This window comes from Ictalurus punctatus, unplaced genomic scaffold (assembly GCF_001660625.3).
Source record: "Ictalurus punctatus breed USDA103 unplaced genomic scaffold, Coco_2.0 tig00163699, whole genome shotgun sequence".
In the NCBI taxonomy this organism is placed as follows: domain Eukaryota; kingdom Metazoa; phylum Chordata; class Actinopteri; order Siluriformes; family Ictaluridae; genus Ictalurus; species Ictalurus punctatus.
In genome coordinates this window covers 21,198-82,790 of record NW_026521173.1, presented here as the reverse complement: position 1 = coordinate 82,790, position 61,593 = coordinate 21,198, and the positions used below count along the sequence as shown (strand labels likewise).

Below are 61,593 nucleotides of genomic sequence, written 5' to 3'. Positions count from 1 at the left end.
TTTGCTTTGCGTTTTCCCGCTTGGGATGGTGGGGAATTACATGTCGCAACCTCGAGTCAAAGCGCATCATTACTCTTGTCTTCTTGATGAAGGAAAGAGCCAGGCTTCCACATTCAGTGGAAAAGCAGAGACTGCCCGTGATTTTGCAAGCACTGTTATCTGCCTTGCTACAAAAGCTCACCAATGGAAGGAAAAACCGCTTCCCAGCCTTTTTCGGGCGCTAGACCTCTTGCTGATAAGGTGAACTCGGCGACACAGTACTTTACGGAAAATTTTCCAGTCACGCACAGAGTTCTTATTGAGCAACGAAAGAGCCAGGCTTCCACTTTCTGTGGAAAACCAGAGACTCCCTTTCATTTTGTAAGCAAATGTTAACTGCTTTGCTACAAAAGCACAAAAGAAGGAAATCTGCTCTGTCCAAGGGTCGCTTATCCGCTGTTCCTGGAGGACCTGATCTTACAGTGATGAGTGTTAGGCAAGACGTTGATAACCACCCACTACAGAAAAACCATGACAGAGATGCGCTTCGGCTCTTGCCTTGGTCTGCTGATGAGAAGAGCACATACTTAAACTTTTGTTCAGCAGAGTTGAATTGCCTAGCTGGCATTGGTGGTATAGAGGTGAGCATAGCTGCCTTCCAAGCAGTTGACCTGGCTTTGATTCCTGGCCAATGCACGGATTGTAACTCGGAGCTTCTGGAGCTACTTTATGGTAGTTGGCACAAAAGGAAGGAAACACCTACCTGAAAGAAATGGGTCAACAGAATGTGCATAGGCTTCTCTGCAGGCCTCCCACAACTCTTTCTGCTTCCCACTTGAATTCTTAGTGCTTCTTTGCTGTTTGTAAACACAGCATTATCCAACAGGGCACGTTTGACCCCGTGAACAGGGGGCGAAAATGTTAGAAAATGCCGTCTCTCCGTGTCTGTCTTTGTTAGCGACAAGCTAGCATGCAAACTGTGATGAGAGGGTGTACATTTTCCGCAATCAGCCATCTATATAGTCAATGTTTTATATTTAATAAGCAAAATGTCTATATGCTGATTGGTCTTAAGCAGCGTTGTCCAATCTTCAGCTTTTCGTTTCCAATCTAGCAGGAGCCACACCTGATTCCAATTGTTGGATCCGATTGATCTTGGCTTTCAATAGACTAAAGTGTGGCTTCATTACTTCTGCTTGTTGTTAGAATGACAACCTGCAACCACACTGGCCCATTCTGGAGAAGACTGGACAACCCTGATCTAATGCAAATAAACCACCGAGGTAAGTGCCACTTTGTGAGTTCTGAATCCGTCATGCCGACTCGACGTCACTCGATGAACAGGAAGGAACTGGTAGATGGAGAAGACTTCCCACTGTTGACGGAATGGCGATTTCAAGTTGAGGGGTGCGTTTGCTTTGCGTTTTCCCGCTTGGAGGTGGGGAATTACAAGTCGCAACCTCGTGTCAAGCGCATCATTACTCTTGTCTTCTTGATGAAGGAAAGAGCCAGGCTTCCACATTCAGTGGAAAAAGCAGAGACTGCCCGTGATTTTGCAAGCAGCTGTTATCTGCCTTGCTACAAAAGCTCAATGGAAGGGATAACCGCTCCCAGCCTTTTTCGGGCGTAGACCTCTTGCTGATAGGTGAACTTGGCGACCAGTACTTTAGGGAAAATTTTCCAGTCACGCACAGAGTCTTATTGAGCAACGAAAGAGCCAGGCTTCCACTTTCTGTTGAAAACCAGAGACTCCCTTTCATTTTGTAAGCAAATGTTAACTGCTTTGCTAAAAAGCACAAAAGATGGAAATCTGCTCTGTCCAAGGTGTAGCTTTCCAGCTTTTCCTGGAGGACCTGATCTTACGGTGATGAGTGTCAGGCAAACGTGATAACCACCACACTACAGAAACCATGACAGAGTTGCGCTTTGGCTCTTGTCTATGGGCTGCTGATGAGAAGAGCACATACTTAAACTTTTGTTCAGCAGAGTTGAATTGCCTAGCGTGGCATTGGTGGTTTAGAGGTGAGCATAGCTGCCTTCCAAGTAGTTGACCTGCGTTTGATTCCTGGCCAATGCACGGATTGTAACTATCAGCTTCTGGAGCTACTTTATGGTAGTTGGCACAAAAGGAAGGAAACACCTACCTGAAAGTAAATGGGTCAACAGAATGTGCCATAGGCTTCTCTGCAGGCCTCCCACAACTCTTTCTGCTTCCCACTTGAATTTCTTAGTGCTTCTTTGCTGTTTGTAAACACAGCATTATCCAACAGGGCACGTTTGACCCGTGAACAGGGGCGAAAATGTTAGAAAATGCCGTCTCTCCGTGTCTGTCTTTTGTTAGCGACAAGCTAGCATGCAAACTGTGATGAGAGGTGTACATTTTCCGCAATCAGCCATCTATATAGTCAATGTTTATATTTAATAAGCAAATATGTCTATATGCTGATTGGTCTCAAGCAGCGTTGTCCAATCTTCAGCTTTTCGTTCCAATCTAGCAGGAGCCACACCTGATTCCAATTGTTGGATCCGCTGATCTGGCTTTCAATAGACTAAAGTGTGGCTTCTGCTTGGTTAGAATGACAACCTGCAACCACACTGGCCCATTCTGGAGAAGACTGGGACAACCCTGATCGAAAGCAAATAACCACCGAGGTAAGTGCCACTTTGTGAGTTCTGAATCCGTCATGCCGACTCGACGTCACTCGATGAACAGGGAAGGAACTGGTAGATGAGAAGACTTCCCACTGTTGACGAATGGCGATTTCAAGTTGAGGGTGCGTTTGCTTTGCGTTTTCCCGCTTGGAGGTGGGGAATTACATGTCCGCAACCTCGTGTCAAGCGCATCAGTACTCTTGTATTCTTGATGAAGGAAAGAGCCAGGCTTTCCACATTCAGTGGAAAAGCAGAGACTGCCCGTGATTTTGCAAGCAGCTGTTATCTGCCTTGCTACAAAAGCTCAATGGAAGGGAAACCGCTCCCAGCCTTTTTCGGGCGTAGACCTCTTGCTGATAGGTGAACTTGGCGACCAGTACTTTAGGGAAAATTTTCCAGTCACGCACAGAGTCTTATTGAGCAACGAAAGAGCCAGGCTTCCACTTTCTGTGGAAAACCAGAGACTCCCTTTCTTTTTGTAAGCAAATGTTAACTGCTTTGCTACAAAAGCGCAAAAGAAGGAAATCTGCTCTGTCCAAGGTGTCGCTTTCCGGCTGTTCCTGGAGGACCCTGATCTTACGGTGATGAGTGTTAGGCAAACGTGATAACCACCACACTACAGAAACCATGACAGAGCTGCGCTTCGGCTCTTGCCTATGGTCTGCTGATGAGAAGAGCACATACTTAAACTTTTGTTCAGCAGAGTTGAATTGCCTAGCGTGGCATTGGTGGTATAGAGGTGAGCATAGCTGCCTTCCAAGCAGTTGACCTGCGTTTGATTCCTGGCCAATGCACGGATTGTAACTAGGAGCTTCTGGAGCTACTTTATGGTAGTTGGCACAAAAGGAAGGAAACACCTACCTGAAAGTAAATGGGTCAACAGAATGTGCCATAGGCTTCTCTGCAGGCCTCCCACAACTCTTTCTGCTTCCCACTTGAATTCTTAGTGCTTCTTTGCTGTTTGTAAACACAGCATTATCCAACAGGGCACGTTTGACCCGTGAACAGGGGCGAAAATGTTAGAAAATGCCGTCTCTCCGTGACTGTCTTTTGTTAGCGACAAGCTAGCATGCAAACTGTGATGAGAGGTGTACATTTTCCGCAGTCAGCCATCTATATAGTCAATGTTTTATATTTAATAAGCAAATATGTCTATATGCTGATTGGTCTCAAGCAGCGTTGTCCAATCTTCAGCTTTTCGTTCCAATCTAGCAGGAGCCACACCTGATTCCAATTGTTGGATCCGCTGATCTTGGCTTTCAATAGACTAAAGTGTGGCTTCTGCTTGGTTAGAATGACAACCTGCAACCACACTGGCCCATTCTGGAGAAGACTGGACAACCCTGATCGAAAGCAAATAACCACCGAGGTAAGTGCCACTTTGTGAGTTCTGAATCCGTCATGCCGACTCGACGTCACTCGATGAACAGGGAAGGAACTGGTAGATGAGAAGACTTCCCACTGTTGACGAATGGCGATTTCAAGTTGAGGGTGCGTTTGCTTTGCGTTTTCCCGCTTGGAGGTGGGGAATTACAAGTCGCAACCTCGTGTCAAGCGCATCAGTACTCTTGTCTTCTTGATGAAGGAAAGAGCCAGGCTTCCACATTCAGTGGAAAAGCAGAGACTGCCCGTGATTTTGCAAGCAGCTGTTATCTGCCTTGCTACAAAAGCTCAATGGAAGGGAAACCGCTCCCAGCCTTTTTCGGGCGTAGACCTCTTGCTGATAGGTGAACTTGGCGACCAGTACTTTAGGGAAAATTTTCCAGTCACGCACAGAGTCTTATTGAGCAACGAAGAGCCAGGCTTCCACTTTCTGTTGAAAACCAGAGACTCCCTTTCATTTTGTAAGCAAATGTTAACTGCTTTGCTAAAAAAGCACAAAAGATGGAAATCTGCTCTGTCCAAGGTGTAGCTTTCCAGCTTTTCCTGGAGGACCTGATCTTACGGTGATGAGTGTCAGGCAAACGTGATAACCACCACACTACAGAAACCATGACAGAGTTGCGCTTTGGCTCTTGTCTATGGGCTGCTGATGAGAAGAGCACATACTTAAACTTTTGTTCAGCAGAGTTGAACTGCCTAGGGTGGCATTGGTGGTATAGAGGTGAGCATAGCTGCCTTCCAAGCAGTTGACCTGCGTTTGATTCCTGGCCAATGCACGGATTGTAACTAGGAGCTTCTGGAGCTACTTTATGGTAGTTGGCACAAAAGGAAGGAAACACCTACCTGAAAGTAAATGGGTCAACAGAATGTGCCATAGGCTTCTCTGCAGGCCTCCCACAACTCTTTCTGCTTCCCACTTGAATTCTTAGTGCTTCTTTGCTGTTTGTAAACACAGCATTATCCAACAGGGCACGTTTGACCCGTGAACAGGGGCGAAAATGTTAGAAAATGCCGTCTCTCCGTGACTGTCTTTTGTTAGCGACAAGCTAGCATGCAAACTGTGATGAGAGGTGTACATTTTCCGCAGTCAGCCATCTATATAGTCAATGTTTTATATTTAATAAGCAAATATGTCTATATGCTGATTGGTCTCAAGCAGCGTTGTCCAATCTTCAGCTTTTCGTTCCAATCTAGCAGGAGCCACACCTGATTCCAATTGTTGGATCCGCTGATCTTGGCTTTCAATAGACTAAAGTGTGGCTTCTGCTTGGTTAGAATGACAACCTGCAACCACACTGGCCCATTCTGGAGAAGACTGGACAACCCTGATCGAAAGCAAATAACCACCGAGGTAAGTGCCACTTTGTGAGTTCTGAATCCGTCATGCCGACTCGACGTCACTCGATGAACAGGGAAGGAACTGGTAGATGAGAAGACTTCCCACTGTTGACGAATGGCGATTTCAAGTTGAGGGTGCGTTTGCTTTGCGTTTTCCCGCTTGGAGGTGGGGAATTACAAGTCGCAACCTCGTGTCAAGCGCATCAGTACTCTTGTCTTCTTGATGAAGGAAAGAGCCAGGCTTCCACATTCAGTGGAAAAGCAGAGACTGCCCGTGATTTTGCAAGCAGCTGTTATCTGCCTTGCTACAAAAGCTCAATGGAAGGGAAACCGCTCCCAGCCTTTTTCGGGCGTAGACCTCTTGCTGATAGGTGAACTTGGCGACCAGTACTTTAGGGAAAATTTTCCAGTCACGCACAGAGTCTTATTGAGCAACGAAAGAGCCAGGCTTCCACTTTCTGTGGAAAACCAGAGACTCCCTTTCATTTTGTAAGCAAATGTTAACTGCTTTGCTACAAAAGCACAAAAGAAGGAAATCTGCTCTGTCCAAGGTGTCGCTTTCCGGCTGTTCCTGGAGGACCTGTTCTTACGGTGATGAGTGTTAGGCAAACGTGATAACCACCACACTACAGAAACCATGACAGAGCTGCGCTTCGGCTCTTGTGGCTCCTATGGTCTGCTGATGAGAAGAGCACATACTTAAACTTTTGTTCAGCAGAGTTGAATTGCCTAGCGTGGCATTGGTGGTTTAGAGGTGAGCATAGCTGCCTTCCAAGTAGTTGACCTGCGTTTGATTCCTGGCCAATGCACGGATTGTAACTATCAGCTTCTGGAGCTACTTTATGGTAGTTGGCACAAAAGGAAGGAAACACCTACCTGAAAGTAAATGGGTCAACAGAATGTGCCATAGGCTTCTCTGCAGGCCTCCCACAACTCTTTCTGCTTCCCACTTGAATTCTTAGTGCTTCTTTGCTGTTTGTAAACAGCATTATCCAACAGGGCACGTTTGACCCGTGAACAGGGGCGAAAATGTTAGAAAATGCCGTCTCTCCGTGTCTGTCTTTTGTTAGCGACAAGCTAGCATGCAAACTGTGATGAGAGGTGTACATTTTCCGCAATCAGCCATCTATATAGTCAATGTTTTATATTTAATAAGCAAATATGTCTATATGCTGATTGGTCTCAAGCAGCGTTGTCCAATCTTCAGCTTTTCGTTCCAATCTAGCAGGAGCCACACCTGATTCCAATTGTTGGATCCGCTGATCTTGGCTTTCAATAGACTAAAGTGTGGCTTCTGCTTGGTTAGAATGACAACCTGCAACCACACTGGCCCATTCTGGAGAAGACTGGACAACCCTGATCGAAAGCAAATAACCACCGAGGTAAGTGCCACTTTGTGAGTTCTGAATCCGTCATGCCGACTCGACGTCACTCGATGAACAGGGAAGGAACTGGTAGATGAGAAGACTTCCCACTGTTGACGAATGGCGATTTCAAGTTGAGGGTGCGTTTGCTTTGCGTTTTCCCGCTTGGAGGTGGGGAATTACAAGTCGCAACCTCGTGTCAAGCGCATCAGTACTCTTGTCTTCTTGATGAAGGAAAGAGCCAGGCTTCCACATTCAGTGGAAAAGCAGAGACTGCCCGTGATTTTGCAAGCAGCTGTTATCTGCCTTGCTACAAAAGCTCAATGGAAGGGAAACCGCTCCCAGCCTTTTTCGGGCGTAGACCTCTTGCTGATAGGTGAACTTGGCGACCAGTACTTTAGGGAAAATTTTCCAGTCACGCACAGAGTCTTATTGAGCAACGAAAGAGCCAGGCTTCCACTTTCTGTGGAAAACCAGAGACTCCCTTTCATTTTGTAAGCAAATGTTAACTGCTTTGCTAAAAAAGCACAAAAGATGGAAATCTGCTCTGTCCAAGGTGTAGCTTTCCAGCTTTTCCTGGAGGACCTGATCTTACGGTGATGAGTGTTAGGCAAACGTGATAACCACCACACTACAGAAACCATGACAGAGTTGCGCTTTGGCTCTTGTCTATGGGCTGCTGATGAGAAGAGCACATACTTAAACTTTTGTTCAGCAGAGTTGAATTGCCTAGCATGGCATTGGTGGTATAGAGGTGAGCATAGCTGCCTTCCAAGTAGTTGACCCGGGTTCGATTCCCGGCCAATGCACGGATTCTAACTCGGAGCCTCTGGAGCTGCTTTATGGTAGTTGGCACAAAAGGAAGGAATCACCTACCTGAAAGTAAATGGGTCAACAGAATGTGCCATAGGCTTCTCTGCAGGCCTCCCACAACTCTTTCTGCTTCCCACTTGAATTCTTAGTGCTTCTTTGCTGTTTGTAAACAGCATTATCCAACAGGGCACGTTTGACCCGTGAACAGGGGCGAAAATGTTAGAAAATGCCGTCTCTCCGTGTCTGTCTTTTGTTAGCGACAAGCTAGCATGCAAACTGTGATGAGAGGTGTACATTTTCCGCAATCAGCCATCTATATAGTCAATGTTTTATATTTAATAAGCAAATATGTCTATATGCTGATTGGTCTCAAGCAGCGTTGTCCAATCTTCAGCTTTTCGTTCCAATCTAGCAGGAGCCACACCTGATTCCAATTGTTGGATCCGCTGATCTTGGCTTTCAATAGACTAAAGTGTGGCTTCTGCTTGGTTAGAATGACAACCTGCAACCACACTGGCCCATTCTGGAGAAGACTGGACAACCCTGATCGAAAGCAAATAACCACCGAGGTAAGTGCCACTTTGTGAGTTCTGAATCCGTCATGCCGACTCGACGTCACTCGATGAACAGGGAAGGAACTGGTAGATGAGAAGACTTCCCACTGTTGACGAATGGCGATTTCAAGTTGAGGGTGCGTTTGCTTTGCGTTTTCCCGCTTGGAGGTGGGGAATTACATGTCGCAACCTCGTGTCAAGCGCATCAGTACTCTTGTCTTCTTGATGAAGGAAAGAGCCAGGCTTCCACATTCAGTGGAAAAGCAGAGACTGCCCGTGATTTTGCAAGCAGCTGTTATCTGCCTTGCTACAAAAGCGCAATGGAAGGGAAACCGCTCCCAGCCTTTTTCGGGCGTAGACCTCTTGCTGATAGGTGAACTTGGCGACCAGTACTTTAGGGAAAATTTTCCAGTCACGCACAGAGTCTTATTGAGCAACGAAAGAGCCAGGCTTCCACTTTCTGTGGAAAACCAGAGACTCCCTTTCATTTTGTAAGCAAATGTTAACTGCTTTGCTACAAAAGCACAAAAGAAGGAAATCTGCTCTGTCCAAGGTGTCGCTTTCCGGCTGTTCCTGGAGGACCTGTTCTTACGGTGATGAGTGTTAGGCAAACGTGATAACCACCACACTACAGAAACCATGACAGAGCTGCGCTTCGGCTCTTGCCTATGGTCTGCTGATGAGAAGAGCACATACTTAAACTTTTGTTCAGCAGAGTTGAATTGCCTAGCGTGGCATTGGTGGTTTAGAGGTGAGCATAGCTGCCTTCCAAGTAGTTGACCTGCGTTTGATTCCTGGCCAATGCACGGATTGTAACTATCAGCTTCTGGAGCTACTTTATGGTAGTTGGCACAAAAGGAAGGAAACACCTACCTGAAAGTAAATGGGTCAACAGAATGTGCCATAGGCTTCTCTGCAGGCCTCCCACAACTCTTTCTGCTTCCCACTTGAATTCTTAGTGCTTCTTTGCTGTTTGTAAACACAGCATTATCCAACAGGGCACGTTTGACCCGTGAACAGGGGCGAAAATGTTAGAAAATGCCGTCTCTCCGTGTCTGTCTTTTGTTAGCGACAAGCTAGCATGCAAACTGTGATGAGAGGTGTACATTTTCCGCAGTCAGCCATCTATATAGTCAATGTTTTATATTTAATAAGCAAATATGTCTATATGCTGATTGGTCTCAAGCAGCGTTGTCCAATCTTCAGCTTTTCGTTCCAATCTAGCAGGAGCCACACCTGATTCCAATTGTTGGATCCGCTGATCTTGGCTTTCAATAGACTAAAGTGTGGCTTCTGCTTGGTTAGAATGACAACCTGCAACCACACTGGCCCATTCTGGAGAAGACTGGACAACCCTGATCGAAAGCAAATAACCACCGAGGTAAGTGCCACTTTGTGAGTTCTGAATCCGTCATGCCGACTCGACGTCACTCGATGAACAGGGAAGGAACTGGTAGATGAGAAGACTTCCCACTGTTGACGAATGGCGATTTCAAGTTGAGGGTGCGTTTGCTTTGCGTTTTCCCGCTTGGAGGTGGGGAATTACAAGTCGCAACCTCGTGTCAAGCGCATCAGTACTCTTGTCTTCTTGATGAAGGAAAGAGCCAGGCTTCCACATTCAGTGGAAAAGCAGAGACTGCCCGTGATTTTGCAAGCAGCTGTTATCTGCCTTGCTACAAAAGCTCAATGGAAGGGAAACCGCTCCCAGCCTTTTTCGGGCGTAGACCTCTTGCTGATAGGTGAACTTGGCGACCAGTACTTTAGGGAAAATTTTCCAGTCACGCACAGAGTCTTATTGAGCAACGAAAGAGCCAGGCTTCCACTTTCTGTGGAAAACCAGAGACTCCCTTTCATTTTGTAAGCAAATGTTAACTGCTTTGCTAAAAAAGCACAAAAGATGGAAATCTGCTCTGTCCAAGGTGTAGCTTTCCATCTTTTCCTGGAGGACCTGATCTTACGGTGATGAGTGTTAGGCAAACGTGATAACCACCACACTACAGAAACCATGACAGAGTTGCGCTTTGGCTCTTGTCTATGGGCTGCTGATGAGAAGAGCACATACTTAAACTTTTGTTCAGCAGAGTTGAATTGCCTAGCATGGCATTGGTGGTATAGAGGTGAGCATAGCTGCCTTCCAAGCAGTTGACCCGGGTTCGATTCCCGGCCAATGCACGGATTCTAACTCGGAGCCTCTGGAGCTGCTTTATGGTAGTTGGCACAAAAGGAAGGAATCACCTACCTGAAAGTAAATGGGTCAACAGAATGTGCCATAGGCTTCTCTGCAGGCCTCCCACAACTCTTTCTGCTTCCCACTTGAATTCTTAGTGCTTCTTTGCTGTTTGTAAACAGCATTATCCAACAGGGCACGTTTGACCCGTGAACAGGGGCGAAAATGTTAGAAAATGCCGTCTCTCCGTGTCTGTCTTTTGTTAGCGACAAGCTAGCATGCAAACTGTGATGAGAGGTGTACATTTTCCGCAATCAGCCATCTATATAGTCAATGTTTTATATTTAATAAGCAAATATGTCTATATGCTGATTGGTCTCAAGCAGCGTTGTCCAATCTTCAGCTTTTCGTTCCAATCTAGCAGGAGCCACACCTGATTCCAATTGTTGGATCCGCTGATCTTGGCTTTCAATAGACTAAAGTGTGGCTTCTGCTTGGTTAGAATGACAACCTGCAACCACACTGGCCCATTCTGGAGAAGACTGGACAACCCTGATCGAAAGCAAATAACCACCGAGGTAAGTGCCACTTTGTGAGTTCTGAATCCGTCATGCCGACTCGACGTCACTCGATGAACAGGGAAGGAACTGGTAGATGAGAAGACTTCCCACTGTTGACGAATGGCGATTTCAAGTTGAGGGTGCGTTTGCTTTGCGTTTTCCCGCTTGGAGGTGGGGAATTACATGTCGCAACCTCGTGTCAAGCGCATCAGTACTCTTGTCTTCTTGATGAAGGAAAGAGCCAGGCTTCCACATTCAGTGGAAAAGCAGAGACTGCCCGTGATTTTGCAAGCAGCTGTTATCTGCCTTGCTACAAAAGCTCAATGGAAGGGAAACCGCTCCCAGCCTTTTTCGGGCGTAGACCTCTTGCTGATAGGTGAACTTGGCGACCAGTACTTTAGGGAAAATTTTCCAGTCACGCACAGAGTCTTATTGAGCAACGAAAGAGCCAGGCTTCCACTTTCTGTGGAAAACCAGAGACTCCCTTTCATTTTGTAAGCAAATGTTAACTGCTTTGCTACAAAAGCACAAAAGAAGGAAATCTGCTCTGTCCAAGGTGTCGCTTTCCGGCTGTTCCTGGAGGACCTGTTCTTACGGTGATGAGTGTTAGGCAAACGTGATAACCACCACACTACAGAAACCATGACAGAGCTGCGCTTCGGCTCTTGCCTATGGTCTGCTGATGAGAAGAGCACATACTTAAACTTTTGTTCAGCAGAGTTGAATTGCCTAGCGTGGCATTGGTGGTTTAGAGGTGAGCATAGCTGCCTTCCAAGTAGTTGACCTGCGTTTGATTCCTGGCCAATGCACGGATTGTAACTATCAGCTTCTGGAGCTACTTTATGGTAGTTGGCACAAAAGGAAGGAAACACCTACCTGAAAGTAAATGGGTCAACAGAATGTGCCATAGGCTTCTCTGCAGGCCTCCCACAACTCTTTCTGCTTCCCACTTGAATTCTTAGTGCTTCTTTGCTGTTTGTAAACACAGCATTATCCAACAGGGCACGTTTGACCCGTGAACAGGGGCGAAAATGTTAGAAAATGCCGTCTCTCCGTGTCTGTCTTTTGTTAGCGACAAGCTAGCATGCAAACTGTGATGAGAGGTGTACATTTTCCGCAGTCAGCCATCTATATAGTCAATGTTTTATATTTAATAAGCAAATATGTCTATATGCTGATTGGTCTCAAGCAGCGTTGTCCAATCTTCAGCTTTTCGTTCCAATCTAGCAGGAGCCACACCTGATTCCAATTGTTGGATCCGCTGATCTTGGCTTTCAATAGACTAAAGTGTGGCTTCTGCTTGGTTAGAATGACAACCTGCAACCACACTGGCCCATTCTGGAGAAGACTGGACAACCCTGATCGAAAGCAAATAACCACCGAGGTAAGTGCCACTTTGTGAGTTCTGAATCCGTCATGCCGACTCGACGTCACTCGATGAACAGGGAAGGAACTGGTAGATGAGAAGACTTCCCACTGTTGACGAATGGCGATTTCAAGTTGAGGGTGCGTTTGCTTTGCGTTTTCCCGCTTGGAGGTGGGGAATTACAAGTCGCAACCTCGTGTCAAGCGCATCAGTACTCTTGTCTTCTTGATGAAGGAAAGAGCCAGGCTTCCACATTCAGTGGAAAAGCAGAGACTGCCCGTGATTTTGCAAGCAGCTGTTATCTGCCTTGCTACAAAAGCTCAATGGAAGGGAAACCGCTCCCAGCCTTTTTCGGGCGTAGACCTCTTGCTGATAGGTGAACTTGGCGACCAGTACTTTAGGGAAAATTTTCCAGTCACGCACAGAGTCTTATTGAGCAACGAAAGAGCCAGGCTTCCACTTTCTGTGGAAAACCAGAGACTCCCTTTCATTTTGTAAGCAAATGTTAACTGCTTTGCTAAAAAAGCACAAAAGATGGAAATCTGCTCTGTCCAAGGTGTAGCTTTCCATCTTTTCCTGGAGGACCTGATCTTACGGTGATGAGTGTTAGGCAAACGTGATAACCACCACACTACAGAAACCATGACAGAGTTGCGCTTTGGCTCTTGTCTATGGGCTGCTGATGAGAAGAGCACATACTTAAACTTTTGTTCAGCAGAGTTGAATTGCCTAGCATGGCATTGGTGGTATAGAGGTGAGCATAGCTGCCTTCCAAGCAGTTGACCCGGGTTCGATTCCCGGCCAATGCACGGATTCTAACTCGGAGCCTCTGGAGCTGCTTTATGGTAGTTGGCACAAAAGGAAGGAATCACCTACCTGAAAGTAAATGGGTCAACAGAATGTGCCATAGGCTTCTCTGCAGGCCTCCCACAACTCTTTCTGCTTCCCACTTGAATTCTTAGTGCTTCTTTGCTGTTTGTAAACAGCATTATCCAACAGGGCACGTTTGACCCGTGAACAGGGGCGAAAATGTTAGAAAATGCCGTCTCTCCGTGTCTGTCTTTTGTTAGCGACAAGCTAGCATGCAAACTGTGATGAGAGGTGTACATTTTCCGCAATCAGCCATCTATATAGTCAATGTTTTATATTTAATAAGCAAATATGTCTATATGCTGATTGGTCTCAAGCAGCGTTGTCCAATCTTCAGCTTTTCGTTCCAATCTAGCAGGAGCCACACCTGATTCCAATTGTTGGATCCGCTGATCTTGGCTTTCAATAGACTAAAGTGTGGCTTCTGCTTGGTTAGAATGACAACCTGCAACCACACTGGCCCATTCTGGAGAAGACTGGACAACCCTGATCGAAAGCAAATAACCACCGAGGTAAGTGCCACTTTGTGAGTTCTGAATCCGTCATGCCGACTCGACGTCACTCGATGAACAGGGAAGGAACTGGTAGATGAGAAGACTTCCCACTGTTGACGAATGGCGATTTCAAGTTGAGGGTGCGTTTGCTTTGCGTTTTCCCGCTTGGAGGTGGGGAATTACATGTCGCAACCTCGTGTCAAGCGCATCAGTACTCTTGTCTTCTTGATGAAGGAAAGAGCCAGGCTTCCACATTCAGTGGAAAAGCAGAGACTGCCCGTGATTTTGCAAGCAGCTGTTATCTGCCTTGCTACAAAAGCTCAATGGAAGGGAAACCGCTCCCAGCCTTTTTCGGGCGTAGACCTCTTGCTGATAGGTGAACTTGGCGACCAGTACTTTAGGGAAAATTTTCCAGTCACGCACAGAGTCTTATTGAGCAACGAAAGAGCCAGGCTTCCACTTTCTGTGGAAAACCAGAGACTCCCTTTCATTTTGTAAGCAAATGTTAACTGCTTTGCTACAAAAGCACAAAAGAAGGAAATCTGCTCTGTCCAAGGTGTCGCTTTCCGGCTGTTCCTGGAGGACCTGTTCTTACGGTGATGAGTGTTAGGCAAACGTGATAACCACCACACTACAGAAACCATGACAGAGCTGCGCTTCGGCTCTTGCCTATGGTCTGCTGATGAGAAGAGCACATACTTAAACTTTTGTTCAGCAGAGTTGAATTGCCTAGCGTGGCATTGGTGGTTTAGAGGTGAGCATAGCTGCCTTCCAAGTAGTTGACCTGCGTTTGATTCCTGGCCAATGCACGGATTGTAACTATCAGCTTCTGGAGCTACTTTATGGTAGTTGGCACAAAAGGAAGGAAACACCTACCTGAAAGTAAATGGGTCAACAGAATGTGCCATAGGCTTCTCTGCAGGCCTCCCACAACTCTTTCTGCTTCCCACTTGAATTCTTAGTGCTTCTTTGCTGTTTGTAAACACAGCATTATCCAACAGGGCACGTTTGACCCGTGAACAGGGGCGAAAATGTTAGAAAATGCCGTCTCTCCGTGTCTGTCTTTTGTTAGCGACAAGCTAGCATGCAAACTGTGATGAGAGGTGTACATTTTCCGCAATCAGCCATCTATATAGTCAATGTTTTATATTTAATAAGCAAATATGTCTATATGCTGATTGGTCTCAAGCAGCGTTGTCCAATCTTCAGCTTTTCGTTCCAATCTAGCAGGAGCCACACCTGATTCCAATTGTTGGATCCGCTGATCTTGGCTTTCAATAGACTAAAGTGTGGCTTCTGCTTGGTTAGAATGACAACCTGCAACCACACTGGCCCATTCTGGAGAAGACTGGACAACCCTGATCGAAAGCAAATAACCACCGAGGTAAGTGCCACTTTGTGAGTTCTGAATCCGTCATGCCGACTCGACGTCACTCGATGAACAGGGAAGGAACTGGTAGATGAGAAGACTTCCCACTGTTGACGAATGGCGATTTCAAGTTGAGGGTGCGTTTGCTTTGCGTTTTCCCGCTTGGAGGTGGGGAATTACATGTCGCAACCTCGTGTCAAGCGCATCAGTACTCTTGTCTTCTTGATGAAGGAAAGAGCCAGGCTTCCACATTCAGTGGAAAAGCAGAGACTGCCCGTGATTTTGCAAGCAGCTGTTATCTGCCTTGCTACAAAAGCTCAATGGAAGGGAAACCGCTCCCAGCCTTTTTCGGGCGTAGACCTCTTGCTGATAGGTGAACTTGGCGACCAGTACTTTAGGGAAAATTTTCCAGTCACGCACAGAGTCTTATTGAGCAACGAAAGAGCCAGGCTTCCACTTTCTGTGGAAAACCAGAGACTCCCTTTCATTTTGTAAGCAAATGTTAACTGCTTTGCTAAAAAAGCACAAAAGATGGAAATCTGCTCTGTCCAAGGTGTAGCTTTCCAGCTTTTCCTGGAGGACCTGATCTTACGGTGATGAGTGTTAGGCAAACGTGATAACCACCACACTACAGAAACCATGACAGAGTTGCGCTTTGGCTCTTGTCTATGGGCTGCTGATGAGAAGAGCACATACTTAAACTTTTGTTCAGCAGAGTTGAATTGCCTAGCATGGCATTGGTGGTATAGAGGTGAGCATAGCTGCCTTCCAAGCAGTTGACCCGGGTTCGATTCCCGGCCAATGCACGGATTCTAACTCGGAGCCTCTGGAGCTGCTTTATGGTAGTTGGCACAAAAGGAAGGAATCACCTACCTGAAAGTAAATGGGTCAACAGAATGTGCCATAGGCTTCTCTGCAGGCCTCCCACAACTCTTTCTGCTTCCCACTTGAATTCTTAGTGCTTCTTTGCTGTTTGTAAACAGCATTATCCAACAGGGCACGTTTGACCCGTGAACAGGGGCGAAAATGTTAGAAAATGCCGTCTCTCCGTGTCTGTCTTTTGTTAGCGACAAGCTAGCATGCAAACTGTGATGAGAGGTGTACATTTTCCGCAATCAGCCATCTATATAGTCAATGTTTTATATTTAATAAGCAAATATGTCTATATGCTGATTGGTCTCAAGCAGCGTTGTCCAATCTTCAGCTTTTCGTTCCAATCTAGCAGGAGCCACACCTGATTCCAATTGTTGGATCCGCTGATCTTGGCTTTCAATAGACTAAAGTGTGGCTTCTGCTTGGTTAGAATGACAACCTGCAACCACACTGGCCCATTCTGGAGAAGACTGGACAACCCTGATCGAAAGCAAATAACCACCGAGGTAAGTGCCACTTTGTGAGTTCTGAATCCGTCATGCCGACTCGACGTCACTCGATGAACAGGGAAGGAACTGGTAGATGAGAAGACTTCCCACTGTTGACGAATGGCGATTTCAAGTTGAGGGTGCGTTTGCTTTGCGTTTTCCCGCTTGGAGGTGGGGAATTACAAGTCGCAACCTCGTGTCAAGCGCATCAGTACTCTTGTCTTCTTGATGAAGGAAAGAGCCAGGCTTCCACATTCAGTGGAAAAGCAGAGACTGCCCGTGATTTTGCAAGCAGCTGTTATCTGCCTTGCTACAAAAGCTCAATGGAAGGGAAACCGCTCCCAGCCTTTTTCGGGCGTAGACCTCTTGCTGATAGGTGAACTTGGCGACCAGTACTTTAGGGAAAATTTTCCAGTCACGCACAGAGTCTTATTGAGCAACGAAAGAGCCAGGCTTCCACTTTCTGTTGAAAACCAGAGACTCCCTTTCATTTTGTAAGCAAATGTTAACTGCTTTGCTAAAAAAGCACAAAAGATGGAAATCTGCTCTGTCCAAGGTGTAGCTTTCCAGCTTTTCCTGGAGGACCTGAACTTACGGTGATGAGTGTCAGGCAAACGTGATAACCACCACACTACAGAAACCATGACAGAGTTGCGCTTTGGCTCTTGTCTATGGGCTGCTGATGAGAAGAGCACATACTTAAACTTTTGTTCAGCAGAGTTGAACTGCCTAGGGTGGCATTGGTGGTATAGAGGTGAGCATAGCTGCCTTCCAAGCAGTTGACCTGCGTTTGATTCCTGGCCAATGCACGGATTGTAACTAGGAGCTTCTGGAGCTACTTTATGGTAGTTGGCACAAAAGGAAGGAAACACCTACCTGAAAGTAAATGGGTCAACAGAATGTGCCATAGGCTTCTCTGCAGGCCTCCCACAACTCTTTCTGCTTCCCACTTGAATTCTTAGTGCTTCTTTGCTGTTTGTAAACACAGCATTATCCAACAGGGCACGTTTGACCCGTGAACAGGGGCGAAAATGTTAGAAAATGCCGTCTCTCCGTGACTGTCTTTTGTTAGCGACAAGCTAGCATGCAAACTGTGATGAGAGGTGTACATTTTCTGCAGTCAGCCATCTATATAGTCAATGTTTTATATTTAATAAGCAAATATGTCTATATGCTGATTGGTCTCAAGCAGCGTTGTCCAATCTTCAGCTTTTCGTTCCAATCTAGCAGGAGCCACACCTGATTCCAATTGTTGGATCCGCTGATCTTGGCTTTCAATAGACTAAAGTGTGGCTTCTGCTTGGTTAGAATGACAACCTGCAACCACACTGGCCCATTCTGGAGAAGACTGGACAACCCTGATCGAAAGCAAATAACCACCGAGGTAAGTGCCACTTTGTGAGTTCTGAATCCGTCATGCCGACTCGACGTCACTCGATGAACAGGGAAGGAACTGGTAGATGAGAAGACTTCCCACTGTTGACGAATGGCGATTTCAAGTTGAGGGTGCGTTTGCTTTGCGTTTTCCCGCTTGGAGGTGGGGAATTACAAGTCGCAACCTCGTGTCAAGCGCATCAGTACTCTTGTCTTCTTGATGAAGGAAAGAGCCAGGCTTCCACATTCAGTGGAAAAGCAGAGACTGCCCGTGATTTTGCAAGCAGCTGTTATCTGCCTTGCTACAAAAGCTCAATGGAAGGGAAACCGCTCCCAGCCTTTTTCGGGCGTAGACCTCTTGCTGATAGGTGAACTTGGCGACCAGTACTTTAGGGAAAATTTTCCAGTCACGCACAGAGTCTTATTGAGCAACGAAAGAGCCAGGCTTCCACTTTCTGTTGAAAACCAGAGACTCCCTTTCATTTTGTAAGCAAATGTTAACTGCTTTGCTAAAAAAGCACAAAAGATGGAAATCTGCTCTGTCCAAGGTGTAGCTTTCCAGCTTTTCCTGGAGGACCTGAACTTACGGTGATGAGTGTCAGGCAAACGTGATAACCACCACACTACAGAAACCATGACAGAGTTGCGCTTTGGCTCTTGTCTATGGGCTGCTGATGAGAAGAGCACATACTTAAACTTTTGTTCAGCAGAGTTGAACTGCCTAGGGTGGCATTGGTGGTATAGAGGTGAGCATAGCTGCCTTCCAAGCAGTTGACCTGCGTTTGATTCCTGGCCAATGCACGGATTGTAACTAGGAGCTTCTGGAGCTACTTTATGGTAGTTGGCACAAAAGGAAGGAAACACCTACCTGAAAGTAAATGGGTCAACAGAATGTGCCATAGGCTTCTCTGCAGGCCTCCCACAACTCTTTCTGCTTCCCACTTGAATTCTTAGTGCTTCTTTGCTGTTTGTAAACACAACATTATCCAACAGGGCACGTTTGACCCGTGAACAGGGGCGAAAATATTAGAAAATGCCGTCTCTCCGTGTCTGTCTTTTGTTAGCGACAAGCTAGCATGCAAACTGTGATGAGAGGTGTACATTTTCCGCAGTCAGCCATCTATATAGTCAATGTTTTATATTTAATAAGCAAATATGTCTATATGCTGATTGGTCTCAAGCAGCGTTGTCCAATCTTCAGCTTTTCGTTCCAATCTAGCAGGAGCCACACCTGATTCCAATTGTTGGATCCGCTGATCTTGGCTTTCAATAGACTAAAGTGTGGCTTCTGCTTGGTTAGAATGACAACCTGCAACCACACTGGCCCATTCTGGAGAAGACTGGACAACCCTGATCGAAAGCAAATAACCACCGAGGTAAGTGCCACTTTGTGAGTTCTGAATCCGTCATGCCGACTCGACGTCACTCGATGAACAGGGAAGGAACTGGTAGATGAGAAGACTTCCCACTGTTGACGAATGGCGATTTCAAGTTGAGGGTGCGTTTGCTTTGCGTTTTCCCGCTTGGAGGTGGGGAATTACATGTCGCAACCTCGTGTCAAGCGCATCAGTACTCTTGTCTTCTTGATGAAGGAAAGAGCCAGGCTTCCACATTCAGTGGAAAAGCAGAGACTGCCCGTGATTTTGCAAGCAGCTGTTATCTGCCTTGCTACAAAAGCTCAATGGAAGGGAAACCGCTCCCAGCCTTTTTCGGGCGTAGACCTCTTGCTGATAGGTGAACTTGGCGACCAGTACTTTAGGGAAAATTTTCCAGTCACGCACAGAGTCTTATTGAGCAACGAAAGAGCCAGGCTTCCACTTTCTGTGGAAAACCAGAGACTCCCTTTCATTTTGTAAGCAAATGTTAACTGCTTTGCTACAAAAGCACAAAAGAAGGAAATCTGCTCTGTCCAAGGTGTCGCTTTCCGGCTGTTCCTGGAGGACCTGTTCTTACGGTGATGAGTGTTAGGCAAACGTGATAACCACCACACTACAGAAACCATGACAGAGCTGCGCTTCGGCTCTTGCCTATGGTCTGCTGATGAGAAGAGCACATACTTAAACTTTTGTTCAGCAGAGTTGAATTGCCTAGCGTGGCATTGGTGGTTTAGAGGTGAGCATAGCTGCCTTCCAAGTAGTTGACCTGCGTTTGATTCCTGGCCAATGCACGGATTGTAACTATCAGCTTCTGGAGCTACTTTATGGTAGTTGGCACAAAAGGAAGGAAACACCTACCTGAAAGTAAATGGGTCAACAGAATGTGCCATAGGCTTCTCTGCAGGCCTCCCACAACTCTTTCTGCTTCCCACTTGAATTCTTAGTGCTTCTTTGCTGTTTGTAAACACAGCATTATCCAACAGGGCACGTTTGACCCGTGAACAGGGGCGAAAATGTTAGAAAATGCCGTCTCTCCGTGTCTGTCTTTTGTTAGCGACAAGCTAGCATGCAAACTGTGATGAGAGGTGTACATTTTCCGCAGTCAGCCATCTATATAGTCAATGTTTTATATTTAATAAGCAAATATGTCTATATGCTGATTGGTCTCAAGCAGCGTTGTCCAATCTTCAGCTTTTCGTTCCAATCTAGCAGGAGCCACACCTGATTCCAATTGTTGGATCCGCTGATCTTGGCTTTCAATAGACTAAAGTGTGGCTTCTGCTTGGTTAGAATGACAACCTGCAACCACACTGGCCCATTCTGGAGAAGACTGGACAACCCTGATCGAAAGCAAATAACCACCGAGGTAAGTGCCACTTTGTGAGTTCTGAATCCGTCATGCCGACTCGACGTCACTCGATGAACAGGGAAGGAACTGGTAGATGAGAAGACTTCCCACTGTTGACGAATGGCGATTTCAAGTTGAGGGTGCGTTTGCTTTGCGTTTTCCCGCTTGGAGGTGGGGAATTACAAGTCGCAACCTCGTGTCAAGCGCATCAGTACTCTTGTCTTCTTGATGAAGGAAAGAGCCAGGCTTCCACATTCAGTGGAAAAGCAGAGACTGCCCGTGATTTTGCAAGCAGCTGTTATCTGCCTTGCTACAAAAGCTCAATGGAAGGGAAACCGCTCCCAGCCTTTTTCGGGCGTAGACCTCTTGCTGATAGGTGAACTTGGCGACCAGTACTTTAGGGAAAATTTTCCAGTCACGCACAGAGTCTTATTGAGCAACGAAAGAGCCAGGCTTCCACTTTCTGTGGAAAACCAGAGACTCCCTTTCATTTTGTAAGCAAATGTTAACTGCTTTGCTAAAAAAGCACAAAAGATGGAAATCTGCTCTGTCCAAGGTGTAGCTTTCCAGCTTTTCCTGGAGGACCTGATCTTACGGTGATGAGTGTTAGGCAAACGTGATAACCACCACACTACAGAAACCATGACAGAGTTGCGCTTTGGCTCTTGTCTATGGGCTGCTGATGAGAAGAGCACATACTTAAACTTTTGTTCAGCAGAGTTGAATTGCCTAGCATGGCATTGGTGGTATAGAGGTGAGCATAGCTGCCTTCCAAGCAGTTGACCCGGGTTCGATTCCCGGCCAATGCACGGATTCTAACTCGGAGCCTCTGGAGCTGCTTTATGGTAGTTGGCACAAAAGGAAGGAATCACCTACCTGAAAGTAAATGGGTCAACAGAATGTGCCATAGGCTTCTCTGCAGGCCTCCCACAACTCTTTCTGCTTCCCACTTGAATTCTTAGTGCTTCTTTGCTGTTTGTAAACAGCATTATCCAACAGGGCACGTTTGACCCGTGAACAGGGGCGAAAATGTTAGAAAATGCCGTCTCTCCGTGTCTGTCTTTTGTTAGCGACAAGCTAGCATGCAAACTGTGATGAGAGGTGTACATTTTCCGCAATCAGCCATCTATATAGTCAATGTTTTATATTTAATAAGCAAATATGTCTATATGCTGATTGGTCTCAAGCAGCGTTGTCCAATCTTCAGCTTTTCGTTCCAATCTAGCAGGAGCCACACCTGATTCCAATTGTTGGATCCGCTGATCTTGGCTTTCAATAGACTAAAGTGTGGCTTCTGCTTGGTTAGAATGACAACCTGCAACCACACTGGCCCATTCTGGAGAAGACTGGACAACCCTGATCGAAAGCAAATAACCACCGAGGTAAGTGCCACTTTGTGAGTTCTGAATCCGTCATGCCGACTCGACGTCACTCGATGAACAGGGAAGGAACTGGTAGATGAGAAGACTTCCCACTGTTGACGAATGGCGATTTCAAGTTGAGGGTGCGTTTGCTTTGCGTTTTCCCGCTTGGAGGTGGGGAATTACAAGTCGCAACCTCGTGTCAAGCGCATCAGTACTCTTGTCTTCTTGATGAAGGAAAGAGCCAGGCTTCCACATTCAGTGGAAAAGCAGAGACTGCCCGTGATTTTGCAAGCAGCTGTTATCTGCCTTGCTACAAAAGCTCAATGGAAGGGAAACCGCTCCCAGCCTTTTTCGGGCGTAGACCTCTTGCTGATAGGTGAACTTGGCGACCAGTACTTTAGGGAAAATTTTCCAGTCACGCACAGAGTCTTATTGAGCAACGAAAGAGCCAGGCTTCCACTTTCTGTGGAAAACCAGAGACTCCCTTTCTTTTTGTAAGCAAATGTTAACTGCTTTGCTACAAAAGCACAAAAGAAGGAAATCTGCTCTGTCCAAGGTGTCGCTTTCCGGCTGTTCCTGGAGGACCTGATCTTACGGTGATGAGTGTTAGGCAAACGTGATAACCACCACACTACAGAAACCATGACAGAGCTACGCTTCGGCTCTTGCCTATGGTCTGCTGATGAGAAGAGCACATACTTAAACTTTTGTTCAGCAGAGTTGAATTGCCTAGCGTGGCATTGGTGGTTTAGAGGTGAGCATAGCTGCCTTCCAAGTAGTTGACCTGCGTTTGATTCCTGGCCAATGCACGGATTGTAACTATCAGCTTCTGGAGCTACTTTATGGTAGTTGGCACAAAAGGAAGGAAACACCTACCTGAAAGTAAATGGGTCAACAGAATGTGCCATAGGCTTCTCTGCAGGCCTCCCACAACTCTTTCTGCTTCCCACTTGAATTCTTAGTGCTTCTTTGCTGTTTGTAAACACAGCATTATCCAACAGGGCACGTTTGACCCGTGAACAGGGGCGAAAATGTTAGAAAATGCCGTCTCTCCGTGACTGTCTTTTGTTAGCGACAAGCTAGCATGCAAACTGTGATGAGAGGTGTACATTTTCCGCAATCAGCCATCTATATAGTCAATGTTTTATATTTAATAAGCAAATATGTCTATATGCTGATTGGTCTCAAGCAGCGTTGTCCAATCTTCAGCTTTTTGTTCCAATCTAGCAGGAGCCACACCTGATTCCAATTGTTGGATCCGCTGATCTTGGCTTTCAATAGACTAAAGTGTGGCTTCTGCTTGGTTAGAATGACAACCTGCAACCACACTGGCCCATTCTGGAGAAGACTGGACAACCCTGATCGAAAGCAAATAACCACCGAGGTAAGTGCCACTTTGTGAGTTCTGAATCCGTCATGCCGACTCGACGTCACTCGATGAACAGGGAAGGAACTGGTAGATGAGAAGACTTCCCACTGTTGACGAATGGCGATTTCAAGTTGAGGGTGCGTTTGCTTTGCGTTTTCCCGCTTGGAGGTGGGGAATTACAAGTCGCAACCTCGTGTCAAGCGCATCAGTACTCTTGTCTTCTTGATGAAGGAAAGAGCCAGGCTTCCCCATTCAGTGGAAAAGCAGAGACTGCCCGTGATTTTGCAAGCAGCTGTTATCTGCCTTGCTACAAAAGCTCAATGGAAGGGAAACCGCTCCCAGCCTTTTTCGGGCGTAGACCTCTTGCTGATAGGTGAACTTGGCGACCAGTACTTTAGGGAAAATTTTCCAGTCACGCACAGAGTCTTATTGAGCAACGAAAGAGCCAGGCTTCCACTTTCTGTGGAAAACCAGAGACTCCCTTTCATTTTGTAAGCAAATGTTAACTGCTTGCTACAAAAGCACAAAAGAAGGAAATCTGCTCTGTCCAAGGTGTCACTTTCCGGCTGTTCCTGGAGGACCTGATCTTACGGTGATGAGTGTTAGGCAAACGTGATAACCACCACACTACAGAAACCATGACAGAGCTACGCTTCGGCTCTTGCCTATGGTCTGCTGATGAGAAGAGCACATACTTAAACTTTTGTTCAGCAGAGTTGAATTGCCTAGCGTGGCATTGGTGGTATAGAGGTGAGCATAGCTGCCTTCCAAGCAGTTGACCTGCGTTTGATTCCTGGCCAATGCACGGATTGTAACTATCAGCTTCTGGAGCTACTTTATGGTAGTTGGCACAAAAGGAAGGAAACACCTACCTGAAAGTAAATGGGTCAACAGAATGTGCCGTAGGCTTCTCTGCAGGCCTCCCACAACTCTTTCTGCTTCCCACTTGAATTCTTAGTGCTTCTTTGCTGTTTGTAAACACAGCATTATCCAACAGGGCACGTTTGACCCGTGAACAGGGGCGAAAATGTTAGAAAATGCCGTCTCTCCGTGTCTGTCTTTTGTTAGCGACAAGCTAGCATGCAAACTGTGATGAGAGGTGTACATTTTCCGCAGTCAGCCATCTATATAGTCAATGTTTTATATTTAATAAGCAAATATGTCTATATGCTGATTGGTCTCAAGCAGCGTTGTCCAATCTTCAGCTTTTCGTTCCAATCTAGCAGGAGCCACACCTGATTCCAATTGTTGGATCCGCTGATCTTGGCTTTCAATAGACTAAAGTGTGGCTTCTGCTTGGTTAGAATGACAACCTGCAACCACACTGGCCCATTCTGGAGAAGACTGGACAACCCTGATCGAAAGCAAATAACCACCGAGGTAAGTGCCACTTTGTGAGTTCTGAATCCGTCATGCCGACTCGACGTCACTCGATGAACAGGGAAGGAACTGGTAGATGAGAAGACTTCCCACTGTTGACGAATGGCGATTTCAAGTTGAGGGTGCGTTTGCTTTGCGTTTTCCCGCTTGGAGGTGGGGAATTACAAGTCGCAACCTCGTGTCAAGCGCATCAGTACTCTTGTCTTCTTGATGAAGGAAAGAGCCAGGCTTCCACATTCAGTGGAAAAGCAGAGACTGCCCGTGATTTTGCAAGCAGCTGTTATCTGCCTTGCTACAAAAGCTCAATGGAAGGGAAACCGCTCCCAGCCTTTTTCGGGCGTAGACCTCTTGCTGATAGGTGAACTTGGCGACCAGTACTTTAGGGAAAATTTTCCAGTCACGCACAGAGTCTTATTGAGCAACGAAAGAGCCAGGCTTCCACTTTCTGTGGAAAACCAGAGACTCCCTTTCATTTTGTAAGCAAATGTTAACTGCTTTGCTAAAAAAGCACAAAAGATGGAAATCTGCTCTGTCCAAGGTGTAGCTTTCCAGCTTTTCCTGGAGGACCTGATCTTACGGTGATGAGTGTTAGGCAAACGTGATAACCACCACACTACAGAAACCATGACAGAGTTGCGCTTTGGCTCTTGTCTATGGGCTGCTGATGAGAAGAGCACATACTTAAACTTTTGTTCAGCAGAGTTGAATTGCCTAGCATGGCATTGGTGGTATAGAGGTGAGCATAGCTGCCTTCCAAGCAGTTGACCCGGGTTCGATTCCCGGCCAATGCACGGAGTGTAACTCGGAGCCTCTGGAGCTGCTTTATGGTAGTTGGCACAAAAGGAAGGAATCACCTACCTGAAAGTAAATGGGTCAACAGAATGTGCCATAGGCTTCTCTGCAGGCCTCCCACAACTCTTTCTGCTTCCCACTTGAATTCTTAGTGCTTCTTTGCTGTTTGTAAACAGCATTATCCAACAGGGCACGTTTGACCCGTGAACAGGGGCGAAAATGTTAGAAAATGCCGTCTCTCCGTGTCTGTCTTTTGTTAGCGACAAGCTAGCATGCAAACTGTGATGAGAGGTGTACATTTTCCGCAATCAGCCATCTATATAGTCAATGTTTTATATTTAATAAGCAAATATGTCTATATGCTGATTGGTCTCAAGCAGCGTTGTCCAATCTTCAGCTTTTCGTTCCAATCTAGCAGGAGCCACACCTGATTCCAATTGTTGGATCCGCTGATCTTGGCTTTCAATAGACTAAAGTGTGGCTTCTGCTTGGTTAGAATGACAACCTGCAACCACACTGGCCCATTCTGGAGAAGACAGGACAACCCTGATCGAAAGCAAATAACCACCGAGGTAAGTGCCACTTTGTGAGTTCTGAATCCGTCATGCCGACTCGACGTCACTCGATGAACAGGGAAGGAACTGGTAGATGAGAAGACTTCCCACTGTTGACGAATGGCGATTTCAAGTTGAGGGTGCGTTTGCTTTGCGTTTTCCCGCTTGGAGGTGGGGAATTACAAGTCGCAACCTCGTGTCAAGCGCATCAGTACTCTTGTCTTCTTGATGAAGGAAAGAGCCAGGCTTCCACATTCAGTGGAAAAGCAGAGACTGCCCGTGATTTTGCAAGCAGCTGTTATCTGCCTTGCTACAAAAGCTCAATGGAAGGGAAACCGCTCCCAGCCTTTTTCGGGCGTAGACCTCTTGCTGATAGGTGAACTTGGCGACCAGTACTTTAGGGAAAATTTTCCAGTCACGCACAGAGTCTTATTGAGCAACGAAAGAGCCAGGCTTCCACTTTCTGTGGAAAACCAGAGACTCCCTTTCTTTTTGTAAGCAAATGTTAACTGCTTTGCTACAAAAGCACAAAAGAAGGAAATCTGCTCTGTCCAAGGTGTCGCTTTCCGGCTGTTCCTGGAGGACCTGATCTTACGGTGATGAGTGTTAGGCAAACGTGATAACCACCACACTACAGAAACCATGACAGAGCTACGCTTCGGCTCTTGCCTATGGTCTGCTGATGAGAAGAGCACATACTTAAACTTTTGTTCAGCAGAGTTGAATTGCCTAGCGTGGCATTGGTGGTTTAGAGGTGAGCATAGCTGCCTTCCAAGTAGTTGACCTGCGTTTGATTCCTGGCCAATGCACGGATTGTAACTATCAGCTTCTGGAGCTACTTTATGGTAGTTGGCACAAAAGGAAGGAAACACCTACCTGAAAGTAAATGGGTCAACAGAATGTGCCATAGGCTTCTCTGCAGGCCTCCCACAACTCTTTCTGCTTCCCACTTGAATTCTTAGTGCTTCTTTGCTGTTTGTAAACACAGCATTATCCAACAGGGCACGTTTGACCCGTGAACAGGGGCGAAAATGTTAGAAAATGCCGTCTCTCCGTGTCTGTCTTTTGTTAGCGACAAGCTAGCATGCAAACTGTGATGAGAGGTGTACATTTTCCGCAATCAGCCATCTATATAGTCAATGTTTTATATTTAATAAGCAAATATGTCTATATGCTGATTGGTCTCAAGCAGCGTTGTCCAATCTTCAGCTTTTCGTTCCAATCTAGCAGGAGCCACACCTGATTCCAATTGTTGGATCCGCTGATCTTGGCTTTCAATAGACTAAAGTGTGGCTTCTGCTTGGTTAGAATGACAACCTGCAACCACACTGGCCCATTCTGGAGAAGACTGGACAACCCTGATCGAAAGCAAATAACCACCGAGGTAAGTGCCACTTTGTGAGTTCTGAATCCGTCATGCCGACTCGACGTCACTCGATGAACAGGGAAGGAACTGGTAGATGAGAAGACTTCCCACTGTTGACGAATGGCGATTTCAAGTTGAGGGTGCGTTTGCTTTGCGTTTTCCCGCTTGGAGGTGGGGAATTACAAGTCGCAACCTCGTGTCAAGCGCATCAGTACTCTTGTCTTCTTGATGAAGGAAAGAGCCAGGCTTCCACATTCAGTGGAAAAGCAGAGACTGCCCGTGATTTTGCAAGCAGCTGTTATCTGCCTTGCTACAAAAGCTCAATGGAAGGGAAACCGCTCCCAGCCTTTTTCGGGCGTAGACCTCTTGCTGATAGGTGAACTTGGCGACCAGTACTTTAGGGAAAATTTTCCAGTCACGCACAGAGTCTTATTGAGCAACGAAAGAGCCAGGCTTCCACTTTCTGTGGAAAACCAGAGACTCCCTTTCATTTTGTAAGCAAATGTTAACTGCTTTGCTACAAAAGCACAAAAGAAGGAAATCTGCTCTGTCCAAGGTGTCACTTTCCGGCTGTTCCTGGAGGACCTGATCTTACGGTGATGAGTGTTAGGCAAACGTGATAACCACCACACTACAGAAACCATGACAGAGCTACGCTTCGGCTCTTGCCTATGGTCTGCTGATGAGAAGAGCACATACTTAAACTTTTGTTCAGCAGAGTTGAATTGCCTAGCGTGGCATTGGTGGTATAGAGGTGAGCATAGCTGCCTTCCAAGCATTTGACCTGTGTTTGATTCCTGGCCAATGCACGGATTGTAACTATCAGCTTCTGGAGCTACTTTATGGTAGTTGGCACAAAAGGAAGGAAACACCTACCTGAAAGTAAATGGGTCAACAGAATGTGCCGTAGGCTTCTCTGCAGGCCTCCCACAACTCTTTCTGCTTCCCACTTGAATTCTTAGTGCTTCTTTGCTGTTTGTAAACACAGCATTATCCAACAGGGCACGTTTGACCCGTGAACAGGGGCGAAAATGTTAGAAAATGCCGTCTCTCCGTGTCTGTCTTTTGTTAGCGACAAGCTAGCATGCAAACTGTGATGAGAGGTGTACATTTTCCGCAATCAGCCATCTATATAGTCAATGTTTTATATTTAATAAGCAAATATGTCTATATGCTGATTGGTCTCAAGCAGCGTTGTCCAATCTTCAGCTTTTCGTTCCAATCTAGCAGGAGCCACACCTGATTCCAATTGTTGGATCCGCTGATCTTGGCTTTCAATAGACTAAAGTGTGGCTTCTGCTTGGTTAGAATGACAACCTGCAACCACACTGGCCCATTCTGGAGAAGACTGGACAACCCTGATCGAAAGCAAATAACCACCGAGGTAAGTGCCACTTTGTGAGTTCTGAATCCGTCATGCCGACTCGACGTCACTCGATGAACAGGGAAGGAACTGGTAGATGAGAAGACTTCCCACTGTTGACGAATGGCGATTTCAAGTTGAGGGTGCGTTTGCTTTGCGTTTTCCCGCTTGGAGGTGGGGAATTACATGTCGCAACCTCGTGTCAAGCGCATCAGTACTCTTGTCTTCTTGATGAAGGAAAGAGCCAGGCTTCCACATTCAGTGGAAAAGCAGAGACTGCCCGTGATTTTGCAAGCAGCTGTTATCTGCCTTGCTACAAAAGCTCAATGGAAGGGAAACCGCTCCCAGCCTTTTTCGGGCGTAGACCTCTTGCTGATAGGTGAACTTGGCGACCAGTACTTTAGGGAAAATTTTCCAGTCACGCACAGAGTCTTATTGAGCAACGAAAGAGCCAGGCTTCCACTTTCTGTTGAAAACCAGAGACTCCCTTTCATTTTGTAAGCAAATGTTAACTGCTTTGCTAAAAAAGCACAAAAGATGGAAATCTGCTCTGTCCAAGGTGTAGCTTTCCAGCTTTTCCTGGAGGACCTGATCTTACGGTGATGAGTGTCAGGCAAACGTGATAACCACCACACTACAGAAACCATGACAGAGTTGCGCTTTGGCTCTTGTCTATGGGCTGCTGATGAGAAGAGCACATACTTAAACTTTTGTTCAGCAGAGTTGAACTGCCTAGGGTGGCATTGGTGGTATAGAGGTGAGCATAGCTGCCTTCCAAGCAGTTGACCTGCGTTTGATTCCTGGCCAATGCACGGATTGTAACTAGGAGCTTCTGGAGCTACTTTATGGTAGTTGGCACAAAAGGAAGGAAACACCTACCTGAAAGTAAATGGGTCAACAGAATGTGCCATAGGCTTCTCTGCAGGCCTCCCACAACTCTTTCTGCTTCCCACTTGAATTCTTAGTGCTTCTTTGCTGTTTGTAAACACAGCATTATCCAACAGGGCACGTTTGACCCGTGAACAGGGGCGAAAATGTTAGAAAATGCCGTCTCTCCGTGACTGTCTTTTGTTAGCGACAAGCTAGCATGCAAACTGTGATGAGAGGTGTACATTTTCCGCAGTCAGCCATCTATATAGTCAATGTTTTATATTTAATAAGCAAATATGTCTATATGCTGATTGGTCTCAAGCAGCGTTGTCCAATCTTCAGCTTTTCGTTCCAATCTAGCAGGAGCCACACCTGATTCCAATTGTTGGATCCGCTGATCTTGGCTTTCAATAGACTAAAGTGTGGCTTCTGCTTGGTTAGAATGACAACCTGCAACCACACTGGCCCATTCTGGAGAAGACTGGACAACCCTGATCGAAAGCAAATAACCACCGAGGTAAGTGCCACTTTGTGAGTTCTGAATCCGTCATGCCGACTCGACGTCACTCGATGAACAGGGAAGGAACTGGTAGATGAGAAGACTTCCCACTGTTGACGAATGGCGATTTCAAGTTGAGGGTGCGTTTGCTTTGCGTTTTCCCGCTTGGAGGTGGGGAATTACAAGTCGCAACCTCGTGTCAAGCGCATCAGTACTCTTGTATTCTTGATGAAGGAAAGAGCCAGGCTTCCACATTCAGTGGAAAAGCAGAGACTGCCCGTGATTTTGCAAGCAGCTGTTATCTGCCTTGCTACAAAAGCTCAATGGAAGGGAAACCGCTCCCAGCCTTTTTCGGGCGTAGACCTCTTGCTGATAGGTGAACTTGGCGACCAGTACTTTAGGGAAAATTTTCCAGTCACGCACAGAGTCTTATTGAGCAACGAAAGAGCCAGGCTTCCACTTTCTGTGGAAAACCAGAGACTCCCTTTCTTTTTGTAAGCAAATGTTAACTGCTTTGCTACAAAAGCACAAAAGAAGGAAATCTGCTCTGTCCAAGGTGTCACTTTCCGGCTGTTCCTGGAGGACCTGATCTTACGGTGATGAGTGTTAGGCAAACGTGATAACCACCACACTACAGAAACCATGACAGAGCTACGCTTCGGCTCTTGCCTATGGTCTGCTGATGAGAAGAGCACATACTTAAACTTTTGTTCAGCAGAGTTGAATTGCCTAGCGTGGCATTGGTGGTATAGAGGTGAGCATAGCTGCCTTCCAAGCAGTTGACCTGCCTTTGATTCCTGGCCAATGCACGGATTGTAACTATCAGCTTCTGGAGCTACTTTATGGTAGTTGGCACAAAAGGAAGGAAACACCTACCTGAAAGTAAATGGGTCAACAGAATGTGCCATAGGCTTCTCTGCAGGCCTCCCACAACTCTTTCTGCTTCCCACTTGAATTCTTAGTGCTTCTTTGCTGTTTGTAAACACAGCATTATCCAACAGGGCACGTTTGACCCGTGAACAGGGGCGAAAATGTTAGAAAATGCCGTCTCTCCGTGTCTGTCTTTTGTTAGCGACAAGCTAGCATGCAAACTGTGATGAGAGGTGTACATTTTCCGCAATCAGCCATCTATATAGTCAATGTTTTATATTTAATAAGCAAATATGTCTATATGCTGATTGGTCTCAAGCAGCGTTGTCCAATCTTCAGCTTTTCGTTCCAATCTAGCAGGAGCCACACCTGATTCCAATTGTTGGATCCGCTGATCTTGGCTTTCAATAGACTAAAGTGTGGCTTCTGCTTGGTTAGAATGACAACCTGCAACCACACTGGCCCATTCTGGAGAAGACTGGACAACCCTGATCGAAAGCAAATAACCACCGAGGTAAGTGCCACTTTGTGAGTTCTGAATCCGTCATGCCGACTCGACGTCACTCGATGAACAGGGAAGGAACTGGTAGATGAGAAGACTTCCCACTGTTGACGAATGGCGATTTCAAGTTGAGGGTGCGTTTGCTTTGCGTTTTCCCGCTTGGAGGTGGGGAATTACATGTCGCAACCTCGTGTCAAGCGCATCAGTACTCTTGTCTTCTTGATGAAGGAAAGAGCCAGGCTTCCACATTCAGTGGAAAAGCAGAGACTGCCCGTGATTTTGCAAGCAGCTGTTATCTGCCTTGCTACAAAAGCTCAATGGAAGGGAAACCGCTCCCAGCCTTTTTCGGGCGTAGACCTCTTGCTGATAGGTGAACTTGGCGACCAGTACTTTAGGGAAAATTTTCCAGTCACGCACAGAGTCTTATTGAGCAACGAAAGAGCCAGGCTTCCACTTTCTGTGGAAAACCAGAGACTCCCTTTCATTTTGTAAGCAAATGTTAACTGCTTTGCTACAAAAGCACAAAAGAAGGAAATCTGCTCTGTCCAAGGTGTCGCTTTCCGGCTGTTCCTGGAGGACCTGTTCTTACGGTGATGAGTGTTAGGCAAACGTGATAACCACCACACTACAGAAACCATGACAGAGCTGCGCTTCGGCTCTTGCCTATGGTCTGCTGATGAGAAGAGCACATACTTAAACTTTTGTTCAGCAGAGTTGAATTGCCTAGCGTGGCATTGGTGGTTTAGAGGTGAGCATAGCTGCCTTCCAAGTAGTTGACCTGCGTTTGATTCCTGGCCAATGCACGGATTGTAACTATCAGCTTCTGGAGCTACTTTATGGTAGTTGGCACAAAAGGAAGGAAACACCTACCTGAAAGTAAATGGGTCAACAGAATGTGCCATAGGCTTCTCTGCAGGCCTCCCACAACTCTTTCTGCTTCCCACTTGAATTCTTAGTGCTTCTTTGCTGTTTGTAAACACAGCATTATCCAACAGGGCACGTTTGACCCGTGAACAGGGGCGAAAATGTTAGAAAATGCCGTCTCTCCGTGTCTGTCTTTTGTTAGCGACAAGCTAGCATGCAAACTGTGATGAGAGGTGTACATTTTCCGCAGTCAGCCATCTATATAGTCAATGTTTTATATTTAATAAGCAAATATGTCTATATGCTGATTGGTCTCAAGCAGCGTTGTCCAATCTTCAGCTTTTCGTTCCAATCTAGCAGGAGCCACACCTGATTCCAATTGTTGGATCCGCTGATCTTGGCTTTCAATAGACTAAAGTGTGGCTTCTGCTTGGTTAGAATGACAACCTGCAACCACACTGGCCCATTCTGGAGAAGACTGGACAACCCTGATCGAAAGCAAATAACCACCGAGGTAAGTGCCACTTTGTGAGTTCTGAATCCGTCATGCCGACTCGACGTCACTCGATGAACAGGGAAGGAACTGGTAGATGAGAAGACTTCCCACTGTTGACGAATGGCGATTTCAAGTTGAGGGTGCGTTTGCTTTGCGTTTTCCCGCTTGGAGGTGGGGAATTACAAGTCGCAACCTCGTGTCAAGCGCATCAGTACTCTTGTCTTCTTGATGAAGGAAAGAGCCAGGCTTCCACATTCAGTGGAAAAGCAGAGACTGCCCGTGATTTTGCAAGCAGCTGTTATCTGCCTTGCTACAAAAGCTCAATGGAAGGGAAACCGCTCCCAGCCTTTTTCGGGCGTAGACCTCTTGCTGATAGGTGAACTTGGCGACCAGTACTTTAGGGAAAATTTTCCAGTCACGCACAGAGTCTTATTGAGCAACGAAAGAGCCAGGCTTCCACTTTCTGTGGAAAACCAGAGACTCCCTTTCATTTTGTAAGCAAATGTTAACTGCTTTGCTAAAAAAGCACAAAAGATGGAAATCTGCTCTGTCCAAGGTGTAGCTTTCCAGCTTTTCCTGGAGGACCTGATCTTACGGTGATGAGTGTTAGGCAAACGTGATAACCACCACACTACAGAAACCATGACAGAGTTGCGCTTTGGCTCTTGTCTATGGGCTGCTGATGAGAAGAGCACATACTTAAACTTTTGTTCAGCAGAGTTGAATTGCCTAGCATGGCATTGGTGGTATAGAGGTGAGCATAGCTGCCTTCCAAGCAGTTGACCCGGGTTCGATTCCCGGCCAATGCACGGATTCTAACTCGGAGCCTCTGGAGCTGCTTTATGGTAGTTGGCACAAAAGGAAGGAATCACCTACCTGAAAGTAAATGGGTCAACAGAATGTGCCATAGGCTTCTCTGCAGGCCTCCCACAACTCTTTCTGCTTCCCACTTGAATTCTTAGTGCTTCTTTGCTGTTTGTAAACAGCATTATCCAACAGGGCACGTTTGACCCGTGAACAGGGGCGAAAATGTTAGAAAATGCCGTCTCTCCGTGTCTGTCTTTTGTTAGCGACAAGCTAGCATGCAAACTGTGATGAGAGGTGTACATTTTCCGCAATCAGCCATCTATATAGTCAATGTTTTATATTTAATAAGCAAATATGTCTATATGCTGATTGGTCTCAAGCAGCGTTGTCCAATCTTCAGCTTTTCGTTCCAATCTAGCAGGAGCCACACCTGATTCCAATTGTTGGATCCGCTGATCTTGGCTTTCAATAGACTAAAGTGTGGCTTCTGCTTGGTTAGAATGACAACCTGCAACCACACTGGCCCATTCTGGAGAAGACTGGACAACCCTGATCGAAAGCAAATAACCACCGAGGTAAGTGCCACTTTGTGAGTTCTGAATCCGTCATGCCGACTCGACGTCACTCGATGAACAGGGAAGGAACTGGTAGATGAGAAGACTTCCCACTGTTGACGAATGGCGATTTCAAGTTGAGGGTGCGTTTGCTTTGCGTTTTCCCGCTTGGAGGTGGGGAATTACAAGTCGCAACCTCGTGTCAAGCGCATCAGTACTCTTGTCTTCTTGATGAAGGAAAGAGCCAGGCTTCCACATTCAGTGGAAAAGCAGAGACTGCCCGTGATTTTGCAAGCAGCTGTTATCTGCCTTGCTACAAAAGCTCAATGGAAGGGAAACCGCTCCCAGCCTTTTTCGGGCGTAGACCTCTTGCTGATAGGTGAACTTGGCGACCAGTACTTTAGGGAAAATTTTCCAGTCACGCACAGAGTCTTATTGAGCAACGAAAGAGCCAGGCTTCCACTTTCTGTGGAAAACCAGAGACTCCCTTTCATTTTGTAAGCAAATGTTAACTGCTTTGCTACAAAAGCACAAAAGAAGGAAATCTGCTCTGTCCAAGGTGTCACTTTCCGGCTGTTCCTGGAGGACCTGATCTTACGGTGATGAGTGTTAGGCAAACGTGATAACCACCACACTACAGAAACCATGACAGAGCTACGCTTCGGCTCTTGCCTATGGTCTGCTGATGAGAAGAGCACATACTTAAACTTTTGTTCAGCAGAGTTGATTTGCCTAGCGTGGCATTGGTGGTATAGAGGTGAGCATAGCTGCCTTCCAAGCAGTTGACCTGTGTTTGATTCCTGGCCAATGCACGGATTGTAACTATCAGCTTCTGGAGCTACTTTATGGTAGTTGGCACAAAAGGAAGGAAACACCTACCTGAAAGTAAATGGGTCAACAGAATGTGCCGTAGGCTTCTCTGCAGGCCTCCCACAACTCTTTCTGCTTCCCACTTGAATTCTTAGTGCTTCTTTGCTGTTTGTAAACACAGCATTATCCAACAGGGCACGTTTGACCCGTGAACAGGGGCGAAAATGTTAGAAAATGCCGTCTCTCCGTGTCTGTCTTTTGTTAGCGACAAGCTAGCATGCAAACTGTGATGAGAGGTGTACATTTTCCGCAATCAGCCATCTATATAGTCAATGTTTTATATTTAATAAGCAAATATGTCTATATGCTGATTGGTCTCAAGCAGCGTTGTCCAATCTTCAGCTTTTCGTTCCAATCTAGCAGGAGCCACACCTGATTCCAATTGTTGGATCCGCTGATCTTGGCTTTCAATAGACTAAAGTGTGGCTTCTGCTTGGTTAGAATGACAACCTGCAACCACACTGGCCCATTCTGGAGAAGACTGGACAACCCTGATCGAAAGCAAATAACCACCGAGGTAAGTGCCACTTTGTGAGTTCTGAATCCGTCATGCCGACTCGACGTCACTCGATGAACAGGGAAGGAACTGGTAGATGAGAAGACTTCCCACTGTTGACGAATGGCGATTTCAAGTTGAGGGTGCGTTTGCTTTGCGTTTTCCCGCTTGGAGGTGGGGAATTACATGTCGCAACCTCGTGTCAAGCGCATCAGTACTCTTGTCTTCTTGATGAAGGAAAGAGCCAGGCTTCCACATTCAGTGGAAAAGCAGAGACTGCCCGTGATTTTGCAAGCAGCTGTTATCTGCCTTGCTACAAAAGCTCAATGGAAGGGAAACCGCTCCCAGCCTTTTTCGGGCGTAGACCTCTTGCTGATAGGTGAACTTGGCGACCAGTACTTTAGGGAAAATTTTCCAGTCACGCACAGAGTCTTATTGAGCAACGAAAGAGCCAGGCTTCCACTTTCTGTGGAAAACCAGAGACTCCCTTTCATTTTGTAAGCAAATGTTAACTGCTTTGCTACAAAAGCACAAAAGAAGGAAATCTGCTCTGTCCAAGGTGTCGCTTTCCGGCTGTTCCTGGAGGACCTGTTCTTACGGTGATGAGTGTTAGGCAAACGTGATAACCACCACACTACAGAAACCATGACAGAGCTGCGCTTCGGCTCTTGCCTATGGTCTGCTGATGAGAAGAGCACATACTTAAACTTTTGTTCAGCAGAGTTGAATTGCCTAGCGTGGCATTGGTGGTTTAGAGGTGAGCATAGCTGCCTTCCAAGTAGTTGACCTGCGTTTGATTCCTGGCCAATGCACGGATTGTAACTATCAGCTTCTGGAGCTACTTTATGGTAGTTGGCACAAAAGGAAGGAAACACCTACCTGAAAGTAAATGGGTCAACAGAATGTGCCATAGGCTTCTCTGCAGGCCTCCCACAACTCTTTCTGCTTCCCACTTGAATTCTTAGTGCTTCTTTGCTGTTTGTAAACACAGCATTATCCAACAGGGCACGTTTGACCCGTGAACAGGGGCGAAAATGTTAGAAAATGCCGTCTCTCCGTGTCTGTCTTTTGTTAGCGACAAGCTAGCATGCAAACTGTGATGAGAGGTGTACATTTTCCGCAATCAGCCATCTATATAGTCAATGTTTTATATTTAATAAGCAAATATGTCTATATGCTGATTGGTCTCAAGCAGCGTTGTCCAATCTTCAGCTTTTCGTTCCAATCTAGCAGGAGCCACACCTGATTCCAATTGTTGGATCCGCTGATCTTGGCTTTCAATAGACTAAAGTGTGGCTTCTGCTTGGTTAGAATGACAACCTGCAACCACACTGGCCCATTCTGGAGAAGACTGGACAACCCTGATCGAAAGCAAATAACCACCGAGGTAAGTGCCACTTTGTGAGTTCTGAATCCGTCATGCCGACTCGACGTCACTCGATGAACAGGGAAGGAACTGGTAGATGAGAAGACTTCCCACTGTTGACGAATGGCGATTTCAAGTTGAGGGTGCGTTTGCTTTGCGTTTTCCCGCTTGGAGGTGGGGAATTACATGTCGCAACCTCGTGTCAAGCGCATCAGTACTCTTGTCTTCTTGATGAAGGAAAGAGCCAGGCTTCCACATTCAGTGGAAAAGCAGAGACTGCCCGTGATTTTGCAAGCAGCTGTTATCTGCCTTGCTACAAAAGCTCAATGGAAGGGAAACCGCTCCCAGCCTTTTTCGGGCGTAGACCTCTTGCTGATAGGTGAACTTGGCGACCAGTACTTTAGGGAAAATTTTCCAGTCACGCACAGAGTCTTATTGAGCAACGAAAGAGCCAGGCTTCCACTTTCTGTGGAAAACCAGAGACTCCCTTTCATTTTGTAAGCAAATGTTAACTGCTTTGCTACAAAAGCACAAAAGAAGGAAATCTGCTCTGTCCAAGGTGTCGCTTTCCGGCTGTTCCTGGAGGACCTGTTCTTACGGTGATGAGTGTTAGGCAAACGTGATAACCACCACACTACAGAAACCATGACAGAGCTGCGCTTCGGCTCTTGCCTATGGTCTGCTGATGAGAAGAGCACATACTTAAACTTTTGTTCAGCAGAGTTGAATTGCCTAGCGTGGCATTGGTGGTTTAGAGGTGAGCATAGCTGCCTTCCAAGTAGTTGACCTGCGTTTGATTCCTGGCCAATGCACGGATTGTAACTATCAGCTTCTGGAGCTACTTTATGGTAGTTGGCACAAAAGGAAGGAAACACCTACCTGAAAGTAAATGGGTCAACAGAATGTGCCATAGGCTTCTCTGCAGGCCTCCCACAACTCTTTCTGCTTCCCACTTGAATTCTTAGTGCTTCTTTGCTGTTTGTAAACACAGCATTATCCAACAGGGCACGTTTGACCCGTGAACAGGGGCGAAAATGTTAGAAAATGCCGTCTCTCCTTGTCTGTCTTTTGTTAGCGACAAGCTAGCATGCAAACTGTGATGAGAGGTGTACATTTTCCGCAATCAGCCATCTATATAGTCAATGTTTTATATTTAATAAGCAAATATGTCTATATGCTGATTGGTCTCAAGCAGCGTTGTCCAATCTTCAGCTTTTCGTTCCAATCTAGCAGGAGCCACACCTGATTCCAATTGTTGGATCCGCTGATCTTGGCTTTCAATAGACTAAAGTGTGGCTTCTGCTTGGTTAGAATGACAACCTGCAACCACACTGGCCCATTCTGGAGAAGACTGGACAACCCTGATCGAAAGCAAATAACCACCGAGGTAAGTGCCACTTTGTGAGTTCTGAATCCGTCATGCCGACTCGACGTCACTCGATGAACAGGGAAGGAACTGGTAGATGAGAAGACTTCCCACTGTTGACGAATGGCGATTTCAAGTTGAGGGTGCGTTTGCTTTGCGTTTTCCCGCTTGGAGGTGGGGAATTACATGTCGCAACCTCGTGTCAAGCGCATCAGTACTCTTGTCTTCTTGATGAAGGAAAGAGCCAGGCTTCCACATTCAGTGGAAAAGCAGAGACTGCCCGTGATTTTGCAAGCAGCTGTTATCTGCCTTGCTACAAAAGCTCAATGGAAGGGAAACCGCTCCCAGCCTTTTTCGGGCGTAGACCTCTTGCTGATAGGTGAACTTGGCGACCAGTACTTTAGGGAAAATTTTCCAGTCACGCACAGAGTCTTATTGAGCAACGAAAGAGCCAGGCTTCCACTTTCTGTGGAAAACCAGAGACTCCCTTTCATTTTGTAAGCAAATGTTAACTGCTTTGCTACAAAAGCACAAAAGAAGGAAATCTGCTCTGTCCAAGGTGTCGCTTTCCGGCTGTTCCTGGAGGACCTGTTCTTACGGTGATGAGTGTTAGGCAAACGTGATAACCACCACACTACAGAAACCATGACAGAGCTGCGCTTCGGCTCTTGCCTATGGTCTGCTGATGAGAAGAGCACATACTTAAACTTTTGTTCAGCAGAGTTGAATTGCCTAGCGTGGCATTGGTGGTTTAGAGGTGAGCATAGCTGCCTTCCAAGTAGTTGACCTGCGTTTGATTCCTGGCCAATGCACGGATTGTAACTATCAGCTTCTGGAGCTACTTTATGGTAGTTGGCACAAAAGGAAGGAAACACCTACCTGAAAGTAAATGGGTCAACAGAATGTGCCATAGGCTTCTCTGCAGGCCTCCCACAACTCTTTCTGCTTCCCACTTGAATTCTTAGTGCTTCTTTGCTGTTTGTAAACACAGCATTATCCAACAGGGCACGTTTGACCCGTGAACAGGGGCGAAAATGTTAGAAAATGCCGTCTCTCCGTGTCTGTCTTTTGTTAGCGACAAGCTAGCATGCAAACTGTGATGAGAGGTGTACATTTTCCGCAATCAGCCATCTATATAGTCAATGTTTTATATTTAATAAGCAAATATGTCTATATGCTGATTGGTCTCAAGCAGCGTTGTCCAATCTTCAGCTTTTCGTTCCAATCTAGCAGGAGCCACACCTGATTCCAATTGTTGGATCCGCTGATCTTGGCTTTCAATAGACTAAAGTGTGGCTTCTGCTTGGTTAGAATGACAACCTGCAACCACACTGGCCCATTCTGGAGAAGACTGGACAACCCTGATCGAAAGCAAATAACCACCGAGGTAAGTGCCACTTTGTGAGTTCTGAATCCGTCATGCCGACTCGACGTCACTCGATGAACAGGGAAGGAACTGGTAGATGAGAAGACTTCCCACTGTTGACGAATGGCGATTTCAAGTTGAGGGTGCGTTTGCTTTGCGTTTTCCCGCTTGGAGGTGGGGAATTACAAGTCGCAACCTCGTGTCAAGCGCATCAGTACTCTTGTCTTCTTGATGAAGGAAAGAGCCAGGCTTCCACATTCAGTGGAAAAGCAGAGACTGCCCGTGATTTTGCAAGCAGCTGTTATCTGCCTTGCTACAAAAGCTCAATGGAAGGGAAACCGCTCCCAGCCTTTTTCGGGCGTAGACCTCTTGCTGATAGGTGAACTTGGCGACCAGTACTTTAGGGAAAATTTTCCAGTCACGCACAGAGTCTTATTGAGCAACGAAAGAGCCAGGCTTCCACTTTCTGTGGAAAACCAGAGACTCCCTTTCATTTTGTAAGCAAATGTTAACTGCTTTGCTACAAAAGCACAAAAGAAGGAAATCTGCTCTGTCCAAGGTGTCGCTTTCCGGCTGTTCCTGGAGGACCTGTTCTTACGGTGATGAGTGTTAGGCAAACGTGATAACCACCACACTACAGAAAACATGACAGAGCTGCGCTTCGGCTCTTGCCTATGGTCTGCTGATGAGAAGAGCACATACTTAAACTTTTGTTCAGCAGAGTTGAATTGCCTAGCGTGGCATTGGTGGTTTAGAGGTGAGCATAGCTGCCTTCCAAGTAGTTGACCTGCGTTTGATTCCTGGCCAATGCACGGATTGTAACTATCAGCTTCTGGAGCTACTTTATGGTAGTTGGCACAAAAGGAAGGAAACACCTACCTGAAAGTAAATGGGTCAACAGAATGTGCCATAGGCTTCTCTGCAGGCCTCCCACAACTCTTTCTGCTTCCCACTTGAATTCTTAGTGCTTCTTTGCTGTTTGTAAACACAGCATTATCCAACAGGGCACGTTTGACCCGTGAACAGGGGCGAAAATGTTAGAAAATGCCGTCTCTCCGTGTCTGTCTTTTGTTAGCGACAAGCTAGCATGCAAACTGTGATGAGAGGTGTACATTTTCCGCAATCAGCCATCTATATAGTCAATGTTTTATATTTAATAAGCAAATATGTCTATATGCTGATTGGTCTCAAGCAGCGTTGTCCAATCTTCAGCTTTTCGTTCCAATCTAGCAGGAGCCACACCTGATTCCAATTGTTGGATCCGCTGATCTTGGCTTTCAATAGACTAAAGTGTGGCTTCTGCTTGGTTAGAATGACAACCTGCAACCACACTGGCCCATTCTGGAGAAGACTGGACAACCCTGATCGAAAGCAAATAACCACCGAGGTAAGTGCCACTTTGTGAGTTCTGAATCCGTCATGCCGACTCGACGTCACTCGATGAACAGGGAAGGAACTGGTAGATGAGAAGACTTCCCACTGTTGACGAATGGCGATTTCAAGTTGAGGGTGCGTTTGCTTTGCGTTTTCCCGCTTGGAGGTGGGGAATTACAAGTCGCAACCTCGTGTCAAGCGCATCAGTACTCTTGTCTTCTTGATGAAGGAAAGAGCCAGGCTTCCACATTCAGTGGAAAAGCAGAGACTGCCCGTGATTTTGCAAGCAGCTGTTATCTGCCTTGCTACAAAAGCTCAATGGAAGGGAAACCGCTCCCAGCCTTTTTCGGGCGTAGACCTCTTGCTGATAGGTGAACTTGGCGACCAGTACTTTAGGGAAAATTTTCCAGTCACGCACAGAGTCTTATTGAGCAACGAAAGAGCCAGGCTTCCACTTTCTGTGGAAAACCAGAGACTCCCTTTCATTTTGTAAGCAAATGTTAACTGCTTTGCTAAAAAAGCACAAAAGATGGAAATCTGCTCTGTCCAAGGTGTAGCTTTCCATCTTTTCCTGGAGGACCTGATCTTACGGTGATGAGTGTTAGGCAAACGTGATAACCACCACACTACAGAAACCATGACAGAGTTGCGCTTTGGCTCTTGTCTATGGGCTGCTGATGAGAAGAGCACATACTTAAACTTTTGTTCAGCAGAGTTGAATTGCCTAGCATGGCATTGGTGGTATAGAGGTGAGCATAGCTGCCTTCCAAGCAGTTGACCCGGGTTCAATTCCCGGCCAATGCACGGATTCTAACTCGGAGCCTCTGGAGCTGCTTTATGGTAGTTGGCACAAAAGGAAGGAATCACCTACCTGAAAGTAAATGGGTCAACAGAATGTGCCATAGGCTTCTCTGCAGGCCTCCCACAACTCTTTCTGCTTCCCACTTGAATTCTTAGTGCTTCTTTGCTGTTTGTAAACAGCATTATCCAACAGGGCACGTTTGACCCGTGAACAGGGGCGAAAATGTTAGAAAATGCCGTCTCTCCGTGTCTGTCTTTTGTTAGCGACAAGCTAGCATGCAAACTGTGATGAGAGGTGTACATTTTCCGCAATCAGCCATCTATATAGTCAATGTTTTATATTTAATAAGCAAATATGTCTATATGCTGATTGGTCTCAAGCAGCGTTGTCCAATCTTCAGCTTTTCGTTCCAATCTAGCAGGAGCCACACCTGATTCCAATTGTTGGATCCGCTGATCTTGGCTTTCAATAGACTAAAGTGTGGCTTCTGCTTGGTTAGAATGACAACCTGCAACCACACTGGCCCATTCTGGAGAAGACTGGACAACCCTGATCGAAAGCAAATAACCACCGAGGTAAGTGCCACTTTGTGAGTTCTGAATCCGTCATGCCGACTCGACGTCACTCGATGAACAGGGAAGGAACTGGTAGATGAGAAGACTTCCCACTGTTGACGAATGCCGATTTCAAGTTGAGGGTGCGTTTGCTTTGCGTTTTCCCGCTTGGAGGTGGGGAATTACAAGTCGCAACCTCGTGTCAAGCGCATCAGTACTCTTGTCTTCTTGATGAAGGAAAGAGCCAGGCTTCCACATTCAGTGGAAAAGCAGAGACTGCCCGTGATTTTGCAAGCAGCTGTTATCTGCCTTGCTACAAAAGCTCAATGGAAGGGAAACCGCTCCCAGCCTTTTTCGGGCGTAGACCTCTTGCTGATAGGTGAACTTGGCGACCAGTACTTTAGGGAAAATTTTCCAGTCACGCACAGAGTCTTATTGAGCAACGAAAGAGCCAGGCTTCCACTTTCTGTGGAAAACCAGAGACTCCCTTTCATTTTGTAAGCAAATGTTAACTGCTTTGCTACAAAAGCACAAAAGAAGGAAATCTGCTCTGTCCAAGGTGTCGCTTTCCGGCTGTTCCTGGAGGACCTGTTCTTACGGTGATGAGTGTTAGGCAAACGTGATAACCACCACACTACAGAAAACATGACAGAGCTGCGCTTCGGCTCTTGCCTATGGTCTGCTGATGAGAAGAGCACATACTTAAACTTTTGTTCAGCAGAGTTGAATTGCCTAGCGTGGCATTGGTGGTTTAGAGGTGAGCATAGCTGCCTTCCAAGTAGTTGACCTGCGTTTGATTCCTGGCCAATGCACGGATTGTAACTATCAGCTTCTGGAGCTACTTTATGGTAGTTGGCACAAAAGGAAGGAAACACCTACCTGAAAGTAAATGGGTCAACAGAATGTGCCATAGGCTTCTCTGCAGGCCTCCCACAACTCTTTCTGCTTCCCACTTGAATTCTTAGTGCTTCTTTGCTGTTTGTAAACACAGCATTATCCAACAGGGCACGTTTGACCCGTGAACAGGGGCGAAAATGTTAGAAAATGCCGTCTCTCCGTGTCTGTCTTTTGTTAGCGACAAGCTAGCATGCAAACTGTGATGAGAGGTGTACATTTTCCGCAATCAGCCATCTATATAGTCAATGTTTTATATTTAATAAGCAAATATGTCTATATGCTGATTGGTCTCAAGCAGCGTTGTCCAATCTTCAGCTTTTCGTTCCAATCTAGCAGGAGCCACACCTGATTCCAATTGTTGGATCCGCTGATCTTGGCTTTCAATAGACTAAAGTGTGGCTTCTGCTTGGTTAGAATGACAACCTGCAACCACACTGGCCCATTCTGGAGAAGACTGGACAACCCTGATCGAAAGCAAATAACCACCGAGGTAAGTGCCACTTTGTGAGTTCTGAATCCGTCATGCCGACTCGACGTCACTCGATGAACAGGGAAGGAACTGGTAGATGAGAAGACTTCCCACTGTTGACGAATGGCGATTTCAAGTTGAGGGTGCGTTTGCTTTGCGTTTTCCCGCTTGGAGGTGGGGAATTACAAGTCGCAACCTCGTGTCAAGCGCATCAGTACTCTTGTCTTCTTGATGAAGGAAAGAGCCAGGCTTCCACATTCAGTGGAAAAGCAGAGACTGCCCGTGATTTTGCAAGCAGCTGTTATCTGCCTTGCTACAAAAGCTCAATGGAAGGGAAACCGCTCCCAGCCTTTTTCGGGCGTAGACCTCTTGCTGATAGGTGAACTTGGCGACCAGTACTTTAGGGAAAATTTTCCAGTCACGCACAGAGTCTTATTGAGCAACGAAAGAGCCAGGCTTCCACTTTCTGTGGAAAACCAGAGACTCCCTTTCATTTTGTAAGCAAATGTTAACTGCTTTGCTAAAAAAGCACAAAAGATGGAAATCTGCTCTGTCCAAGGTGTAGCTTTCCATCTTTTCCTGGAGGACCTGATCTTACGGTGATGAGTGTTAGGCAAACGTGATAACCACCACACTACAGAAACCATGACAGAGTTGCGCTTTGGCTCTTGTCTATGGGCTGCTGATGAGAAGAGCACATACTTAAACTTTTGTTCAGCAGAGTTGAATTGCCTAGCATGGCATTGGTGGTATAGAGGTGAGCATAGCTGCCTTCCAAGCAGTTGACCCGGGTTCAATTCCCGGCCAATGCACGGATTCTAACTCGGAGCCTCTGGAGCTGCTTTATGGTAGTTGGCACAAAAGGAAGGAATCACCTACCTGAAAGTAAATGGGTCAACAGAATGTGCCATAGGCTTCTCTGCAGGCCTCCCACAACTCTTTCTGCTTCCCACTTGAATTCTTAGTGCTTCTTTGCTGTTTGTAAACACAGCATTATCCAACAGGGCACGTTTGACCCGTGAACAGGGGCGAAAATGTTAGAAAATGCCGTCTCTCCGTGACTGTCTTTTGTTAGTGACAAGCTAGCATGCAAACTGTGATGAGAGGTGTACATTTTCCGCAATCAGCCATCTATATAGTCAATGTTTTATATTTAATAAGCAAATATGTCTATATGCTGATTGGTCTCAAGCAGCGTTGTCCAATCTTCAGCTTTTCGTTCCAATCTAGCAGGAGCCACACCTGATTCCAATTGTTGGATCCGCTGATCTTGGCTTTCAATAGACTAAAGTGTGGCTTCTGCTTGGTTAGAATGACAACCTGCAACCACACTGGCCCATTCTGGAGAAGACTGGACAACCCTGATCGAAAGCAAATAACCACCGAGGTAAGTGCCACTTTGTGAGTTCTGAATCCGTCATGCCGACTCGACGTCACTCGATGAACAGGGAAGGAACTGGTAGATGAGAAGACTTCCCACTGTTGACGAATGGCGATTTCAAGTTGAGGGTGCGTTTGCTTTGCGTTTTCCCGCTTGGAGGTGGGGAATTACAAGTCGCAACCTCGTGTCAAGCGCATCAGTACTCTTGTCTTCTTGATGAAGGAAAGAGCCAGGCTTCCACATTCAGTGGAAAAGCAGAGACTGCCCGTGATTTTGCAAGCAGCTGTTATCTGCCTTGCTACAAAAGCTCAATGGAAGGGAAACCGCTCCCAGCCTTTTTCGGGCGTAGACCTCTTGCTGATAGGTGAACTTGGCGACCAGTACTTTAGGGAAAATTTTCCAGTCACGCACAGAGTCTTATTGAGCAACGAAAGAGCCAGGCTTCCACTTTCTGTGGAAAACCAGAGACTCCCTTTCATTTTGTAAGCAAATGTTAACTGCTTTGCTAAAAAAGCACAAAAGATGGAAATCTGCTCTGTCCAAGGTGTAGCTTTCCAGCTTTTCCTGGAGGACCTGATCTTACGGTGATGAGTGTTAGGCAAACGTGATAACCACCACACTACAGAAACCATGACAGAGTTGCGCTTTGGCTCTTGTCTATGGGCTGCTGATGAGAAGAGCACATACTTAAACTTTTGTTCAGCAGAGTTGAATTGCCTAGCATGGCATTGGTGGTATAGAGGTGAGCATAGCTGCCTTCCAAGCAGTTGACCCGGGTTCGATTCCCGGCCAATGCACGGAGTGTAACTCGGAGCCTCTGGAGCTGCTTTATGGTAGTTGGCACAAAAGGAAGGAATCACCTACCTGAAAGTAAATGGGTCAACAGAATGTGCCATAGGCTTCTCTGCAGGCCTCCCACAACTCTTTCTGCTTCCCACTTGAATTCTTAGTGCTTCTTTGCTGTTTGTAAACAGCATTATCCAACAGGGCACGTTTGACCCGTGAACAGGGGCGAAAATGTTAGAAAATGCCGTCTCTCCGTGTCTGTCTTTTGTTAGCGACAAGCTAGCATGCAAACTGTGATGAGAGGTGTACATTTTCCGCAATCAGCCATCTATATAGTCAATGTTTTATATTTAATAAGCAAATATGTCTATATGCTGATTGGTCTCAAGCAGCGTTGTCCAATCTTCAGCTTTTCGTTCCAATCTAGCAGGAGCCACACCTGATTCCAATTGTTGGATCCGCTGATCTTGGCTTTCAATAGACTAAAGTGTGGCTTCTGCTTGGTTAGAATGACAACCTGCAACCACACTGGCCCATTCTGGAGAAGACAGGACAACCCTGATCGAAAGCAAATAACCACCGAGGTAAGTGCCACTTTGTGAGTTCTGAATCCGTCATGCCGACTCGACGTCACTCGATGAACAGGGAAGGAACTGGTAGATGAGAAGACTTCCCACTGTTGACGAATGGCGATTTCAAGTTGAGGGTGCGTTTGCTTTGCGTTTTCCCGCTTGGAGGTGGGGAATTACAAGTCGCAACCTCGTGTCAAGCGCATCAGTACTCTTGTCTTCTTGATGAAGGAAAGAGCCAGGCTTCCACATTCAGTGGAAAAGCAGAGACTGCCCGTGATTTTGCAAGCAGCTGTTATCTGCCTTGCTACAAAAGCTCAATGGAAGGGAAACCGCTCCCAGCCTTTTTCGGGCGTAGACCTCTTGCTGATAGGTGAACTTGGCGACCAGTACTTTAGGGAAAATTTTCCAGTCACGCACAGAGTCTTATTGAGCAACGAAAGAGCCAGGCTTCCACTTTCTGTGGAAAACCAGAGACTCCCTTTCTTTTTGTAAGCAAATGTTAACTGCTTTGCTACAAAAGCACAAAAGAAGGAAATCTGCTCTGTCCAAGGTGTCGCTTTCCGGCTGTTCCTGGAGGACCTGATCTTACGGTGATGAGTGTTAGGCAAACGTGATAACCACCACACTACAGAAACCATGACAGAGCTACGCTTCGGCTCTTGCCTATGGTCTGCTGATGAGAAGAGCACATACTTAAACTTTTGTTCAGCAGAGTTGAATTGCCTAGCGTGGCATTGGTGGTTTAGAGGTGAGCATAGCTGCCTTCCAAGTAGTTGACCTGCGTTTGATTCCTGGCCAATGCACGGATTGTAACTATCAGCTTCTGGAGCTACTTTATGGTAGTTGGCACAAAAGGAAGGAAACACCTACCTGAAAGTAAATGGGTCAACAGAATGTGCCATAGGCTTCTCTGCAGGCCTCCCACAACTCTTTCTGCTTCCCACTTGAATTCTTAGTGCTTCTTTGCTGTTTGTAAACACAGCATTATCCAACAGGGCACGTTTGACCCGTGAACAGGGGCGAAAATGTTAGAAAATGCCGTCTCTCCGTGTCTGTCTTTTGTTAGCGACAAGCTAGCATGCAAACTGTGATGAGAGGTGTACATTTTCCGCAATCAGCCATCTATATAGTCAATGTTTTATATTTAATAAGCAAATATGTCTATATGCTGATTGGTCTCAAGCAGCGTTGTCCAATCTTCAGCTTTTCGTTCCAATCTAGCAGGAGCCACACCTGATTCCAATTGTTGGATCCGCTGATCTTGGCTTTCAATAGACTAAAGTGTGGCTTCTGCTTGGTTAGAATGACAACCTGCAACCACACTGGCCCATTCTGGAGAAGACTGGACAACCCTGATCGAAAGCAAATAACCACCGAGGTAAGTGCCACTTTGTGAGTTCTGAATCCGTCATGCCGACTCGACGTCACTCGATGAACAGGGAAGGAACTGGTAGATGAGAAGACTTCCCACTGTTGACGAATGGCGATTTCAAGTTGAGGGTGCGTTTGCTTTGCGTTTTCCCGCTTGGAGGTGGGGAATTACAAGTCGCAACCTCGTGTCAAGCGCATCAGTACTCTTGTCTTCTTGATGAAGGAAAGAGCCAGGCTTCCACATTCAGTGGAAAAGCAGAGACTGCCCGTGATTTTGCAAGCAGCTGTTATCTGCCTTGCTACAAAAGCTCAATGGAAGGGAAACCGCTCCCAGCCTTTTTCGGGCGTAGACCTCTTGCTGATAGGTGAACTTGGCGACCAGTACTTTAGGGAAAATTTTCCAGTCACGCACAGAGTCTTATTGAGCAACGAAAGAGCCAGGCTTCCACTTTCTGTGGAAAACCAGAGACTCCCTTTCATTTTGTAAGCAAATGTTAACTGCTTTGCTACAAAAGCACAAAAGAAGGAAATCTGCTCTGTCCAAGGTGTCACTTTCCGGCTGTTCCTGGAGGACCTGATCTTACGGTGATGAGTGTTAGGCAAACGTGATAACCACCACACTACAGAAACCATGACAGAGCTACGCTTCGGCTCTTGCCTATGGTCTGCTGATGAGAAGAGCACATACTTAAACTTTTGTTCAGCAGAGTTGAATTGCCTAGCGTGGCATTGGTGGTATAGAGGTGAGCATAGCTGCCTTCCAAGCATTTGACCTGTGTTTGATTCCTGGCCAATGCACGGATTGTAACTATCAGCTTCTGGAGCTACTTTATGGTAGTTGGCACAAAAGGAAGGAAACACCTACCTGAAAGTAAATGGGTCAACAGAATGTGCCGTAGGCTTCTCTGCAGGCCTCCCACAACTCTTTCTGCTTCCCACTTGAATTCTTAGTGCTTCTTTGCTGTTTGTAAACACAGCATTATCCAACAGGGCACGTTTGACCCGTGAACAGGGGCGAAAATGTTAGAAAATGCCGTCTCTCCGTGTCTGTCTTTTGTTAGCGACAAGCTAGCATGCAAACTGTGATGAGAGGTGTACATTTTCCGCAATCAGCCATCTATATAGTCAATGTTTTATATTTAATAAGCAAATATGTCTATATGCTGATTGGTCTCAAGCAGCGTTGTCCAATCTTCAGCTTTTCGTTCCAATCTAGCAGGAGCCACACCTGATTCCAATTGTTGGATCCGCTGATCTTGGCTTTCAATAGACTAAAGTGTGGCTTCTGCTTGGTTAGAATGACAACCTGCAACCACACTGGCCCATTCTGGAGAAGACTGGACAACCCTGATCGAAAGCAAATAACCACCGAGGTAAGTGCCACTTTGTGAGTTCTGAATCCGTCATGCCGACTCGACGTCACTCGATGAACAGGGAAGGAACTGGTAGATGAGAAGACTTCCCACTGTTGACGAATGGCGATTTCAAGTTGAGGGTGCGTTTGCTTTGCGTTTTCCCGCTTGGAGGTGGGGAATTACATGTCGCAACCTCGTGTCAAGCGCATCAGTACTCTTGTCTTCTTGATGAAGGAAAGAGCCAGGCTTCCACATTCAGTGGAAAAGCAGAGACTGCCCGTGATTTTGCAAGCAGCTGTTATCTGCCTTGCTACAAAAGCTCAATGGAAGGGAAACCGCTCCCAGCCTTTTTCGGGCGTAGACCTCTTGCTGATAGGTGAACTTGGCGACCAGTACTTTAGGGAAAATTTTCCAGTCACGCACAGAGTCTTATTGAGCAACGAAAGAGCCAGGCTTCCACTTTCTGTTGAAAACCAGAGACTCCCTTTCATTTTGTAAGCAAATGTTAACTGCTTTGCTAAAAAAGCACAAAAGATGGAAATCTGCTCTGTCCAAGGTGTAGCTTTCCAGCTTTTCCTGGAGGACCTGATCTTACGGTGATGAGTGTCAGGCAAACGTGATAACCACCACACTACAGAAACCATGACAGAGTTGCGCTTTGGCTCTTGTCTATGGGCTGCTGATGAGAAGAGCACATACTTAAACTTTTGTTCAGCAGAGTTGAACTGCCTAGGGTGGCATTGGTGGTATAGAGGTGAGCATAGCTGCCTTCCAAGCAGTTGACCTGCGTTTGATTCCTGGCCAATGCACGGATTGTAACTAGGAGCTTCTGGAGCTACTTTATGGTAGTTGGCACAAAAGGAAGGAAACACCTACCTGAAAGTAAATGGGTCAACAGAATGTGCCATAGGCTTCTCTGCAGGCCTCCCACAACTCTTTCTGCTTCCCACTTGAATTCTTAGTGCTTCTTTGCTGTTTGTAAACACAGCATTATCCAACAGGGCACGTTTGACCCGTGAACAGGGGCGAAAATGTTAGAAAATGCCGTCTCTCCGTGACTGTCTTTTGTTAGCGACAAGCTAGCATGCAAACTGTGATGAGAGGTGTACATTTTCCGCAGTCAGCCATCTATATAGTCAATGTTTTATATTTAATAAGCAAATATGTCTATATGCTGATTGGTCTCAAGCAGCGTTGTCCAATCTTCAGCTTTTCGTTCCAATCTAGCAGGAGCCACACCTGATTCCAATTGTTGGATCCGCTGATCTTGGCTTTCAATAGACTAAAGTGTGGCTTCTGCTTGGTTAGAATGACAACCTGCAACCACACTGGCCCATTCTGGAGAAGACTGGACAACCCTGATCGAAAGCAAATAACCACCGAGGTAAGTGCCACTTTGTGAGTTCTGAATCCGTCATGCCGACTCGACGTCACTCGATGAACAGGGAAGGAACTGGTAGATGAGAAGACTTCCCACTGTTGACGAATGGCGATTTCAAGTTGAGGGTGCGTTTGCTTTGCGTTTTCCCGCTTGGAGGTGGGGAATTACAAGTCGCAACCTCGTGTCAAGCGCATCAGTACTCTTGTATTCTTGATGAAGGAAAGAGCCAGGCTTCCACATTCAGTGGAAAAGCAGAGACTGCCCGTGATTTTGCAAGCAGCTGTTATCTGCCTTGCTACAAAAGCTCAATGGAAGGGAAACCGCTCCCAGCCTTTTTCGGGCGTAGACCTCTTGCTGATAGGTGAACTTGGCGACCAGTACTTTAGGGAAAATTTTCCAGTCACGCACAGAGTCTTATTGAGCAACGAAAGAGCCAGGCTTCCACTTTCTGTGGAAAACCAGAGACTCCCTTTCTTTTTGTAAGCAAATGTTAACTGCTTTGCTACAAAAGCACAAAAGAAGGAAATCTGCTCTGTCCAAGGTGTCACTTTCCGGCTGTTCCTGGAGGACCTGATCTTACGGTGATGAGTGTTAGGCAAACGTGATAACCACCACACTACAGAAACCATGACAGAGCTACGCTTCGGCTCTTGCCTATGGTCTGCTGATGAGAAGAGCACATACTTAAACTTTTGTTCAGCAGAGTTGAATTGCCTAGCGTGGCATTGGTGGTATAGAGGTGAGCATAGCTGCCTTCCAAGCAGTTGACCTGCCTTTGATTCCTGGCCAATGCACGGATTGTAACTATCAGCTTCTGGAGCTACTTTATGGTAGTTGGCACAAAAGGAAGGAAACACCTACCTGAAAGTAAATGGGTCAACAGAATGTGCCATAGGCTTCTCTGCAGGCCTCCCACAACTCTTTCTGCTTCCCACTTGAATTCTTAGTGCTTCTTTGCTGTTTGTAAACACAGCATTATCCAACAGGGCACGTTTGACCCGTGAACAGGGGCGAAAATGTTAGAAAATGCCGTCTCTCCGTGTCTGTCTTTTGTTAGCGACAAGCTAGCATGCAAACTGTGATGAGAGGTGTACATTTTCCGCAATCAGCCATCTATATAGTCAATGTTTTATATTTAATAAGCAAATATGTCTATATGCTGATTGGTCTCAAGCAGCGTTGTCCAATCTTCAGCTTTTCGTTCCAATCTAGCAGGAGCCACACCTGATTCCAATTGTTGGATCCGCTGATCTTGGCTTTCAATAGACTAAAGTGTGGCTTCTGCTTGGTTAGAATGACAACCTGCAACCACACTGGCCCATTCTGGAGAAGACTGGACAACCCTGATCGAAAGCAAATAACCACCGAGGTAAGTGCCACTTTGTGAGTTCTGAATCCGTCATGCCGACTCGACGTCACTCGATGAACAGGGAAGGAACTGGTAGATGAGAAGACTTCCCACTGTTGACGAATGGCGATTTCAAGTTGAGGGTGCGTTTGCTTTGCGTTTTCCCGCTTGGAGGTGGGGAATTACATGTCGCAACCTCGTGTCAAGCGCATCAGTACTCTTGTCTTCTTGATGAAGGAAAGAGCCAGGCTTCCACATTCAGTGGAAAAGCAGAGACTGCCCGTGATTTTGCAAGCAGCTGTTATCTGCCTTGCTACAAAAGCTCAATGGAAGGGAAACCGCTCCCAGCCTTTTTCGGGCGTAGACCTCTTGCTGATAGGTGAACTTGGCGACCAGTACTTTAGGGAAAATTTTCCAGTCACGCACAGAGTCTTATTGAGCAACGAAAGAGCCAGGCTTCCACTTTCTGTGGAAAACCAGAGACTCCCTTTCATTTTGTAAGCAAATGTTAACTGCTTTGCTACAAAAGCACAAAAGAAGGAAATCTGCTCTGTCCAAGGTGTCGCTTTCCGGCTGTTCCTGGAGGACCTGTTCTTACGGTGATGAGTGTTAGGCAAACGTGATAACCACCACACTACAGAAACCATGACAGAGCTGCGCTTCGGCTCTTGCCTATGGTCTGCTGATGAGAAGAGCACATACTTAAACTTTTGTTCAGCAGAGTTGAATTGCCTAGCGTGGCATTGGTGGTTTAGAGGTGAGCATAGCTGCCTTCCAAGTAGTTGACCTGCGTTTGATTCCTGGCCAATGCACGGATTGTAACTATCAGCTTCTGGAGCTACTTTATGGTAGTTGGCACAAAAGGAAGGAAACACCTACCTGAAAGTAAATGGGTCAACAGAATGTGCCATAGGCTTCTCTGCAGGCCTCCCACAACTCTTTCTGCTTCCCACTTGAATTCTTAGTGCTTCTTTGCTGTTTGTAAACACAGCATTATCCAACAGGGCACGTTTGACCCGTGAACAGGGGCGAAAATGTTAGAAAATGCCGTCTCTCCGTGTCTGTCTTTTGTTAGCGACAAGCTAGCATGCAAACTGTGATGAGAGGTGTACATTTTCCGCAGTCAGCCATCTATATAGTCAATGTTTTATATTTAATAAGCAAATATGTCTATATGCTGATTGGTCTCAAGCAGCGTTGTCCAATCTTCAGCTTTTCGTTCCAATCTAGCAGGAGCCACACCTGATTCCAATTGTTGGATCCGCTGATCTTGGCTTTCAATAGACTAAAGTGTGGCTTCTGCTTGGTTAGAATGACAACCTGCAACCACACTGGCCCATTCTGGAGAAGACTGGACAACCCTGATCGAAAGCAAATAACCACCGAGGTAAGTGCCACTTTGTGAGTTCTGAATCCGTCATGCCGACTCGACGTCACTCGATGAACAGGGAAGGAACTGGTAGATGAGAAGACTTCCCACTGTTGACGAATGGCGATTTCAAGTTGAGGGTGCGTTTGCTTTGCGTTTTCCCGCTTGGAGGTGGGGAATTACAAGTCGCAACCTCGTGTCAAGCGCATCAGTACTCTTGTCTTCTTGATGAAGGAAAGAGCCAGGCTTCCACATTCAGTGGAAAAGCAGAGACTGCCCGTGATTTTGCAAGCAGCTGTTATCTGCCTTGCTACAAAAGCTCAATGGAAGGGAAACCGCTCCCAGCCTTTTTCGGGCGTAGACCTCTTGCTGATAGGTGAACTTGGCGACCAGTACTTTAGGGAAAATTTTCCAGTCACGCACAGAGTCTTATTGAGCAACGAAAGAGCCAGGCTTCCACTTTCTGTGGAAAACCAGAGACTCCCTTTCATTTTGTAAGCAAATGTTAACTGCTTTGCTAAAAAAGCACAAAAGATGGAAATCTGCTCTGTCCAAGGTGTAGCTTTCCAGCTTTTCCTGGAGGACCTGATCTTACGGTGATGAGTGTTAGGCAAACGTGATAACCACCACACTACAGAAACCATGACAGAGTTGCGCTTTGGCTCTTGTCTATGGGCTGCTGATGAGAAGAGCACATACTTAAACTTTTGTTCAGCAGAGTTGAATTGCCTAGCATGGCATTGGTGGTATAGAGGTGAGCATAGCTGCCTTCCAAGCAGTTGACCCGGGTTCGATTCCCGGCCAATGCACGGATTCTAACTCGGAGCCTCTGGAGCTGCTTTATGGTAGTTGGCACAAAAGGAAGGAATCACCTACCTGAAAGTAAATGGGTCAACAGAATGTGCCATAGGCTTCTCTGCAGGCCTCCCACAACTCTTTCTGCTTCCCACTTGAATTCTTAGTGCTTCTTTGCTGTTTGTAAACAGCATTATCCAACAGGGCACGTTTGACCCGTGAACAGGGGCGAAAATGTTAGAAAATGCCGTCTCTCCGTGTCTGTCTTTTGTTAGCGACAAGCTAGCATGCAAACTGTGATGAGAGGTGTACATTTTCCGCAATCAGCCATCTATATAGTCAATGTTTTATATTTAATAAGCAAATATGTCTATATGCTGATTGGTCTCAAGCAGCGTTGTCCAATCTTCAGCTTTTCGTTCCAATCTAGCAGGAGCCACACCTGATTCCAATTGTTGGATCCGCTGATCTTGGCTTTCAATAGACTAAAGTGTGGCTTCTGCTTGGTTAGAATGACAACCTGCAACCACACTGGCCCATTCTGGAGAAGACTGGACAACCCTGATCGAAAGCAAATAACCACCGAGGTAAGTGCCACTTTGTGAGTTCTGAATCCGTCATGCCGACTCGACGTCACTCGATGAACAGGGAAGGAACTGGTAGATGAGAAGACTTCCCACTGTTGACGAATGGCGATTTCAAGTTGAGGGTGCGTTTGCTTTGCGTTTTCCCGCTTGGAGGTGGGGAATTACATGTCGCAACCTCGTGTCAAGCGCATCAGTACTCTTGTCTTCTTGATGAAGGAAAGAGCCAGGCTTCCACATTCAGTGGAAAAGCAGAGACTGCCCGTGATTTTGCAAGCAGCTGTTATCTGCCTTGCTACAAAAGCTCAATGGAAGGGAAACCGCTCCCAGCCTTTTTCGGGCGTAGACCTCTTGCTGATAGGTGAACTTGGCGACCAGTACTTTAGGGAAAATTTTCCAGTCACGCACAGAGTCTTATTGAGCAACGAAAGAGCCAGGCTTCCACTTTCTGTGGAAAACCAGAGACTCCCTTTCATTTTGTAAGCAAATGTTAACTGCTTTGCTACAAAAGCACAAAAGAAGGAAATCTGCTCTGTCCAAGGTGTCGCTTTCCGGCTGTTCCTGGAGGACCTGTTCTTACGGTGATGAGTGTTAGGCAAACGTGATAACCACCACACTACAGAAACCATGACAGAGCTGCGCTTCGGCTCTTGCCTATGGTCTGCTGATGAGAAGAGCACATACTTAAACTTTTGTTCAGCAGAGTTGAATTGCCTAGCGTGGCATTGGTGGTTTAGAGGTGAGCATAGCTGCCTTCCAAGTAGTTGACCTGCGTTTGATTCCTGGCCAATGCACGGATTGTAACTATCAGCTTCTGGAGCTACTTTATGGTAGTTGGCACAAAAGGAAGGAAACACCTACCTGAAAGTAAATGGGTCAACAGAATGTGCCATAGGCTTCTCTGCAGGCCTCCCACAACTCTTTCTGCTTCCCACTTGAATTCTTAGTGCTTCTTTGCTGTTTGTAAACACAGCATTATCCAACAGGGCACGTTTGACCCGTGAACAGGGGCGAAAATGTTAGAAAATGCCGTCTCTCCGTGTCTGTCTTTTGTTAGCGACAAGCTAGCATGCAAACTGTGATGAGAGGTGTACATTTTCCGCAATCAGCCATCTATATAGTCAATGTTTTATATTTAATAAGCAAATATGTCTATATGCTGATTGGTCTCAAGCAGCGTTGTCCAATCTTCAGCTTTTCGTTCCAATCTAGCAGGAGCCACACCTGATTCCAATTGTTGGATCCGCTGATCTTGGCTTTCAATAGACTAAAGTGTGGCTTCTGCTTGGTTAGAATGACAACCTGCAACCACACTGGCCCATTCTGGAGAAGACTGGACAACCCTGATCGAAAGCAAATAACCACCGAGGTAAGTGCCACTTTGTGAGTTCTGAATCCGTCATGCCGACTCGACGTCACTCGATGAACAGGGAAGGAACTGGTAGATGAGAAGACTTCCCACTGTTGACGAATGGCGATTTCAAGTTGAGGGTGCGTTTGCTTTGCGTTTTCCCGCTTGGAGGTGGGGAATTACATGTCGCAACCTCGTGTCAAGCGCATCAGTACTCTTGTCTTCTTGATGAAGGAAAGAGCCAGGCTTCCACATTCAGTGGAAAAGCAGAGACTGCCCGTGATTTTGCAAGCAGCTGTTATCTGCCTTGCTACAAAAGCTCAATGGAAGGGAAACCGCTCCCAGCCTTTTTCGGGCGTAGACCTCTTGCTGATAGGTGAACTTGGCGACCAGTACTTTAGGGAAAATTTTCCAGTCACGCACAGAGTCTTATTGAGCAACGAAAGAGCCAGGCTTCCACTTTCTGTGGAAAACCAGAGACTCCCTTTCATTTTGTAAGCAAATGTTAACTGCTTTGCTACAAAAGCACAAAAGAAGGAAATCTGCTCTGTCCAAGGTGTCGCTTTCCGGCTGTTCCTGGAGGACCTGTTCTTACGGTGATGAGTGTTAGGCAAACGTGATAACCACCACACTACAGAAACCATGACAGAGCTGCGCTTCGGCTCTTGCCTATGGTCTGCTGATGAGAAGAGCACATACTTAAACTTTTGTTCAGCAGAGTTGAATTGCCTAGCGTGGCATTGGTGGTTTAGAGGTGAGCATAGCTGCCTTCCAAGTAGTTGACCTGCGTTTGATTCCTGGCCAATGCACGGATTGTAACTATCAGCTTCTGGAGCTACTTTATGGTAGTTGGCACAAAAGGAAGGAAACACCTACCTGAAAGTAAATGGGTCAACAGAATGTGCCATAGGCTTCTCTGCAGGCCTCCCACAACTCTTTCTGCTTCCCACTTGAATTCTTAGTGCTTCTTTGCTGTTTGTAAACACAGCATTATCCAACAGGGCACGTTTGACCCGTGAACAGGGGCGAAAATGTTAGAAAATGCCGTCTCTCCTTGTCTGTCTTTTGTCAGCGACAAGCTAGCATGCAAACTGTGATGAGAGGTGTACATTTTCCGCAATCAGCCATCTATATAGTCAATGTTTTATATTTAATAAGCAAATATGTCTATATGCTGATTGGTCTCAAGCAGCGTTGTCCAATCTTCAGCTTTTCGTTCCAATCTAGCAGGAGCCACACCTGATTCCAATTGTTGGATCCGCTGATCTTGGCTTTCAATAGACTAAAGTGTGGCTTCTGCTTGGTTAGAATGACAACCTGCAACCACACTGGCCCATTCTGGAGAAGACTGGACAACCCTGATCGAAAGCAAATAACCACCGAGGTAAGTGCCACTTTGTGAGTTCTGAATCCGTCATGCCGACTCGACGTCACTCGATGAACAGGGAAGGAACTGGTAGATGAGAAGACTTCCCACTGTTGACGAATGGCGATTTCAAGTTGAGGGTGCGTTTGCTTTGCGTTTTCCCGCTTGGAGGTGGGGAATTACATGTCGCAACCTCGTGTCAAGCGCATCAGTACTCTTGTCTTCTTGATGAAGGAAAGAGCCAGGCTTCCACATTCAGTGGAAAAGCAGAGACTGCCCGTGATTTTGCAAGCAGCTGTTATCTGCCTTGCTACAAAAGCTCAATGGAAGGGAAACCGCTCCCAGCCTTTTTCGGGCGTAGACCTCTTGCTGATAGGTGAACTTGGCGACCAGTACTTTAGGGAAAATTTTCCAGTCACGCACAGAGTCTTATTGAGCAACGAAAGAGCCAGGCTTCCACTTTCTGTGGAAAACCAGAGACTCCCTTTCATTTTGTAAGCAAATGTTAACTGCTTTGCTACAAAAGCACAAAAGAAGGAAATCTGCTCTGTCCAAGGTGTCGCTTTCCGGCTGTTCCTGGAGGACCTGTTCTTACGGTGATGAGTGTTAGGCAAACGTGATAACCACCACACTACAGAAACCATGACAGAGCTGCGCTTCGGCTCTTGCCTATGGTCTGCTGATGAGAAGAGCACATACTTAAACTTTTGTTCAGCAGAGTTGAATTGCCTAGCGTGGCATTGGTGGTTTAGAGGTGAGCATAGCTGCCTTCCAAGTAGTTGACCTGCGTTTGATTCCTGGCCAATGCACGGATTGTAACTATCAGCTTCTGGAGCTACTTTATGGTAGTTGGCACAAAAGGAAGGAAACACCTACCTGAAAGTAAATGGGTCAACAGAATGTGCCATAGGCTTCTCTGCAGGCCTCCCACAACTCTTTCTGCTTCCCACTTGAATTCTTAGTGCTTCTTTGCTGTTTGTAAACACAGCATTATCCAACAGGGCACGTTTGACCCGTGAACAGGGGCGAAAATGTTAGAAAATGCCGTCTCTCCGTGTCTGTCTTTTGTTAGCGACAAGCTAGCATGCAAACTGTGATGAGAGGTGTACATTTTCCGCAATCAGCCATCTATATAGTCAATGTTTTATATTTAATAAGCAAATATGTCTATATGCTGATTGGTCTCAAGCAGCGTTGTCCAATCTTCAGCTTTTCGTTCCAATCTAGCAGGAGCCACACCTGATTCCAATTGTTGGATCCGCTGATCTTGGCTTTCAATAGACTAAAGTGTGGCTTCTGCTTGGTTAGAATGACAACCTGCAACCACACTGGCCCATTCTGGAGAAGACTGGACAACCCTGATCGAAAGCAAATAACCACCGAGGTAAGTGCCACTTTGTGAGTTCTGAATCCGTCATGCCGACTCGACGTCACTCGATGAACAGGGAAGGAACTGGTAGATGAGAAGACTTCCCACTGTTGACGAATGGCGATTTCAAGTTGAGGGTGCGTTTGCTTTGCGTTTTCCCGCTTGGAGGTGGGGAATTACAAGTCGCAACCTCGTGTCAAGCGCATCAGTACTCTTGTCTTCTTGATGAAGGAAAGAGCCAGGCTTCCACATTCAGTGGAAAAGCAGAGACTGCCCGTGATTTTGCAAGCAGCTGTTATCTGCCTTGCTACAAAAGCTCAATGGAAGGGAAACCGCTCCCAGCCTTTTTCGGGCGTAGACCTCTTGCTGATAGGTGAACTTGGCGACCAGTACTTTAGGGAAAATTTTCCAGTCACGCACAGAGTCTTATTGAGCAACGAAAGAGCCAGGCTTCCACTTTCTGTGGAAAACCAGAGACTCCCTTTCATTTTGTAAGCAAATGTTAACTGCTTTGCTACAAAAGCACAAAAGAAGGAAATCTGCTCTGTCCAAGGTGTCGCTTTCCGGCTGTTCCTGGAGGACCTGTTCTTACGGTGATGAGTGTTAGGCAAACGTGATAACCACCACACTACAGAAAACATGACAGAGCTGCGCTTCGGCTCTTGCCTATGGTCTGCTGATGAGAAGAGCACATACTTAAACTTTTGTTCAGCAGAGTTGAATTGCCTAGCGTGGCATTGGTGGTTTAGAGGTGAGCATAGCTGCCTTCCAAGTAGTTGACCTGCGTTTGATTCCTGGCCAATGCACGGATTGTAACTATCAGCTTCTGGAGCTACTTTATGGTAGTTGGCACAAAAGGAAGGAAACACCTACCTGAAAGTAAATGGGTCAACAGAATGTGCCATAGGCTTCTCTGCAGGCCTCCCACAACTCTTTCTGCTTCCCACTTGAATTCTTAGTGCTTCTTTGCTGTTTGTAAACACAGCATTATCCAACAGGGCACGTTTGACCCGTGAACAGGGGCGAAAATGTTAGAAAATGCCGTCTCTCCGTGTCTGTCTTTTGTTAGCGACAAGCTAGCATGCAAACTGTGATGAGAGGTGTACATTTTCCGCAATCAGCCATCTATATAGTCAATGTTTTATATTTAATAAGCAAATATGTCTATATGCTGATTGGTCTCAAGCAGCGTTGTCCAATCTTCAGCTTTTCGTTCCAATCTAGCAGGAGCCACACCTGATTCCAATTGTTGGATCCGCTGATCTTGGCTTTCAATAGACTAAAGTGTGGCTTCTGCTTGGTTAGAATGACAACCTGCAACCACACTGGCCCATTCTGGAGAAGACTGGACAACCCTGATCGAAAGCAAATAACCACCGAGGTAAGTGCCACTTTGTGAGTTCTGAATCCGTCATGCCGACTCGACGTCACTCGATGAACAGGGAAGGAACTGGTAGATGAGAAGACTTCCCACTGTTGACGAATGGCGATTTCAAGTTGAGGGTGCGTTTGCTTTGCGTTTTCCCGCTTGGAGGTGGGGAATTACAAGTCGCAACCTCGTGTCAAGCGCATCAGTACTCTTGTCTTCTTGATGAAGGAAAGAGCCAGGCTTCCACATTCAGTGGAAAAGCAGAGACTGCCCGTGATTTTGCAAGCAGCTGTTATCTGCCTTGCTACAAAAGCTCAATGGAAGGGAAACCGCTCCCAGCCTTTTTCGGGCGTAGACCTCTTGCTGATAGGTGAACTTGGCGACCAGTACTTTAGGGAAAATTTTCCAGTCACGCACAGAGTCTTATTGAGCAACGAAAGAGCCAGGCTTCCACTTTCTGTGGAAAACCAGAGACTCCCTTTCATTTTGTAAGCAAATGTTAACTGCTTTGCTAAAAAAGCACAAAAGATGGAAATCTGCTCTGTCCAAGGTGTAGCTTTCCATCTTTTCCTGGAGGACCTGATCTTACGGTGATGAGTGTTAGGCAAACGTGATAACCACCACACTACAGAAACCATGACAGAGTTGCGCTTTGGCTCTTGTCTATGGGCTGCTGATGAGAAGAGCACATACTTAAACTTTTGTTCAGCAGAGTTGAATTGCCTAGCATGGCATTGGTGGTATAGAGGTGAGCATAGCTGCCTTCCAAGCAGTTGACCCGGGTTCAATTCCCGGCCAATGCACGGATTCTAACTCGGAGCCTCTGGAGCTGCTTTATGGTAGTTGGCACAAAAGGAAGGAATCACCTACCTGAAAGTAAATGGGTCAACAGAATGTGCCATAGGCTTCTCTGCAGGCCTCCCACAACTCTTTCTGCTTCCCACTTGAATTCTTAGTGCTTCTTTGCTGTTTGTAAACAGCATTATCCAACAGGGCACGTTTGACCCGTGAACAGGGGCGAAAATGTTAGAAAATGCCGTCTCTCCGTGTCTGTCTTTTGTTAGCGACAAGCTAGCATGCAAACTGTGATGAGAGGTGTACATTTTCCGCAATCAGCCATCTATATAGTCAATGTTTTATATTTAATAAGCAAATATGTCTATATGCTGATTGGTCTCAAGCAGCGTTGTCCAATCTTCAGCTTTTCGTTCCAATCTAGCAGGAGCCACACCTGATTCCAATTGTTGGATCCGCTGATCTTGGCTTTCAATAGACTAAAGTGTGGCTTCTGCTTGGTTAGAATGACAACCTGCAACCACACTGGCCCATTCTGGAGAAGACTGGACAACCCTGATCGAAAGCAAATAACCACCGAGGTAAGTGCCACTTTGTGAGTTCTGAATCCGTCATGCCGACTCGACGTCACTCGATGAACAGGGAAGGAACTGGTAGATGAGAAGACTTCCCACTGTTGACGAATGCCGATTTCAAGTTGAGGGTGCGTTTGCTTTGCGTTTTCCCGCTTGGAGGTGGGGAATTACATGTCGCAACCTCGTGTCAAGCGCATCAGTACTCTTGTCTTCTTGATGAAGGAAAGAGCCAGGCTTCCACATTCAGT

General features: G+C 46.4%; 12 non-coding genes across 12 annotated transcripts; all 12 read left to right on the top strand.

The window, feature by feature from the left end:
• The first annotated feature begins 7,453 nt into the window (after window positions 1-7,453).
• On the top strand, window positions 7,454-7,525 carry trnag-ucc (transfer RNA glycine (anticodon UCC)). Its single transcript has one exon. It is a non-coding gene; the product is annotated as a tRNA-Gly (tRNA).
• A 2,658-nt stretch (window positions 7,526-10,183) lies between these two features.
• trnag-ucc (transfer RNA glycine (anticodon UCC)) lies at window positions 10,184-10,255 on the top strand. Its single transcript has one exon. It is a non-coding gene; the product is annotated as a tRNA-Gly (tRNA).
• Window positions 10,256-12,913: 2,658 nt separating this feature from the next.
• On the top strand, window positions 12,914-12,985 carry trnag-ucc (transfer RNA glycine (anticodon UCC)). Its single transcript has one exon. It is a non-coding gene; the product is annotated as a tRNA-Gly (tRNA).
• A 2,658-nt stretch (window positions 12,986-15,643) lies between these two features.
• Window positions 15,644-15,715, top strand: trnag-ucc (transfer RNA glycine (anticodon UCC)). The gene has a single exon. It is a non-coding gene; the product is annotated as a tRNA-Gly (tRNA).
• A 5,390-nt stretch (window positions 15,716-21,105) lies between these two features.
• trnag-ucc (transfer RNA glycine (anticodon UCC)) lies at window positions 21,106-21,177 on the top strand. Its single transcript has one exon. It is a non-coding gene; the product is annotated as a tRNA-Gly (tRNA).
• A 4,023-nt stretch (window positions 21,178-25,200) lies between these two features.
• Window positions 25,201-25,272, top strand: trnag-ucc (transfer RNA glycine (anticodon UCC)). Its single transcript has one exon. It is a non-coding gene; the product is annotated as a tRNA-Gly (tRNA).
• An 8,122-nt stretch (window positions 25,273-33,394) lies between these two features.
• Window positions 33,395-33,466, top strand: trnag-ucc (transfer RNA glycine (anticodon UCC)). Its single transcript has one exon. It is a non-coding gene; the product is annotated as a tRNA-Gly (tRNA).
• An 8,122-nt stretch (window positions 33,467-41,588) lies between these two features.
• Window positions 41,589-41,660, top strand: trnag-ucc (transfer RNA glycine (anticodon UCC)). The gene has a single exon. It is a non-coding gene; the product is annotated as a tRNA-Gly (tRNA).
• Window positions 41,661-44,318: 2,658 nt separating this feature from the next.
• trnag-ucc (transfer RNA glycine (anticodon UCC)) lies at window positions 44,319-44,390 on the top strand. The gene has a single exon. It is a non-coding gene; the product is annotated as a tRNA-Gly (tRNA).
• A 1,294-nt stretch (window positions 44,391-45,684) lies between these two features.
• trnag-ucc (transfer RNA glycine (anticodon UCC)) lies at window positions 45,685-45,756 on the top strand. The gene has a single exon. It is a non-coding gene; the product is annotated as a tRNA-Gly (tRNA).
• An 8,122-nt stretch (window positions 45,757-53,878) lies between these two features.
• On the top strand, window positions 53,879-53,950 carry trnag-ucc (transfer RNA glycine (anticodon UCC)). Its single transcript has one exon. It is a non-coding gene; the product is annotated as a tRNA-Gly (tRNA).
• A 6,756-nt stretch (window positions 53,951-60,706) lies between these two features.
• trnag-ucc (transfer RNA glycine (anticodon UCC)) lies at window positions 60,707-60,778 on the top strand. The gene has a single exon. It is a non-coding gene; the product is annotated as a tRNA-Gly (tRNA).
• The last annotated feature ends 815 nt before the right edge of the window (window positions 60,779-61,593 follow it).